This window comes from Urocampus carinirostris, chromosome 1 (genome assembly GCF_059441175.1).
Source record: "Urocampus carinirostris isolate Australia breed hairy pipefish chromosome 1, RoL_Ucar_1.0, whole genome shotgun sequence".
Classification (NCBI taxonomy): domain Eukaryota; kingdom Metazoa; phylum Chordata; class Actinopteri; order Syngnathiformes; family Syngnathidae; genus Urocampus; species Urocampus carinirostris.
The window spans coordinates 67,001,432-67,062,379 of record NC_142349.1 but is presented as its reverse complement, the minus strand read 5'-3'; the positions used below and the strand labels follow the sequence as shown (position 1 = coordinate 67,062,379).

The window sequence follows — 60,948 nt, the reverse complement described above, 5'->3', positions numbered from 1 at the left end:
AATCAATTTTCTTTGGGTGGGCAGAGATTGTCTATGGTTGGACTCTGCCCTCCCCTGCTCCGCCCCTGACCAAAGGCAAATTTAAAAGAAAATAAGACAAATTATTCTGGGATAGAAAACGGGGTGCATGAATTGCACGGAGGAGTAGCGTTGCCATGGAGACCCATCCCTCATCCCGCAGCACGTGCTCCCCCTCTCGATGAGCGCCCCCTTTGGCTCCGGCATAAAAGCCGAGGACGCGTCTCTCTCCTGGTCTCATCGGAACTTTTACGCATGATCGAGATGTCCTCCCTGCAACTTGGATGGGATCGGTGCGCCGTCCCCCTTCTCGTCCTCACATCTCCGTTTTGATCCTCCTCCGTCTCCAGACCCGACGATGGAGAGGAACTCCACGGAGGCGAGCGTTTGGCTCAACGGCTCCGAGGCAAACTTTTCAGGCCATCTCCGAGAGGGGGAGCGGAGGCAAAGTTGGGGGGCTTCTCGGAAGGAGGACGGTGGCGAGGAGCATCCCTTTCTTACCGATGCCTGGCTGGTGCCCCTCTTCTTCTCCCTCATCATGTTGGTGGGCTTGGTGGGAAACTCTTTGGTCATCTACGTTATCAGCAAGCACAGGCAGATGAGGACGGCCACAAACTTTTACATCGGTAAGTTCAAATCCTGGTTTTATGGAATACCGTAAATTCCGGACTATAGAGCGCACCTGATTATAAGCCGCACCCACGTCATTTTAAAAGGAAAACCGATTTTGTTCTTACACAAGCCGCACCTGTATATAAGCCGCATGCGCCCACATCTGAAAATGTAACACCAACATAAAATTAATCCAAACCCGACTTTGAAGCCCGCGATTGAAACTGAATGTCCTTCATTAAAGTACACAGTCCAAAAATCACAGCCGGCAAATGAACGGAAAATGATACCGGTACTCAAGGTTTGATGCAGACCTGCAGAGTCCGGGTCCCATTGAAAGTAATCCAAGGAAAAAAGTGTATGTTTCCAAAGGTAAGGGTGGGAAAAATGTATATCCACTATTGTCCGCCGCGTCCACAAACAGGTCTCACCTTTACCCCACTTCCCGTCACCCAATGTTTGTTCCGCCCCTTCTTTTTCATTCGCCCGTGCAAAACATATCAGAATAAGTGTCTGAAATAAATACATTACAAAAATATACAGTTGCAAATACATATTATACATGGTTACGCATATTTACAAAGAAAGACGGTACACCGAGAGAGTTTTCAAAGCTTTAATAATAATAATAATAATATAACTTTCATCCCAAACGGTGCCTGTGACAGGGCAGTTAATGGTAGCAACACGCTAGCAACACGCTCGCAACACAGTAAACGGGTCTGGTAAAAAAACATACCGTACTTGTAAAAATCACGGTAAACCGTCCTCATCTTCCTCCTTAGAACTGAAGCCATCAAAGTCGTCTTCCTCAGTGTCGGAAATAAACTTTGTCATATAGACATCGTCCCACGCCCCCTTATTCCAAAACACGCTAGCAACACGCTCGCACCTTCTTTATCGGATTGCTCGATTGCTTTGAGCTTGAAAGCTGCGTCATGTGCCTTTCTTTTTGCATTTTGCATGATGAGGGTATGTTTACGCTAATTTAATTTATGCTCAAGCCAAGAAGTTGCAGTCTTCCTCAGCGCATATATTCCACCGGTCTCAATCTTACCTTTTGTACTCGAGCGCCGCTGGCGGCTGTTAGAAAAATGACATAATTTGGCCGCATCACTGAATAAGCCGCGGGGTTTAAATTTTGGAAAAAAAGTCGCGGCTTATAGTCGGGAATTCACGGTAAATATAATTGCTACTGTCACGGACCAAAAACTGAGTTTTTCACAAATTTAAATACAAAAAACATTCCTGGCGGAAAACAGAGATAAGGAAAATCAGGTATGAGTGATACGAGAGATTTTGATTAGTGCGTCTAGAACACGGGTGTAAAACTGCCGGATTGCGGGCCGGATCAGGCCCGCTAAGGGGTGGAATCCGACCCAAGAGAGGGAAGCGCAAGAGAAAAACGAGCTGCAGATTGAAATGTGTCCACTTGATTTTGCCAAAGCCAGGCGCCTCTCACAAACGCTGTACTTGTATTTCTTTCTTTCTCTCTCTCTCTCTTACACTCTCTCTCTCTCATCCTCCCTCTTTCTCTCACCTTCTATCTCTCTCTCCTCCACTCGCTCTGTCTCTCTTTTTCTTTCTTTGTTCCTCTTCTTCTCTTTCTCTACATGTGTCTTCTTACCTTCTTTTGCTCTCCCTTCCCTTTTTTCCTTTTCTCTGTCTTTTCTCTCTCTCTCTCTTGCATCAACCTCCTCTTTCTCCCCTTCTCTCTTTCTCTCCTTCTCTCTTTCTATTTCTGTTTGGATTTCTTTTTCTCTCTCTTTCTTTTCCCCTCTCTCACTATTTCTCTTTTTATCTCTTGTTTAACATTCTCTGTCGCTCGTTCTCCTTTATCTCTCTCTTCGTCTTTCTCCCTTTCTCTCTTTCTTTGCCCCACCCTCTCTCTTGTTCTCTCCCCCTCTTTCTCTTATTTCTTTCTCTCTTTTTCTTTCTCCTCAATCTACTAGTCATTTTTTCTTTCTTTCTATTTTTCTTTCTTTTGTTGTTTCTTTTTTCTTTCTCTCTTTCTTTCTGTCTTTCTGTTTTTCTTTCTTTCTTTCTTTCTCTCCATCTTTTCTTTTCATTCTTCCTTTTTTCTTTCTTTCTTTCTTTCTTTCTTTCTTTCTGTCCATCTCTCCTTTTCATTCTTCCTACCTCATTAGTCCGGCCCCTGAGAGAATATTTGTTCTATCTTGTGGCCCCTGAGTTAAAATGAGTTTGACAACCCTGGTCTAGAACTATGGTTTACTTTGTGTTATTGTTGCTATTGTTGAGTTATTGTTTTTGTTCTGTTTTTATTGTATTGTTTGAATAAAGTTTACATTCATTCATTCAACGCGGAAGTGGCACATCCGTGTCGAGCGAAGGCAAAGTCGAGAGCGAGGAAAAAACAAGTCGATGGCCAGGGCGGAGGAGCAAAAACGTAAACAGGTCCAGAAAAAGGTCGGCAACAGGAATCAGACGGAGAACAGGGCAGGATAGAGTCAGGAGTCACAAAAGTTTGCCTAGCGTGTAGCGTAGGTTCACAGACGATCCGACTAATGTTGACAGGAAGGCGGGGGTTTAAAAAAGAGGAAGCAGCCAATCAGCACCCGCGGCTGTTGATGCCAATAGATCAGACTCAGGTGTCCCGCATCAGTAGTCATGACACATTACTGTTTGAAAGTTTGAGACCACCCAGACGATTTTATGTATTCTATAAAAAAGTCACGCTTTCATTTAATCCAATAACTTTTCTGTATTCTGTTGCCCATTTTAATAATTTCCTTTTGTTGGCTAATCTAAGTTACAGTGTCCAGCATAAGTATTGCCCCCCACCCCCTTTAAAGCTAAAAAAAATGTCTATATTTTTTTAAAATTAACACGTGGGAAAAAAATCGTGAAATGGAACCATATCAATCCATCATTTCACATATGTAGGTATGGCAAAAATATTGGCCCTGTTCTCTCAGCCCATCCAATTGACTCCAGATGTTCTCTGATGACTTCTGAGTGAGCCAATGTCGACCTAAATGATCAATAATGAGAAACAGCGCACCTGTTTGTCATTAAGTTTCAGTCTATACTCTGTGATCTGTGGAAGCAGACATTGCTGAACAAAATAGGTAGGTCCAGAATACATTTGTGGAAAAGTTCGACGCGGGAATGGGTTAGAAAAAGATTTTGCAACATTTACACATCTCCTGGAGCACTGTGCCAGAATCCATCCATCTATTTTCTGCGCACGCTTTTCCCCACTATGTCAGGACCAGAACAGAGATAGGACCCACAGTAGCCGGGATAGAAGAGCAAAAACGTGATCGGGATCGGAAACAAGTCGAAAGCCAGGGGAGGAGAGTAGACGTGGTCGAGAACAAAAACGGATCGTTATTAGGGACGGGAGAGCAGATGTGGTCGACATCAAAACAGATCGTAACGGAAGGCAAAAGAGGAGCAAAATCAGACGAAAAAGGACTTGCCGTGTAAAAACAGAGATTCGCAGACAGACCGACAAAGGGGGACTGACAGGACCGAGTTTAGATACTGACAGGGAGCCAATCTGTCAACAAGCTGCAGCTGGCGCCACATGGGTGGGGCCAATTGGGCGCCATGGCAACCGTGACAGAAGCTGGCGCCACACGGGCGGGGCCAATTGGGCACCATGGCTACCGTGACACATGCATATTTGGTTGCTTGGTCGTCTAGGTTCTATACGGGAACGGACATCTTGGGGTGAATGGATAGATGGGGGAGAGATAGCAAAAAAAATCGTGATTCCACCCCATAAAGTGAAAATGTCTTGGGGTCCACCAGTGTTCCCTCTAAGCTGCGCGAGTGCGCAATTGAAAATCTAGCCAGCGCACAAAAATGAGGGCTCAAAATTACTTATTAAGAAGTGACTTAATTCAAAGTTACAGTGCATGAAGGTCAAAATACGCGGGTTCCCCTGAAACTGTGTCCTAAATGCGGTATTTTGAAGTAGAGTCGAAGTAGAACGAAGTTGAGTAAAGTTAGTAGAGAACCGGCTTCTTCGACTCGGCTCACTAAAAGGAACCGGCTCTTTTGGGTCCCAAGCGGCTCTTCAGGTTGTTTTTGCTTCTTTAATCCCAACATGACCAAATATTATGTAAAATAATGCACAACATGACTTAAAAGAAGGGGGGAATAGAACAAAAAAGAAAAAAATAGCAAAATGAAAAAGTAGTGAAAAGCTGCGAAAAAAAGAAACAAAAGGAAGAGAAAAAAAGAAGGAAAAATTTAGAAAAAAAGCCTCCAAAAAAGAAAAGAAAGAAATGTAGGAGAAAAGTAAATAGAGAACAAAAAGTAAAAAGTAACATGATGGATTTAAACTGTAAATATTTTATTCTACTGTTGCATACTGTGTTCTATTCTTGCTTAGTGTGTCATTCTTGCCTAGTTCAATAGTAGTAATATTGTTGATACGATAACATGATGTTGTAAGTCCAAACAGGTGTTTGTCAGGGGGACCAGAACAGAGCAGGAGACCCCAGAGCGTTCGTTACAAGTCTTTTATTTGGGGAAGCGTACAGGGTTAGCGGGAGACTGTCGAACGTCAGCAGCAACGCCGTGAAGACAACTTCGGAACACGTAGCCAATCGTAGCGTGGGACGGAAGCAGGTCGAGTTTACCCGGACTGGAGAGAAGATCGTAGCGTGGGACGGAAGCAGGTCGAGTTTACCGGGACTGGAGAGAAGATCGTAGCGTGGGACGGAAGCAGGTTGGATCGGAGGCAGGCAGGCAGAATCAGGTAAACAAGAAGGCACATGTAATCGGGAGAGTCATACGGGGTACAGAAGTAATCCTCCGACGAAGAGGTCTCCGCGTAGCGTGCTTAAAAAGGGAACATAAACCAATCAGGAAGCGCATTCCAGCGCGCCAGATGATTACCCCAGGTGGCTCCACTTGGGTAATCATGACTGTTGATATGATAAGATGTTGTTGTGAAAACAATTCTCAAACTGTTTTTTTGTCATTCCCCCTCCCTTGAGCAGAAGAAACATGTAAATTAGGGCGTTCCTAATACAATAAAAAGGCAAGGACGAAACATATATTTTCAGAGTGTCTAGTGGACTGCAATAGGCAGACTATGGTCATCTCTCCTTGCAAGTAAGAAAAGTAATATTCACGTTCTCTGTGTCTTCTTTGAGTGCAGGTTTTTATTACAAATGTTAGGGTCAATCTAACATTTAACAAAAAAGTACAAGAAAAACACGGAAAAAAGAAGAAAAAGTTTGTGTTGCATTCAAATAATTTCCGTTTAAGTTTAACTTGTTGCCAACATTGTACTTCCACTCAAAAATGTGATTAAATACAGTTCTGTATCTTCCAACCGACTAAATAAGCCCCCAAAAATGTTAATATTATGCGACAAAATATATCAGGAAGAAAAAAATAATGGATTTCTTGTGAAAGAATTGTAAGAACAAACGATGTTTGTAGGCCGTACAACCTTTGCAATAATACATGAGTCAATTCATTCAAAAGTGAAAAATGTTTTTGCATTGCCGGAAACTCAGTAAAATGTAACTTGATGTTGTTTGATAATGACTTAGTTGCCACACTTGGGATTGCCGTTGCTCACTGTCGTTTCAAGCGTTGCTCACCGACTTTGTGTGAGCGCTCAGACCTGTGGAAAATTACAGGGAACATTGGGGTCCACTGTATATCTCTTTGGGTATACATAATAGAGTATTTTGTTATCCTAAACATGATAAATGATAGTTATTAGTATATTTCATATCTCCAAAGCTGTCAATGTAACAATGAATAATCCCCTTTTGAAGCGCAGGGCGCGTTTTAATCACATCCCCTGCAGGGGGCGCAACCCCTACTAATCGAAAATTGCTGAACTTGTTCCTGGAGCAAGCCTACGGAGTAATCTTATTCCCACATCAAATTCATGTCACATACACACTGAACGCATGGGAGCTCCTGAGGGGGGGTGCGGAACCATGCACGGGGGGGTAAGGGGGGGGGGGTCTTTTTTTTCACTCCTGACACAATGTTTTTTGATGCGCCGTCGAGATGAGATCGTGTTCTTACGGGGAAGAATTTCAGCAGAGCAACTGTATACCCTAAGTGTACAGTGGAACCTCGGTTCTCGACCATAATCCGTTCCAGAACCCTGTTCGAGAACCGATTTGTTCGATCACCGAAATCATTGTTCCCATTAAAAATAATGTAAATCGTTTTAATCCGTTCCAACACCCTGAATGTTTACCTGAATGTTAAACATAATCATAGAGCTAACCCAGGCTAATCGTACGTCTGTGTTATCGTAATCTTCCGTACGAAAGATTATGCTAACATGAATGTGTGAAAATAAAAAAATCAGGTCGTTTACAAGTCATTTAGCACCACAAGTGGCTAGCTCTTCATTGGAAATGGGGCTCCGTTCCAACACCCTGAATGTTTACCTGAATGTTCAACATAATCATAGAGCTAACCCAGGCTAGTCGTACGTCCGCGCTATCGTAATCTTCCGTACGAAAGATTACGCTAACACGAACGTGTAAAAAAAAAATAAAGATAAAGAAAAGAATTATGAATAGGATTTCTTACTTTTGTGGCGGTCAGCAGAAGGCGCATGCTGTATTCCCTTAGCAAGATCGGAAACTCGCAACTTTGAGACATTTTGTGATTAAGGGCTGTACGAATAAATGTGACTTGACTTGACATCCATAACTAAGTTAAGGCCCCTGGCCATTCAGTCCTCAGGCATTCAAACAGATCCCTGAGTAAAATGCTGGTTTAAGTTCTACAGCTGCTAACAAACTAAGGGTGCTGGAGTTGCTTATACAGTGTTGGGAATTAATATCAAAATGTACCGTTTACCAAGTTGTTCGAATTAGTTATCTGACTCCATTAACCAAACACAACCTACATTCACCCAACAATGCGCGCTCGTTTCTTGATGGAAAAGTTTAACAAGAAAAGTCGACATTTTCACACGGGGCAGATTTAATTTCATTAGTAATTTAATGAAGTGTACTCCATCGAAAATGGTCGAATTACAGTCTCTCTTCAAATCCTCTCGCTTCTCCTCTCGGCCCACGTCTTTCCGCAAGATGGTGTGCCGGCTCCTTCCATGGGCGTGCTAATGAAGCCCAACGTAAGCCCCACCACCTCGCGGCGATGTCTGGAAAACTCAAAACAGCGGAGAGCATTTCTCAAACAATGCCTGCCGTCCTCCGTCATCAGGGCCTTTCTGCGTCGTCGGATGTGCTGACTATCTTATCAGCCTCACGTCCTGTTCCCGCCATTCCTGTAAACAATATTTTCTACCAGGGTGCCCTGAACTTTCACTGCTCATTGACCTTAAGCCTACTCGGTGAAAATCTTCATCGCACTCAATAAATGCAACTTGTATTCAATCGTACAAAATCCTTTATAGTCAAATGTATAAAATCCTTCGACAGGTACTGTGTTGTGTGCCACATTCAGGGTCTATTAGGAGTCTGGGAAAAAACAATATTGTGTATTTTAACCCTGGTGACACTATAAAATATGTATTATTTTTGCTTCATATCCCCCAACCCTACATAGCAAACCTGGCGGCCACCGACATCATCTTCCTGGTGTGTTGCGTTCCCTTCACGGCGACTCTCTACCCTCTACCCGGTTGGATCTTCGGCAACTTCATGTGCAAGTTTGTGGCCTTCCTGCAGCAGGTAGAACACTCTTAATCATCCCAAAACGCGACCAGGGTTACTTTAACTTGATTACTTTCAATTACTTTTGGATTACTCCAATATGAATGAAATTACTAAATTTTGTCCAGGCTTGGGGAGTAACGGAACACACGGAACGGCAAAAATGATGTTGGCAAGCTGTTAGGATTTATTTTCATTTTGTTTCTGTCGCATTTTTTGTTCGTTTTGCCAGAGTTCAAAGAGATCAAAGCCAGGAGAGAAAGCTTACCACGTGTTGTGAGTCATCATTTGATTCATATTGAGTTTCTTTTGTCTTTTATTAGCATATTTGGTATTGGAATAATCCAAAAGTAACTGAAAGTAATCCAGTTAAAGTAACCCTACCCAACCCTGGTCGCATTTTAGGTTCGTTTTGCCGGAGATCAAAGAGATCAAAGCCAGGAGAGAAAGCTTACCACGTGTTGTGAGTCATCATTTGATTCATATTTAGTTTCTTTTGTCTTTCATTAGCATATTTGGTATTGGAATAATCCAAAAGTAACTGAAAGTAATCCAGTTAAAGTAACCCTACCCAACCCTGGTCGCATTTTAGGTTCGTTTTGCCGGAGATCAAAGAGATCAAAGCCAGGAGAGAAAGCTTACCACGTGTTGTGAGTCATCATTTTTTTCATATTTAGTTTTTTTGTCTTTTATTAACATATTTGGTATTGGAGTCATCCAAAAGTAATTGAAAGTAATCCAGTTAAAGTAACCCTACCCAACCCTGGTTTTAGATCAGGGGATGGTATCATAATAGTCTGTAGTCTGTACAACCATTTGAGACTTGACTTGACTTTTATTTTTTATTTTTTTTAGCTAGATATCTTACTACCTTTTTAGCTATTTAGTTGGCTTCTCAAGGTTTTTTCATTTTCCTCACTGAGTTTTCAGTTTTCCTTGCTCTCGTATAGGTTTTAGACAGGGTTGGGTAGGGTTACTTTAACTGGATTACTTTCAATTACTTTTGGATTACTCCAATACCAAATATGCTAATGAAAGACAAAAGAAACTAAATTTGAATAAAATGACTACATTTTACATTTGGCAAGCTGTTTGGATGTATTTTCATTTTGTTTCTGTCGCATTTTATGTTTGTTTTGCCGGAGTTTAAAGAGATCAAAGCCAGGAGAGAAAGCTTACCATGTGTTGTGAGTCATCATTTTATTCATATTTATTTTCTTTTGTCTTGGCATATTTGGTATTGGAGTAATCCAAAAGTCATTGAAAGTAATCCGGTTAAAGTAACCCTACCCAACCCTGCTATCTATCTATCTATCTATCTATCTATCTATCTATCTATCTATCTATCTATCTATCTATCTATCTATCTATCTATCTATCTATCTATCTATCTATCTATCTATCTATCTATCTATCTATCTATCTATCTATCTATCTATCTATCTATCTATCTATCTATCTATCTATCTATCTATCTATCTATCTATCTATCTATCTATCTATCTATCTATCTATCTATCTATCTATCTATCTATCTATCTATCTATCTATCAGGGTTGGGTAGGGTTACTTTAACTTGATTATTTTCAATTACTTTTGGATTACTCCAATACCAAATATGCTAACAAAAGACAAAAGAAGCTAAATGTGAATAAAATGACTCCATTTTGTGCATGCTTGGGGAGTAACGGAATACATGAAACGGCAAAAATGATGTTGGCAAGCTGTTTGGATTTATTTTCATTTTGTTTCTGTCGCATTTTATTTTCGTTTTGCCGGAGATCAAAGAGATCAATGTCATGGACCGGACCGGGAGGCAGGAAGGGTGAACTCATTTGCGTAACGATCAGTTACTTTCATTTCGAAAATAAAAGTTGTCCAACACCCAGGGACAAAAACAAAACAAAAACAGGCTTACAGGCAATCAGGAACTCAGACTAGGTAATACTCACAAAACAGGCTTAAAGGCAGTAGCCCAGGAGGTAGAGCGCTCGTCTTGGGATCAAGGGATCCCAGTTCGAATCCCGACTCGTCCGTGTTACATGTCGAAGTGTCCTTGGGTAAGACCCTGAACCCCTAATACCCCCAATAAGCAGGTTAGCGCCTGACATGGCTGCAAGGCCGCTATTGGGAAATGTGGAGCACATTGTAAAGCGCTTTGGGAAGTCATTGACTTGAAAAGCGCTATATAAATGCAGATCATTTCATTTATAACACAGACAAACGGGCATGACAGATCTTCCTCGAATCAAATAGAACAGAACAGAGCAAAACAGGGCAATGATCTCGCAACCGGCAGTCCCAAAACCAGCCCTTAAGAATGGCACACGTAATTCGGACAATCTGTGTCAGCCGGTGTCAAGGGGCGGGACCAGCTGGTTGTCATGGCGACCATGCAGGACATGACAATCAAAGCCAGGAGAGAAAGCTTACCACGTGTTGTGAGTCATCATGTTATTCATATTGAGTTTATTTTGTCTTGTATAAGCATATTTGGTATTGGAGTAATCCAAAAATAATTGAAAGTAATCCAGTTAAAGCAACCCTACCCAACCCCGAACGCGACAAAGACTTTTAGCTCCGCGCCGATATAATGAGCGCGTCCGTCTACCTTTTATGTTGACGCTCAAAGCTTTACCAATACTTGTTCGTCCGGCAAAGACTAAAAGCTTCCTTTTAACGTTGCACAAACACAGCGTGGCACTGTGCCCTTGCCAGTATCCATTACAGAGTGCATGCTTTTGTTGAAAGCCTGGGCAAGAAAAAAAAGGAAACAATGGAAAAAAAAGGGGCAAAACAAAGCCTGCAATTGGCCGAAAAAGATGAATGTGAATAGCCTATTTGGTTGTCTACAGCATAGATGAAACATGTTTTACTATTCTGTATTTGTTAATATTTTACTCTCCTGGATTTACTACACTCACGGATATAAGAGGACCATGGTTGCACATTATTATTGAACGCAACGACTTCGGTGAGCTACTCTGGCTATATATTTTCCCAGTATCTTGTTTCAGAGTGATATCGATGTTTCTGTGATGGGTCTTTTGTTAAATTAAACTCAATTCCAAGTGTTTATTGTTATATGCACAGTAAAGTTGCGAGCGAAAAAGAAAATAGAAACTAAGGAATGGTTGGCATTTCTTGAATCCAAAGACTTTAACGTTCCGAATGATATTTGGAACGATGCATTTGAGTGACATCGTACGGACACCGCATCTCAGCCAAGCAGCCGACGGGAACTGAGAAGCATACTTGGGCGGTTATAAGTTCCATTCCAGTGGGCAGGGGACACCCTGAACTGGTTGCCAGCCAATCGCAGGGCACACAGAGACGGAAAACTCACTTGCTCATTCATACTTAGGGACTATTTGGACTGGGCAATTAACCCGACAAGCATGTTTTTGGAATGTGGGAGGAAACTGGAGTGCCTGGAGAAAACCCACGCAAGCACGGGGAGAACATGCCAAACTCCACACAGGAGGTTTGATCTCACGACCTCAGAACTGTGCCGCACACGCGCTAACCACTGCGCCGCCGTGCTGCCCCAACTTGTATTCAACCGTATAAAATCCTTTATAGTCAAACGTATAAAATCCTTCAGACTACAACCTGAGAATACATTTATGACGTATCTCGAGGTCTACTATGGTTTCCGACTTAGCTTCTAAGCCAGGGGTGTCAAACTCATTTGAACTCGGGGGCCACACGATAGAACAAACATTCTGTCGGGGGCCGGACTAGTAGATTAAAGAGAAAGAAAAAGAGAGATAAAGAAATAAGAGAAAGAGGGAGGGAAAAGGAGAGAGGGCGGGACAAAGAAAGAAAAAGAGAGAGAGGGAGAGAGCGTGAGAAAAAAAAGGTAAAAAGTTGTGCGAGAGGGGGAAGAGAAAGGGAGAGGAAGAAAGAAATCCAGAGAAAAATAGAAAGACAGAAGGAGAGAAAAGAGAAAAGAAAGTGCGAAGGGTATGAAGAGAGAAAGAGAAAAGAGAGAAAAAGAAAAAAGGAAGTTAGAGCAAAAGAGGTTAAAAGACACATAGAGAAAGAGACAAAAAACATCAAAGGAAGAGAAAAAGAGAGACACAGAGAATGAAAGAGACAAAGTGGGAGAAAAGGGGTGGAAAAGAAAGAGAGAGAGAGAGAGAGAGAGAGAGAGAGAGAGAGAGAGAGAAATACAAGTACAACGTCTTTGTTCGAGGCACCTGGCTTTGGCAACATCAAGTTGCTATTTCAACCTGCAGCTTTGTTTTTCTCTTGCGCTTCTCTGAGTGTTGTCTGGCGGGCCGCAATCAATCCCTTAGCGGGCCTGATGTGGCCCGCGGGCCGCCTGTTTGACACCTGTGTTCTAAGCTATCTCAAGAATAAATTCCTCCTTTCCAATTCAAACAGAATGGAAAACCGCCTCCCGGGATCACACCCGAAGCCATTTTCCTCGGCAAAACGCACCGTTATCGCCACGTGTCATAGGTCCCGACCTCTGTTCTCCAGGGCATCGATTCCAATCAATCAGAACCGCTTTTTAACGAGAATACGGTGAGGAGTTAAGAAAAGAAAATAGAAGTAGGAATGAGGGCAAATGAATCACCTCTGCTTGAAATGCATAACACCGTGCTGGCTTTTAAAGAGTTAAAAGGCAAAACTAACAAGCTGGCACAGACAGCTAAGTGGTGATAATGGATTATTATCACAAAAAAAAGCATCAGGAGCGGACAGTATTATCTGTTTCCCTTGGTGATTTCGGTAAAGCACTTAGTTTGAAGTCGCCGTGCGGGCCAAAAAAGTACAGAGTGTTTTATTTTATTATTATTTTGACCTTTTTTTTTTTAGGGATTATAAAAGACTATTTTTCAATTAGGCACAGATCGTGTAGTGTTCCTCTTGGAGCCAGGAGACACCGTGGAATTTAGTCTTAGCTGTGACGTGACCAGTAAATGGAACTGGTTGACGTGTTGCTAAGGAACTTCTGAATGTTTTGTCCGGGTTGCGTAGGTTGATCATAAGTTTACCTGCCGCCGTTTCAGGGTGCGTTCCCTTTTTTCCCTTCGACTTCTTTTAGGCGGGTGATTGTGACTATTCTTCTGGAGCATGTTTTGTAATTACCGAATTTTCCGCACTATAAGGCGCACCTAAAAGCCTTTATTTTTTTCAAAAGCTGACAATGCGCCTTATAATACAGTGCGCCTTATTTATGGAACAAAATGAATTCGCAAAGTCTTGCAACTAACTTGCAGACGCCGACTCGATTTTCCCCCGAAGGCCAAGTAGTCCGCGGTGTATGCTGGGATTTATTTACTGGCGTTTCATTGGCTAACCAATGTGTCAATCATCATTTGAATGGATCACTATTGGCTAAACTTATTCAGAGGTCAAGGGGCGGATCCTTTTTATCATTTACAGGCTGGCATTGGCTTGAACGGCAAAACAAAGCCTGCAATTGCCCGAAAAAGATGAATGCGTATAGCACGTGGCTGACGGCATACAGAAAGCATTTTTTTTACTATTTTGTATTTGTAAATATTTTATTCTCCTGGATTTACTAAACTCGCGGATATAAGAGGACCACGGCTGCACATTATTATGAACACAACGACTTCGGTGAGCTACTCTGGCTATATATATTATCCCTGTATCTTGTTTCAGACTGAACTCAATGTTTCTGTGATAAGCGGTGCAGATAATGGATGGAATGGAGTGTCTATTTTTAAATTCAACTCAATTCCAAGTGTTTATTGTCATATATACAGTAAAGTTGCGAGCGAAAAAGAAAATAGAAACTAAGGAGTGGTTGGCATTTCTTGAATCCCAAGACTTTAACCTTCCGAATGATGGAACGATGCATTTGAGTGACATCGTAAGGACACCGCATCCGCACGTGTTCTCGACACGTATTTGCGTCTTTGCAAGCTTTGGGAATGTTAAGGGGGTAATCAGTTGGACTGAATCATCTGACTGTTTTGTCAACGTTCCCATTGTAGCGCCTTATAATCCGGTGCGCCTTATCTAAAGAAGATATAGGACCAAAAACTGTTTTTTCGGGGTGCGCCCTATAACCCAGTGCGCCTTATAGTGCGGAAAATACGGTAATATAACATTGTCCAGATATTTCCCTGTTAGCAACCATGCTACAATTTCTAGTTTTGTTTGGTTTAGGTTAGTCCCGTTAGCAGTTGGTTGTTTTTTTCCACCCGGTTGGATTCGTGTGTGTTGCCATGTAGCCGCTTACTGCATGTTTTTGGTCGGCCAGCTTCAGATTTTTTGCTGTTCAGTCCCGGCTAACCCTCTTTGGCATCCGGGTAGTCTGCCATGATCGTTTTGTAAGTTTATGAATGGGTACGTGTTTGTTGCCGTGGCTGTTTAATTTTGCTGTTGGCTCCGGGTTATTCTGGCTGCTTACTGCAGGCTTTTGGTCAGCCAGCCTCCCGTTTTTCCACCAATCAATCAGTCTTGGTTAGCCCCCTTTAGCATTTGGTTAGCCTGCTGTGATTATTTGGTATGTTTATGAATGGCTTTGTGTGTGTTGCCGTGGCTGTGTTTTGTTGTTGTTGTCCCCCGGTTATTCTGGCTGCTTACTGCATGCTTTTGATCAGCCAGCTTCCTGTTTTTCCGCCGATCGGTTTTGGTTAGCCCTCTTAAGCATTCGCTTTTCCTGCTGTGATCATTTGGTATGTTTATGAATGGGTTTGTGTGTGTTGCCGTGGCCGTTTTTTTTGTTGTTGGCTCTGGGTTATCCTAGTTGCTTACTGCCTGTTTTCGGTCGGCCAGGCTCACATTTTCTGACGTCCCAGTTAGCCTTCTTTAGCATCCGGGTAGCCTGGCGTGAGCATTTGGTATGTTTATGAACGGGTTCGTGTTTGTTGTCGTGGCTGTTTTTTTTTTTGCTTTTGGCTCCCGGTTATTCTTGCTGCTTACTGCATGCTTTCGATTGGCCAGCCTCTCGTTTTACTGTCGATCTGTCCCAGTTAGCCCTCTTTAGCAACCAGCTAGCCTACCGTGATCATTTGTTAAGTTTATGAATGGGTTCGTGTTTGTTGCTGTGGCTGACTTTATGCTGTTGGCTCCCGGTTATTCTGGCTGCTTACTGCATGCTTTTGATCAGACAGTCTCTCGTTTTTCTCCTATCGCTGCCGGTTAGCCCTTTTTAGCAGCTGGTAAGCCTGCCGTGTCCCTGCTGGTTAAGCCCGTTTGCTCCATCATTTTTGCTAGTTCGCCCCATTTTGAATGCTCGCCATTTGTTGTACCATTGGGACACAACGACTAGCCATTCCTCACTAAAAAATAGGAAAACTGAAACACTCAAAACCACTTTGACTAATTCACACGTAAACCAATAGGATGACTGTTTCAAAACAAAATATATATAGATATTGTACAAAAAAAATGTAATATTTTATGAAATGAAATGAAATTCCTTTTCACAATTCCTTTCATTGTTTCGAGCAAAAGGCCTCCGGCTATCAGTGACTGACAAGAAATTGTCTCAATGTATTCTTCTCTCCTTCGAAGCGTTCAAAGCTTATCATTCCAAAAATTAATTGCATTCTATTCGGCAACGTGGGATAATTGCTAACGGGTATAGTCGTCATAGAAATGAACTCATTTGGGAAAAACTAAAACAAAGAAGTTTCTTATCACCCTGTGCTTTTTTTTATTCTTAAAGGGACCTTCTGTATTATCTAACCACCAGATGTCTCTATAAAAATAAATCTTCTAATAGTAACCATCAGGACCAGAACGGAGACAGGACCCACTTGCGTTACGGTTCTCTCAGTTTTATTGGGAAGAAAGAAGAGGATTGCACACACGATCCGGTGATTGCTGGTCGCGGGAAGCAGGTCGCTATGAACGTGGCACTTCCGTGGCGAGCGATGGCGGTGTCGGGAACGGAAAAATGGTCAGTAGCCGGGACAGGAGAGCCAAAAAACGTGGTCGGGATCAGCAACGAGTCGAAAGCCAGGAGAGGAGAGTCGACGTTGTCAAGATCAAAAAACGGGTCGAAGCCGGGAAACGGACAGGAGCAAAAACAGGAGTGAGTCAAACGGACTGACAACAGGTGACGGACTGGGTTGTCTTTGTCATGTCATTTTATATAGTTTTTTATATATTTTATTACAATATAGACATTCCATAAACACACAACAAAGGTCTGTGTATAAAATTATTGTTCCAACTATTTATTTTGTATTTTTTTCTCCCTTTAAATGTATATATCTCATCTCTCATCTCATTAGCTGCACCGCTTATCCTCAGTAGGGTCGCGGGGGTGCTGGAGCCCATCCCAGCAATCATCGGGCAGTGGGCAGGGGACACCCTGAACTGGTTGCCAGCCAATCACAGGGCACACAGGGACAGACAACTCGCTCATTCACACCTAGGGACAATTTGTACCGGCCAATCCACCTGAAATGCATGTCTTTGGAATATGGGAGGAAACCGGAGTGCCCAGAGGAACCCACGCAAGCAAGGGGAGAACATACAAACTCCGCACAGGAAGTCTGGAGCTGGATTTGAACCCACGCAGGTTCCCATGACATGAACTGTGCCGCAAAAGCGCTAACCACTGCGCCGCCGTGCTGCCCCCATTTGTCCTTATTATTGAAATTATTATTGATGGCTGAATGATAGGTAATTATTATAACGTTATTATAACGAATTATTGTTATTATTATATTTACTACGACTACTATTAGAATTGTAAAAAAGATAAATATTATGATTGTTGTTATTATTAATATTAGCATCACCTGTGCCCACTCATCTGCTGCGGGATACATGATTGGTTCCCTGTCCTTTTTCAGCCCAGTCCTGTCACTCTCCGGTTGTCAGTCCGTCAGCGAACCTCTGTTGTTACAAGGCAAGCCTTTTTGACACTGACTCCCGCCTGTCCCGTTTTTGCACCCGTTTTTCCACCTGTCCGTTCCTGATCTCCCTGTTTGTCCCCAGCTACGAACTGTTTTTGATCCTGACCACGTCTGCTCTACTGTCCCGGCTTACGACCCGTTTCTGATCCCGACCACGTTTTTTTGCTCTCCTTTCCCGGCTACTGACCCGTTTTTTCCGTTCCCGACACCGCCATCGCTACTTCACTTCCGCCTTCAGAGCGACCTGCTTCCCGCAACCAGCGATCACCGGATCGTGGGTGCAAACCCTTTCCTTCTTCCCAATAAAACTGAGAGAAACGTAACGCAAGTGGGTTCTGTCTCTGTTCTGGTCCTGACACCTACACCTTATAACTAACTATAATATCTGCTTTTTTTATTTGATGCTAGGTAAAAATAAAATATTACTCCAGAGGGTATTTTAGTAAAAAGTTGATGTGAATTACCGACAAATTTTCATAAAAGAATTGGGATTGATAGGTCATTTGGGCAGGTAAAGTGGAACCTCGGTTTTCGAACGCCTCTCAGTTCGAACAAATCGGAGTCCGACGAAAAATTTCGAGAAATTCTTGCTTCGCTGTTTGGTCAAAAAATCGGAGTTCGAACGCCGGTAATGCGTGAGTGCGTACGCTAGGGTGCGATACTGTGCGGCGTACGAGTGTTTTAGCCCCTTATTATGCCCCTGAAGAAAGTCAGTGCAAGCAGTAAAGTTGCTACAGGTGAAAAAAGAAAAGTAGTGCGTACAACTATTGCATTTAAGAAAGAAATAATAGCCAAATATGAAGGAGGTGTGCGAGCGTCTGATCTTGCTAAATCTACGATCAGTACGATACTAAAGAATAAGGAGGCTGTGAAATCTAGTGATGTTATTTTTACACGTTCATGTTAGCGTAATCTTTTGTACGGATTAGCCCTGGTTAGCTTTATGTGGGTGTTGGAACGGAGCCCAACTTTCAGGGTGTTGGAACGGAACCCCTTTTCCAAAGAACCGCTCACCACTTGTTGTGGAGACCCGGGTGCTAAATGACTTAAACGACCTGATTTTTTTATTTTTACACGTTCATGTTAGCGTAATCTTTCGTACGGAAGATTACGATAACGCGGACGTACGATTAGCCTGGGTTAGCTTTATGTTTACGTTAAACCTTCAAGGTAAACATTCAGGGTGTTGGAACGGATTAAAACGATTTACATTATTTCTAATGGGAAAAATGATTTCGGTGATCGAACAAATCGGTTTTCGAACAGGGTTCTGGAACGGATTATGGTCGAGAACCGAGGTTCCACTGTATATTATTTCAGAAGCGTGTGTGAAACTGGTAGGCATTTTTTTTGGATGGGTAACTGCTCGCTATACATACAAAACAGGGCCAAACTCTATAAAGGACACCATCAAACAAGGCTAATGCAGTCTGACTTCAAACGGCTTCTAATCAACTTCGATAAATCATAAAAAACCTTTCGACTTCTCCCAGTTCTATCGACGATGAAGCCTCTCTGATCATAACCTATTTATTCTCTTTCAAAACAATTCCTCCAAGGGGAACACAAACATGTCTGGTTTGAAGTAACAGGAAAGACATACACGGGGAACACTCCGCGTATCGAAGGGAAAATAACTTCACGGTGCGTTACGCGGTTGTGTATGTTGTTACTGCCACCTATGGCCAAAAGTGGGACTGCAGGTTCTGTGTCAAACGGTTGCTTGCTGTATCTACACACTTCTCATTATCCAAATTATATTCCTTTTCTCTATTTTCTTTCTCTCTTCCTACCCTTCGCGCTTTCTTTTCTCTTTTCTTTCCTTCTGTCTTTCTATTTCTCTTTGGGTTTCTTTCTTCCTTTCCCTTTCTTTTCCCCTCTCTCACACTTCTCTTTTTATCTCTTTTGTTTCTCATGCTCTCTCCCTCTCTCCCTTTTTTTCTTTCTTTGTCCCGCCCTCTCTCCTTTTCCCTCCCTCTTTCCCTTATTTCTTTACCTTTCTTTTTCTTTCTCTTTAATCTACAAGTCCGGCCCCCGACAGAATGTTTGTTCTATCGTGTGGCCCCCGAGTTAAAATGAGTTTGACACCCCTGACATAGATAGTGTTGGAATTAACTATAAAAAATTCAAAATTACACTGTGTAATATGTGTTATTACTGTGTTATTACTATAACAGTGACTTTTTAGTCATTCCCAAAGGCATCTCCTCATATCTATACGTACTGCAATAGAAATTTATTTTTTAATAAATGAATAAAACATATAAAGTTATATAAAGTCATTTTGCTATTTTTTTCTCAATGATTGCAGTTTTCAAAACTATTTGGATATAAGAGAAAAAATACATATTTTAGATAAAGAAAAGGAATTTGATCAAAAACGAGTAATTTATTAGGAGAATTTCTTCATAAAATGTTGATATTCAACTAATATTTATAGTAGACTACTATATTGTTTCCTTACATTATAATTTATGTCCTGATTAATGATCGCAGCTATATATATATATATATATATATATATATATATATATATAAATATAAAATAATAAACCTGTGTCCAGTTCAAAACGCTAGTTGGGGCCCTCCTGTGGTGGGAGGTATGCCAGACCCTAACACAAATGGGTAGCTTTAAATAGTCCACTTTTATTTCGGCTTTGACACAAAACAAGGTAAAAATGTAGGGGGTTATTAAAAAAATACATATACTGTACACAGCAGGGATCTCCAACCCTTTTTAAGCTAAGAGCTACTTTTTGTTAGATAGATAGATAGATACTTTATTCATCCCCGTAGGGAAATTCACACTTCCAGCAGTCTACCCCGTTGTTTATTAACAGATTAACATGATGCCCTAGGGGTGCTTGTAGCGGAGTGGATGACGTCACACGCCAGTCCAAAAGTTCGACATCCCTGCGGCAGATAGTAATCTTTTCTTTGTGTCCAGGGATACACCAAGTCCGCCTCCTCTCCGATTCCCCCAGGCTATCGTGTCTCTGTATAGCGGCGCTGAAGCTTGAAAGCTCTGGGTAGCTCCGGGTGGCTACCTGTTAGCGTCCGGAATGCTAAACGTGAGCCACGTTTCCGGATGGTACCGAAGACTTATAACGCCGCTAGCCGCTTAGCTAGCTCCCGCTCTTCTTCCACGATAGGCCCCTTCATCACGCCGGCACGAGAATTCTTCAGGGCAAGGAGTTGATTCCTTGAATAAACGCATTTTTGTGCGCTAAAACCCATGTCCATAGGATAGAAGTAATCCATAGTGTAGTTGTCAAAACGGGAAGAAAAACACAGAAGATAGAAGTCAAGTCAAGTCAAGTCATTTTTATTTGTATAGCCCTAAATCACGAAGAGTCTCAAAGGGCTTCACAGATTGTTACACTATATTACACAAACTATTTTCAACCGACAAGAGGAGTAGGTTATTCGTATGCAATGGAGTAGAAGTGAGTTTTAAGTTTAGATTTAAACATTTCCACTGAGGTTGCAGATCGAATCTCAGGGGGAAGAGCATTCCACAGCACCGGTGCCCGGATGGAGAACGCTCTCGAACCAGCAGAAGACTTCTTTGCTCTCGGGATCATCAGAAGACCAGCACTCTCAGATCGTAGGCTTCGGACCGGGACATAGTGGCAGATCAGATCTGAAAGATAAGAGGGAGCAAGTCCATGTATGATTTTGTACAATACTAAGAGAACTTTGAAGTCACATCTTTGGCTAACTGGGAGCCAATGCAGGTTAGCCAAAATCGGTGTTATGTGATCGTACTTTTTTGTCCTGGTTAAAAGCCTTGCTGCGGCATTTTGTACTAGCTGAAGAGACTTGATTCTGGACTTCGGGAGACCGGAGAGTAGTGCATTGCAGTAATCGAGACGGGAGGTAACAAAGCAGACAATAAAACAAAAAATCACAAAAAAGTGAGAAATAACAGGGGAGCTGCTGGAAAGGCAGCCGCTCGATGGCGGCGCCGCTTAATTAGCGCAACGGGCACCCAGTTTCATATGCATTTTTAAAATTTATTATGCTGTTACTTTGTTAGTACCAACTTAAATTATTGCAACTCGGGTAAATAGACTCAGTCAAACACTAAAATAGGCATTTTACTAGTAAATCACAATAACTCAGAACGGGTGAGATACATTCTCATGGGGGACATAGATGTTTATTTTATCTATCTATCTATCTATCTATCTATCTATCTATCTATCTATCTATCTATCTATCTATCTATCTATCTATCTATCTATCTATCTATCTATCTATCTATCTATCTGGATAGCCTTCTCCACTGTTGACGGTCCCTGGTCTGTTCTTGGGTGGTGGCAAAGTGGGCAACAGTCCATCCCTTAATGAGGTCTGCCCAGTTCTTTTTCAGTCTTCCTCTCCTCCTTCCTCCTTGGACTGTGCCCTGGAGAATGATCTTGGCCAGTCCTGATGATCTTCTGACATGACCATACCACTGAAGTTTCTCACTGCACACAGTTGACAACAGTCCTTGGTAGGGTCCTTGAAGTTTCCTATAGCATCGCATCTCCAAGGCCTGGATTTTCCTTTCCAGTTTTGCTGTGAGAGTCCTTGTCTCGCATGCGTAGAGGAAGATGGAAGTAATCAGCATGAGTCTGACCTTTGGTTTCACTGCTACGTTCTTGTATATATTTATATTTCTCTTTAAAATGAAAATCACGTCCGCATTGATGCAAAGAATCCTGCAGTTTCTCATAAGATGTAATGTCATTTTGACTTCACATCCCGGGCCTCCTCTCATCTGAGACCACCATTACCCTCCGAGAGCCACGCAAAGAGAAAAATATGATGGGGAGAGAACAAATCTATCTATCTATCTACTTTATTCATCCCTGTAGGGAAATTCACACTTCCAGCAGTATCCTTTGTTGTTTACAGATTAAAAGGATGGCCTCGGGGTGCTGTGTTGTAGTTTAGCAACAACGGAGTGGATGACGTCAAACGCTAGGCCAAAAGTTCGACGTCCCTGCAGCAGATGGAAATATTTGTGCCCAGGGTTACACCACCTCGTGTTCACATAGATCACAGGTGTCAGACAGGCGGCCCGCAGGCCAGATCAGGCTCGCTAAGGGATTTAATCCGGCCCGCGAGACAACACTCAGAGAAGTGCAAGAGAAAAACAAGCTGCAGGTTGAAATATCTCAACTTGATGTTGCCAAAGCCAGGTGCCTCGAACAAAGACACTTGTATTTCTTTCTTTCTCTCTCACTCTCTCTCTCTTTTCCCCCCTTTTTCTCCCACTCTCTTTCACTCTCTGTGTCTCTTTTTCTCTTCCTTTGTTGCTCTTTGTCTCTTTCTCTCTCTGTGTCTTTTTAACTTCTGCTCTTACTTCCTTTTTGCCTTTTCTCTCTTTTCTTTCTCTCTTCCTACCCTTCGCGCTTTCTTTTCTCTTTTCTCTCCTTCTGTCTTTCTATTTTTCTTTCTTCCTCCTCCTTTCTATACCCCTCTCTCACAACTTCTCTTTTGTTTCTCACGCTCTCTCCCTCTCTCCCTTTTCTTCTTTCTTTGTCCCGCGCTCTCTCCTTTTCCCTCCCTCTTTCTCTTATTTCTTATCTCTCTTTTTCTTTCTCGTTAATCTACAAGTCCGGCCCCCGACAGAATGTTTGTTCTATCGTGTGGCCCCCGAGTTAAAATGAGTTTGACACCCCTGACATAGATAGTGTTGGAATTAAATATAAAAATTCAAAATTACACTGTGTAATATGTGTTTTTACTGTGTTATTAATATAGCAGTGACTTTTTAGTCATTCCCAAAGGCATCTCCTCATATCTATTGATGTGCCAACGACTACATGCTAACAACTTTATGCAATGACAATTGGCCAAATCCAGCACCAACTCTCACAATTGTAGAGGGAATCATCTAGTCCAGGGGTGTCAAACATGCGGCCCGGGGGCCAGATCAGGCCCGCTAAGGGATTGAATCCGGCCCGCGAGACAACGCTCAGTGAAGCGCAAGAGAAAAACGAGCTGTAGGTTGAAATATGTCCACTTGATGTTGCCAAAGCCAGGTGCCTCGAACAAAGACGGTGGACTTGTATTTCTCTCTCACTCTCTCTCTCTCTCTCTCTCTCTCTCTCTCTCTCTCTCTCTCTCTCTCTCTCTCTCTCTCTCTCTCTCTCTTTTTCCCTTCCCTTTTTCTCTCTCTCGCTGTCTCTCTCTTTCACTTTCTGTGTCTCTCTTTCTTTGTTTCTCTTTGTCTCTTTCTCTCTCTCTTTGTCTTTTTACCTTATTTTGCTCTCTCTTCCATTCTTCCTTCTCTCTCTCTTTTGTCTCTCTTTCTCTCTCTCTTGTTTTCCCATTCTCTCCTTCTCCCATTCTCTCTTTCTCTCCTTCTTTTTTCTCTCCTCTCTTTCTATTTCTCTTTGGATATTTTTCTTTCTCTCTCTTTCTTTCCCCCCTCTCTCATTATTTTTCTTTATCTCTTGTTTCTCACGTTTCACGTTCTCTCTCTCTTTTTTTCTTTTTTTCTCTCTCTCTCTCCCTTTCTCTCTTTCTTTGTCCCACCCTCTTTTTCTCTCTTTCGCTTTGTCTTATTTCTTTCTCTCTTTCTTTCTCTCTAATCTACTAGTCCGGCCCCCGAGGGAATGTTTGTTCTATCCTGTGGCCCCCGAGGTAAATTGAGTTTGACACCCCTGATCTAGTCTTATTCATGATAATTATTAAATGTGAAATTTTTAGTGATTTTGCAGGAGAAAATCCCAAAATTGAAAAGTTAAATGAGAAAGAACTTTGACACCGAATCAACACAACTAAATAGAACCGTGACTCACCTGCTTCTCCCTTTAGCAAACTGACAAAGGTTACACGATTTTTTTAAATTTCCTCACTTTCGAGAATTTAGCTGACACATTCTCCGAACGGTTGTCAAGTGAAGACTTTTGTTTGCCTCGTTCCAAAAAAGGACTTCTAAAGGTCAAAAAAATAATGAGAAATCCTAAAACACGGCCTTGTGCAAACATGGACAGAACTGTTACTTTGTTAGTAGCAACTTAAATTATTAAATTATCTATCTATCTATCTATATTGGTATCTCTATCTCTATCTCTATATTTCTATATCTCTATACCTCTCCCTATATCTCTATATCTATATCTTTATACATCTATATTTCTATATCTATATTTCTATATCTCTATATCTACCTCTCTATATCTACATCCCTATATCTCTCTCTATTTCTATATCTCACTATCTATCTATCTATCTATCTATCTATCTATCTATCTATCTATCTATCTATCTATCTATCTATCTATATATCTCTCTATATTTCTATATCTCTATACCTCTCCCTATATCTCTATATCTATATCTTTATACATCTATATTTCTATATCTATATCTCTATACCTCTCCCTATATCTCTATATCTATATCTTTATACATCTATATTTCTATATCTGTATTTCTATATCTATATCTCTATATCTACCTCTCTATATCTACATCCCTATATCTCTCTCTATTTCTATATCTCACTATCTATCTATCTATCTATCTATCTATCTATCTATCTATCTATCTATCTATCTATCTATCTATCTATCTATCTATCTATCTATCTATCTATCTATCTATCTATCTATCTATCTATCTATCTATCTATCTATCTATCTATCTATCTATCTATCTATCTATCTATCTATCTATCTATCTATCTCTCTATATTTCTATATCTCTATACCTCTCCCTATATCTCTATATCTATATCTTTATACATCTATATTTCTATATCTATATCTCTATATTTCTATATCTATATTCCTCTCCCTATATCTCTATATCTATATCTTTATACATCTATATTTCTATATCTATATTTCTATATATCTCTATATCTACCTCTCTATATCTACATCCCTATATCTCTCTCTATTTCTATATCTCGCTATCTCGCTACCTATCTATCTATCTATCTATCTATCTATCTATCTATCTATCTATATTGGTATCTCTATCTCTATATATCTCTCTATATTTCTATATCTCTATACCTCTCCCTATATATCTATATCTATATCTTTATACATCTATATTTCTATATCTATATCTCTATATTTCTATATCTATATACCTCTCCCTATATCTCTATATCTATATCTTTATACGTCTATATTTCTATATCTATATTTCTATATCTATATCTCTATATCTACCTCTCTATATCTACATCCCTATATATCTCTCTATCTATCTATCTATCTATCTATCTATCTATCTATCTATCTATCTATCTATCTATCTATCTATCTATCTATCTATCTATCTATCTATCTATCTATCTATCTATCTATCTATCTATCTATCTATCCATCTATCTATCTTGTGCAAACATGGACAGAACATTGGTATTATCCACCTGAACAACTCGAGAAAACAAGGTCGCAGAGTGACAATCAGGCACTCTGTCGGGACCAGAACGGAGACAGGACCCACTTGCGTGCGTTTCTCTTAGTTTTATTGGGAAGAAGGGAAAGGATTGTACACACGAATATTTTATTCCCACAGTCCAAATGATTAAAATTAGATGATTTAGTAAAAATTTTCACAGCACAACTGCTATTTATGGTCAACAAAAACATAGTGCCAGAAAACAACCATGACTTATTCATTCGTAAAGAGGGAAATTATAACTTAAGGGGCTGTAGTAAATTCCTAATCCCGAAGGTGAGAACCACCAGGAAAAGTATGTGTGTGTCTGCGTGTGGAGTCAAACTTTGGAACAATGTCCAACTATTCACTTGTTCAAATTTAAATACAAAAAAAGATTACTGGCGGAATACAGAGATGAATAAAATGGGGCATGAGTGATACGAGAGATTGGGAATAGTGCGTCTAGAACACAGGTGTCAAACAGGCGGCCCGCGGGCCAGATCAGGCCCACCAATGGTTGGAATCCGGCCCGCAAGACAACAGTGAGAGAAGCGCAAGAGGAAAATGAGCCGTAGTTTTGAATATTTCCACCAATATTGTCACCAAAGCCAGTTAACACTTGCAAAACAATTTTGGGAGTATTTCTCCATTTCTCTCTGACGCACTTCTATCTCTCCTTCTTTTTCTTTCTCCTGTTCACTCTCTCTTTTTCTCTTTTCTCTATTTCTCTCTCACTCTCTGACTCTTTATTTTCCTGTGTCTTACTCTCTTTCTATTTTCTCTCTCTAATTTACACTTTCTTTCCATTTTCCTCTTTCTTTCTCACCCTCTTTCTTTCCCCTTTTTGACCTCTCTCTCTCTTTCTCACCTCACTTTGTCTCTTTTTCTACCGCTGACTCTTTTTCTTTCTGTCGTTTCACTTCTCTTATCCTTTTGTCTTTCTCTTTTTTCACTTTCTTTTTCTCTCTCTATTCATTTCCCCCTTCTTCTCCATTCATATCTCTATTCTGCTCTCTCCTTTTCTCTCACTGTTACTCTATCTCCCCTGTTCTCCCTATCTCTCTCTTTCCCTCCTTCTCATTCTCTCTCTTTTTCTCCCTCCCTCTTTCTCTTAAACTTACTAGTCCGGCCCCCGTGAGATTTTTTATAGCATTTGTGGCCCCCGGCTAAAACGAGTTTGATACCCCTGGTCTATAACTATGATTAACTTTGTGTCATTGTTGCTATTAATATATAATAACTGTTATTATTAATATTATTACAATTGTTGTTATATAATTGGTGCATGAAGGGGTAGGGAATATAAGTATCTGCTTCTGACTACCCCTTTTCGAACATCTCATCTCATTAGCTGCAACCGCTTATCCTCAGTAGGGTCGCGGGGGTGCTGGAGCCCATCCCAGCAATCATCGGGCAGTGGGCAGGGGACACCCTGAACTGGTTGCCAGCCAATCGCAGGGCACACGGGGACAGACAACTCATTCGCTCATCCACACCTAGGGACAATTTGGACCGACCAATTCACCTGGAATGCATGTTTTTGAAACGTGGGAGGAAACCGGAGTGCCCGGCGGAAACCCACGCAAGCACGGGGAGAACATACAAACTCCGCACAGGAAGTCTGGAGCTGGATTTGAACCCACGCAGGAGGTTCCCAAGACATGCCGCCGTGCTGCCCTTTTCGAACATATTATGTAATATTATTTTGTTGTTGAGTTATTGTTTTTGTTCTGTTTTTATTTTAATGTTCGGATAAAGTTTTAATTCATTCACCAGCTCAGATGCAGAAGTGGTATTTGCGTGGCGAGCGATGGCGGTGTCGAGAGCGGGAAAAAACAGATCCGTAGCCGGGACGGAAGAGCAAAATCGTAGTCGAGATCAGAAGAGGGCCGGGAATCAAACGGGAATCAGGACAGGAGAGAATCAGGCTCGAAAGGGCTTGCCTAGCGTAAGCGGGGGTTTGCAGACGGACTGACAACCGGTGACATTAAGACGGGGGAATAAAAAGTGACAGGTAGCCAATCAGCGTCCGAGGAGCAGGCTCAGGTGCCTCGCATCAGTAATCGTGACACACTCGGCCATTCGGCGACGTGACTCAAATGTCGAAAATTCGACTCCAAAGACCCTCCGGCAACAGGCAAAGGGGAGAAAATCAGCCGCTGTCATTTGTCTCATGCTTGCTTCGGGAATGAGCAGGCAAACTTCAGGGTGAGTGTTTTTTAAAGGAACTCTGAAAATAACCAGATTTTTGTCCTCTAGAGCAGGGGTGTCAAACTCATTTTAACTCGGGGGCCACACGGTAGAACAAAAATTCTGTCAGGGGCCGGACTAGTAGATTAAAGAGAAAGAAAAAGAGAGATAAAGAAATAAGAGAAAGAGGGAGGGAAAATGAGAGAGGGCAGGACAGAAAAAGAAAAAAAAGAGAGAGGGAGAGAGCGTGGGAAAACAAAAGATAAAAAGTCGTGAGAGAGAGGGAAAAGAAAGGGAGAGGAAGAAAGAAATCCAAAGAGAAATCGAAAGACAGAAGGAGGGAAAAGAGAAAAGAAAGTGCGAAGAGTATGAAGAGAGAAAGAGAAAAGAGAGAAAAGGAAAAAAGGAAGTTAGAGCAAAAGAGGTTAAAAGACACAGAGAGAGAAAGAGCAACAAAGGAAGAGAAAAAGAGAGACACAGAGAGTGAAAGAGACAGAGAGTGGGAGAAAATGGGTGGAAAAGAAAGAGAGAGAGAAAGAGAAAGAGAGAGAGAGAGAGAAAGAGAGAGAGAGCGTGAGAAACAAAAGATAAAAAGTAGTGAGAGAGGGGGAAAAGAAAGGAAGAGGAAGAAAGAAATCCAAAGAGAAACAGAAAGACAGAAGGAGAGAAAAGAGAAAAGAAAGCGTGAAGGGTATGAAGAGAGAAAGGGAAAAGGAAAAAAGGAAGTTAGAGCAAAAGAGGTTTAAAGACACAGAGAGAGAAAGAGACAAAGAGCAACAAAGGAAGAGAAAAAGAAAGAGAGAGAGAGAGAGAGAGAGAGAGAGAGAGAGAGAGAGAGAGAGAGAGAGAGAGAGAGAGAGAGAGAGAGAGAGAGAGAGAGAAAAAGAGATATATAAATACAAGTACAGTGTCTTTGTTCGAGGCACCTGGCTTTGGCAACATCAAGTTGACCTATTTCAACCTGCAGCTTGTTTTTCTCTTGCGCTTCTCTGAGTGTTGTCTCGCTGGCCGGATCCAATTCCTCAGCGGGCCTGATCCGGCCCGCGGGCCCCCTGTTGGACACCTGTGCTCTAGAGAGATCGTCTTTGTTTTTAGAGCTCAAGCTACTGACGAACTGAAGTCGTTTTACGCTAGCAGCATTTGTTCTGCGTGACTCAACCGAGACTTTTATAACACAAACGGTGGCAAGGCCGTCTTTCTCAACAGTTGATTGGCTTCTGGTGAAATAGGTTTTTCATCCAAGGATTCATTTAAAAAATTTTTTAATTTTAATTCAAAATACAGTATATATTCATCTGAGACTCACAACACAATATGTTGGCTATGCCGTGTCATCATAGTGGAGCCCAAACCTTTTCTGGAACTCCTTACATTTACATACACACTGTTGCTGGTATTTTGGCCCATTCCTTTATGCAGATATCTAGAGCAGTGATGTGTCACGGTTACCACGACGCCCAATTGGCCGCGCCCGTGTGTGTCACGGTTGCCGTGGTGCCCAATTGGCCCTGCCCGTATGGTGCCAGCTGCGGCTGGTTGAGAGATTGACTTTCTGTTTATACAAAGCTCAGCGCTCTCTTGCTTTAGTGTCAGCCCGTCAAACGAACTTCTGCCCCACAAGGCGTGGGCTCTCTCTCGGTCCTGTTTTCCTGTGATATCTCCAGTCCGGTATCATCTCATCAGCTACCCCGCTTATCCTCAGTAGGGTCGCGGGGGTGCTGGAGCCCATCCCAGCCATCATCGGGCAGTGGGCAGGGGACACCCTGAACTGGTTGCCAGCCAATCGCAGGGCACACAGGGACAGACAACTCACTCGCTCATTCACACCTATGGACAATTTGGACCGGCCAATTCACCTGAAATGAATGTTTTTTTGGAATGTGAGAGGAAACCGGAGTGCCCGGAGGAAACCCACGCAAGCACGGGGAGAACATACAAACTCCGCACAGGAAGTCTGGAGCTGGATTTGAACCCACGCAGGAGGTTCCCAAGACATGAACTGTGCCGCACATGCGCTAACCACTGCCCCGCCGTGCTGCCCCAGTCCGGTATCGTTCCCGTTTATTTTTGTACTGTTTAATTTCGGGTTCCAGTTTTATTTTTGTCCTGTTTATTATTTTCTCCAGTTTTTGTTCCTCTCTAGTTTCTCCTGTTAATTTTCGATATCCTGATTCGTTATCTTTCGTGTCTGTCCCTTCCTGTCCGGTATCGAATCCAGGTTGTCTGTCTCTGTGTGCCCTGTGACTGGCTGGCAACCAGTTCAGAGTGTCCCGAAGATGGCTAGGATGGGCTCCGACACCCCAGTGACCCTACTGTTGACCAATTTCATTTCATTTCATTTTGTTTTCATCTGTCCGATATCAACTCGGGCAATTGGAATCTGTCCGATATCGGTCTCGTCGGTCTCTGGCTTACTGTCCTTCCACGCCAGACCGGCTTCCTAACGTGCATGTCTCCCCATTTCCCATCAAATAAAAGGCTTGTGTGAGAACGTCACGCGATTGGGTCCTGTTTCTGTTCTGGTTCTGACATGATGTTTTTGGGCTGTCGTTGGGCAACGTAGCTCCCTCCACAGATTTTCTATGAGGGTTGAGATCTGGAGACTCTTTGTTGCCCCGGCTGTGTGTTTGAGATCATTGTCATTCTGAAAGACCCAGACACATCTCATCTTCAATGATTATAGTTTACAATGAATTTGGCTTTATCCTTCGACCGGGGACCAATTCCAACGTTGTCATGACAAAAGTTGTTATATAACTCAATTCCTTCTTCTTCTTCTTTTAGGTGACCGTCCAGGCTACTTGTATCACTCTGACAGCAATGAGCGGCGACCGCTGTTACATCACGGTGTACCCCCTGAAATCCCTCCGACATCGCACCCCCAGGGTGGCCATGATCGTTAGCTTCTGCATTTGGATCGGTCCGTCTCGATATATACCAAATTACCGTATTTTCCGCACTATAAGGCGCACCGGGTTATAGGGCGCACCCCCAAAAAATAGTTTTTGGTCCTATATTTTCCATACATAAGGCGCACCGGATTATAAGGCGCTACAATGGGAACGTGGACAAAACAGTCAGATAGTTCAGTCCAACTTATTACCCCCTTAACATACCGAAAGCTTGCAAGGACGCAAATACGTGTCTCAGACATGTACGGAAACAGTGTCTGAACGATGTCACCAAACAAGCATTTCTTAGTTTCCATTTTATTTTTTGCTGGCAACTGTGTGGACAGCAAAGTAAGAATTTTATTGTGCAGGGAAACGGGGTTCTTTACTGTGCATATTACAATAAAGACTTTGAATTGAATTTAGTTTGAAAATAGACTCATCACAGAAACATCAAGATCGTTCTAAAACAAGATACCGGGAAAATATAAAGCTCACCTAAGTTCTCTTGCAGCCATCACATTCAATAATGATACGTAACCATGGTCTTCTTACAACCGTGAGTGTAGTCAATCCAGGATAGTCAAATATTTACAAATACAGAATAGTAAAAAATGTTTTCTCTATGCCGTAGTGCAACCCAACCTGTGATTCACATTCATCTTTTTCGGCCAATCGCAGGCTTTGTTTCGCCCCTTTAGCCAATGCGAGCCTGTAAATGATAAAAAGGATCCGCCCCCTTTACCTCCGAATAACTTTAGCCAATAGTGACTGATTCAAATGATGATTGACACACTGGTTAGCCAATGAAACGCCGGTATATAAATCCCAGCATACACCGCGGACTACTTTGCATTCGGGGGAAAATCGAGTCGGCGGCTGCTTGCTTTAGTTGCAAGACTTTGCGACTTAATATTGATCCATATATAAGGCGCACTGTATTATAAGGCGCATGGTCAGCTTTTGAAAAATATAAAGGCTTTTAGGTGCTCCCTATAGTGCGGAAAATACGGTAACCCAAGCTAAACGTTCAAAACCAAACACTATCCTATGTTTTGGTTATCCAGGTTCTCTCATCCTGTCCACGCCCATCCTTTTGTACCAGCGCATAGAAGAAGGGTACTGGTACGGTCCGAGGCAGTACTGCATGGAGAGGTTCCCCTCCAAGATTCACGAGAGGGCCTTCATCCTTTACCAGTTCATCGCCGCCTACCTGCTGCCTGTCCTTACCATTTCTTTTTGCTATGGTATGATGGTGAAGAGGGTTGGGCAACCCACTGTGGAACCGGGAGACAACAATTATCAGGTAAAGTCTCGGTTTGGGGATGTTTATAGTTTTTGAGTTTCCATACGCTAGTACTTCCAATTGAAAACCACAGTTTTTGTCACAAGACAGGAACAGAAACAGGACCCAATAGCGTTGGTTTTACTAAGTTTCATTGAGAAAGAGAGCAGTGCTAGCATCCACGATCTGATGATCGTCGGTCACGGGTAGCTGATGGCAGGAACCCGGAAGTGGCACTTCCGTGTCGAGCGAGGGTAGTCGTTTACAGCGAGAAAACAGGTCGATGGCCAGGACGGGGGAGTAAGACAGAAACGGGTCCAGAAAAGAGGTCGGCAACGGGTATCAGGCAGGAAACAGGGAAAAACAGGTCGATGGCCGGGACGGAGGAGCAAGACAGAAGGGGTCCAGAAAAAGGTCGGCAACATGTATCAGGCAGGAAACAGGGAAAAACAGGTTGATGGCCGGGACGGAGGAGCAAAAGCAGAAACAAGTCCAGAAACGGGTCCAGAAACGGGCAGGAAATCAGGGCAGGATAATGTCAAAAGCTTTCCTAGCTAAGAGCATAGGTTCGCAGACAGTCTGACGGCTTCCTTTCGAAAGACGGGAGTTTAAAAAGAGTTCAACAGCCAATCAGGTCCCGTGGCTGTTGATGGCAGGAACGCGGAAGTGGCACTTCCGTGTCGAGCGAGGGAAGTCGTAGGCAGCGGGAAAACAGGTCAATGGCCAGGACAGGGGAGCAAGACAGAAAGGGGTCCAGAAAAAGGTCGGCAACAGGTAGCAGGCAGGAAACAGGGAAAAACAGGTCGATGGCCAGGACGGAGGAGCAAGACAGAAAGCGGTCCAGAAAAAGGTCGGCAATAGGTACCAGGTAGGAAACAGGGAAAAACAGGTCGATGGCCGGGACGGAGGAGCAAAAGCAGAAACAAGTCCAGAAACGGGTCCAGAAACGGGCAGGAAATCAGGGCAGGATAATGTCAAAAGCTTTCCTAGCTAAGAGCATAGGTTCGCAGACGGTCTGACGGCTTCCTTTCAAAAGACGGGAGTTTAAAAAGAGTTCAACAGCCAATCAGGTCCCGTGGCTGTTGATGGCAGGAACGCGGAAGTGGCACTTCCGTGTCGAGCGAGGGAAGTCGTAGGCAGCGAGAAAACAGGTCGATGGCCAGGACGGGGGAGCAAGACAGAAACGGGTCCAGAAAATAGGTCGGCAACAGGTTTCAGGCAGGAAACAGGGATAAACAGGTCGATGGCCGGGACGGAGGAGCAAGACAGAAGGGGTCCAGAAAAAGGTCGGCAACATGTATCAGGCAGGAAACAGGGAAAAACAGGTTGATGGCCGGGACGGAGGAGCAAAAGCAGCAACAAGTCCAGAAACGGGTCCAGAAACGGGCAGGAAAACAGGGCAGGATAATGTCGGAGAGTACAAAAGCTTTCCTAGCTGAGAGCATAGGTTTGCAGACGGTCTGACGGCTTCCTTTCGGAAGATGGCAGTTTAAAAAGAGTTCAACAGCCAATCAGGTCCCGTGGCTGTTGGCGCCAATCAGTAATCATGACAGTTTTAGATCATGGGTAGAAGATATCATGGAATGCAGTCCACAGTTCTATATTTTTGACTAGACTGATTTTGTGATCTCTTTTCTGATTTAGTAGACAAAACCCAGGTACAAAGTTAAAAACAAGTACTCTCAGAAACAAATAGCAAAGTGTGAAAATAAGAAAACAAACCTGATAGGGCGTGACAAAGACGAACCCTTCTGGTTTTGGAGATAGTTCCGTAAATTCCGGACTATAGAGCGCACCTGATTATAAGTCACACCCACCACATTATAAGAGGAAAACCGATTTTGTACTTACACAAGCCGCATGCGCCCACATTAAAAAAATGTAACACAAACACAAAATAAACCTAAACCCGACTTTAAGTCCCGCGATTGCAACTGAATGTCCTTCATAAAAATACACAGTCCAAAAATCACGGCCGGCAAAATGAACGGAAAATAATACCGGTAATTAAGGTTTGGTGCAGACCTGCAGAGTCTGGGTCCCGTTGAAAGTCATCCAAGGAAAAAGGTGTATATTTCCAAAGGTAAGGGTGGGAAGAATATATATCCACTATTGTCCGCCGCCTCCACAAACACTCACCTTTACCGGTCCCCACTTCCCGTCAGCCCGCGTTTTTTTCGGCCCTTCTTTTTTATTCGCCCATGCAAAACATATCAGAATAAGTGTCTGAAATAAATACATTACAAAAATATATAGTTGCAAATACATATTTTACATGGTTACACATATTTACAAAGAAAGACGGTACACCGAGAGAGTTTTCAAAGCTTTAATAATATTAATATTACGTGCTCCGTTTTGCTTTTGCCTTTAATATAGGTGTACGAAGTGTTTTAGCCCTTTTTTTAATTTTTACCGACACGTTAGCATAATCTTTCGTACGGAAGATGACGCTAACGCGAACGTACGATTAGCCTGGGTTAGCTTTATGGTTACGTTAAACATTCAAGGTAAACATTCAGGGTGTTGGAACGGATTAAAACGATTTACATTATTTTTAATGGGAAAAAAGATTTCGGTGATTGAACAAATCGGTTTTCGAACAGGGTTCTGGAACGGATTATAGTCGAGAACCGAGGTTTCACTGTATGCACGAGCCAAGAAGTTGCAGTCTTCCTCGGCGCATATATTCCACCGGTCTAAATCTTACCTTTTGTACTTGAGCGCTGCTGGCGGGCGTAGTCTAACTAAACTCTGAGATGTCCTCTACAAGCAAATAGGGTCCAATCTAGTTTGGATCACAGTGTCTGTAATATTTTTGTTCTGGGTCATTTTATACAGAAAAAACATTCAATTGTTTGGGTTTTTCTAAAAATAATGGCCTAGACCAGGGGTGTCCAACTCATTTTAACTCGGGGGCCACATGATAGAACAAACATTCTGTCGGGGGCCGGACTAGTAGATTCAAGAGAAAGAAAGAAAAAAAAAAGAAAAAGGAGTAAAAGAAAGAAAAAGAAAGAAAAAAAGAGAAAAAAAGATAAAGAAAAAAATGAAGAAAAGAAAGAGGAAAAAAGACAAAGAAGAAAAAGAAAGAGAGAGAGAGAGAGAGATACAAGTACAGTGTCTTTGTTCGAGGCACCTGGCTTCGGCAACATCAAGTGGACATATTTCAACCGGCAGCTTGTTTTTCTCTTGCGCTTCTCTGAGTGTTGCTTCGCGGGCCGGATTCAAACCCTTAGCGGGCCTGATCTGGCCCGCGGGCCGCCTCTTTGACACCTGTGGCCTAGACTATTCAGAAAAAATTAACCATTTTTGGGTGGTGTTCTTAATGTCATGATTACTGACAACACGGACCCTGATTGGCTGTTGGACTCTTTTTAAACTCCCGTCTTCTGAAAAGTACTCGTCAGACCGTCTGCGAACCTACGCTCCCAGCTAGGCAAGCTTTTGTACTCTTTGACACTATCCTGCCTTGTTTCCTGCCTGATAGCTGTTGTCGACCTTTTTCTGGACCTGTTTCTGTTTTTGCTCCGCCCCGGCTATCGACCTGTTTTTTGCCCTGTTTCCTGCCCTGTTTCCTGCCTGATACCTGTTGCCAACCTTTTTCTGAACCTGTTTCTGTTTTGCTCCCCCGTCTTGGGCATCAACCTGTTTTCTCGCTGCCCCCTCTGTGTTCCTGCCATCTGCTACCCGTAACGATCATCGGATTGTGGATGCAAGCACTGTTCTCTTTTTTAAAAAAAACGGAGTAAAACGAACACAATTGGGTCCCGTCTCCGTTCCTGGTCCGTGACACTTAACATCAATAATTTTTTTCTCGAAAACATTACATGAGTCTGTGGGTATTTTTCTTTTAAACCAACAGTTTTTAGGGTTTATGTTGAGTCATAAACCAAAGACACCCTATAATAGCATGTGACTGTCACAGTTGCCGTGGCGCCTAAATGGCCCCGCCCGTGTGGCGCCAGCTGCAGCTTGTTGACAGGTTGGCTCCCTGTCAGTATTTGAACTCTGTCCTGTCAGTCCGCTTTTGTCGGTCTGTCTGCGAATCTCTGTTTTTACACGGCAAGCCCTTTTTTCGCCAATCCCGTTTTTTGCTCCTGTTTGTCTCCCGCTACAATCTGTTTTGATCTCGACCACGTCTGCTCTCCCGTCCCGAATTACGACCTGTTTTGATCTCGACCAAGTCTGTTCTCCCTTCTCGAATAACGTCTAATCTCAAGTCACAGCAACCTACACTAGGTGACACTAATTTTATACTTGCGGATAATATCACCAAGTGGAAGCATATAAATACTAAAAAGAAGGGGACCAAGTACAGAGCCCTGTGGAACGCCAGAGGGGATATCAGAGTGTTTAGAGGTCAGATTAAGTCTTTTAATATCTGAGGGGCCTAAGCTAACAATGCCCGACCTATGCCAATGCAGTAGGGTCCAATCTAGTTTGGTTAACATGATCTTTAACCTCCAACCGCCACGTGTTGGGTCATAAACCAAAGACGCCCGATAATAGCGTTGAAAATGATTTGCTAGACTACAAATAATTCGATTTCTCCTGTGTTCAGGTCAACCTCCTCTCCGAAAGAACCATCAGCATCAGGAGAAAGGTCTCCAGGATGGTGGTGGTGATCGTCCTACTCTTCGCCCTGTGCTGGGGTCCCATCCAGATCTTTGTCCTCTTTCAGTCCTTCTACCCCAACTTCCGGGCTACGTATACCACCTACAAGATCAAGACGTGGGCCAACTGCATGTCTTACGCCAATTCCTCGGTCAACCCCATCGTTTACGGCTTCATGGGCGCCAGCTTCCAGAAGTCCTTCCGGAAGACTTTTCCCTTCCTGTACCGGCACAAAGTCCGGGACATCAGCATGGCCTCCAGGACGGCCAATGCCGAGATCAAGTTTGTGGCGGCGGAGGAAGGCAACAACAATAACGAGGCCAACTGAAGGAAAGACGGAGAATGGCGTCTTTCCTAATTAAATACTTGAAAGCCAGGAACCTTGAGAAGGGTCCTCACAAGTGATAATCCCCCTTCCAGGATGAGCAGGGTGGAATAGATTTAGGATTGGGTCACAATACACAAAAAACATCAATAAAAGAGAACACTAGGTGACACTTATATTATACTTGCAGATAATATCACCAAGCAGAAGCATATAAATACTAAAAAGAAAGGGGCTAAGTACAGAGCCCTGTGGAACGCCACAGGGGATATCAGAGTGTTTAGAGGTCAGATTGCCGTAACTAACACATTGAGTCCTGTCTGACAGGTAGGACCTAATCCACGAGAGTACAGTTCCTGAGATACCGATGCATTCCAGACGAACAAGTGATATGTTGTGGTCGACAGTGTCAAAAGCACTCTCACTCTCTCCGTCTCTCTTGTTCTCTTTCTTTGTTCCTCTTTGTCTCTTTCTCTCTGTGTCTTTTTACCTTCTTTTCTCTCCTGCTCTCCTTCTCTCTTTTTATTTCTCTTTGGATTTCTTTGTTTCTCTCTCTTTCTTTCCCCCCTCTCACAATTTCTCTTTTTATCTATTTTGTTTCTGTCTTTCTCCCCTTCTCATTTTGTTTGTCCCACCCTCTCTACTTTTCTCTCCCTCTCTTTCTCCCTTACACTTTAACTTTTCTCTCTGTCTCTTATTTATTTCTTTCTCTTTCTTTGCCCCTCTCTCATCATTTTTCTTTTTATCTCGTTTGTTTCTCTTTTTGTCTTTCTCCCCCTTTTTTCTTTGTCCCACCCTCTCTACTTTTCTCTCTCTCTCTTTCTCCCTTTCTCTTTATCTTTGTCCCACCCACTCTACTTTGCTCTCCCTCTCTTTCTCTTATTTCTTTCTCCCTCTTTCTTTCCCCGTCTCTCATTATTTCTCTTTTTATCACTTTTGTTTCTCTCTTTGTCTTTTTCCCTTTCTCTCGAACTTTGTCCCACCCTCTCTACTTTTCTCTCTCTTTCTTTCTCCCTCTCTTATATTTTTTCTTTTTAATCTCTTTTGTTTCTCTCTTTGTCTTTCTCCCCCTTTTTTCTTTGTCCCACCCTCTCTACTTTTCTCTCCCTCTCTTTCTCCCTTTCTCTTTATCTTTTTTCCACCCACTCTACTTTTCTCTCCCTCTCTTTCTCCTATTTCTTTCTCTGTTTCTTTTCCTCTCTCTCACGATTTCTCTTTTCATCTCTTTTGTTTCTCTCTTTGTCTTTCTCCCCTTCTCTCTTTCTTTGTTCTACCTTCTCTACTTTTCTCTCCCTCTCTTTCACTTATTTCTTTCTCTCTCTTTCTTTCCCCCCTCTCACAATTTCTCTTTTTATCTATTTTGTTTCTATTTTCGTCTTTCTCCCTTTCTCCCTTTCATTGTCCCATCCTCTATACTTTTCTCTCCCTCTCTTTCTACCTTTCTCTTTATCTTTGTCTCACCCTCTCTACTTTTCTCTCCTCTCTTTTTCTTATTTTTTTCTCCCTCTTTCTTTCCCCCTCTCCCACAAATTCTCTTTTTCTCTCTTTTGTTTCTCTCTTTGTTTTTCTCCCTTTCTCTCGATCTTTGTCCCACCCTCTCTACTTTTTCTTCCTCTTTTTCTCTTATTTATTTCTCTTTCTTTCTTTCCCCATCTCTTACCCTTTTTCTTTTTATCTCTTTTGTTTCTCTCTTTGTCTTTCTCCCTCTTTGTCTTTATCCTTGTCCCACGCGCTCTTCCTTTCTCTCCCTTCTCTTTCTCTTATTTCTTTCTCTATCTTTCGTTCCTCCTCTCTCACTATTATTCTTTTTATCTATTTTATTTCTCTCTTTGTCTTTCTCCCTTTCTCTCTTTCTTTGTCCCACCCTCTCTACTTTTCTCTCCTCTTTTTCTCGTATTTCTTTCTCTCTCTTTCTTTTCCCCTCTCTCACTATTTCCCTTTTTATCTCTTTAGTTTCTCTCTTTGTATTCCTCCCTTTCTCTCTTTCTTTGTCCTACCCTCTTTACTTTTCTCTCCCTCTCTTTCTCCCTTTTTCTTTATCTTTTTTCCACCCGCTCTACTTTTCTCTCCCTCTCTTTCTCTTATTTCCTTCTCCTTCCTTCCTTCCTTATCGTGTGGCCCTGATTTGCACACTGCCAAATTAGGCATTGTCTAAGCATTTGCAACTGTAGTTTACAAATAGTTTCTCAAAGTGCTTTGTGTGGTCAATAACTTTCATGTAAAGAAAAAGGTCATAAACCTTAACAGAAATGTTGCTTTTCGCTTGTAAGTTTTTATAACTTTAGTGTGGCAAACATCAATAGCTGCTGTAGGTTTAGTATATTTTCTCCAATTGGAAACTATTGTGTGCCCTGTTCCTGTCTATCCATCCAGTGTGAATTTTCTAAACTAAGGACAGTGGCCCCTGGGGTCCCTTGCATTTTTTATTTTTTATAATGTTATTTAATTAGGACCACATATACTACTTATAAGCAGTGTTGGGTAGGTTCCGTAAAATAAGTAAATACTTATAGTTCTTCACTACTTCCTCCCAAAAGTAACTGTGTTGTCAGTACCAGAACGGAAACAGGACCCACTTGCGTTGCGTGTCTCACAAGTTTTATTGGAAGAAAGAGAAAGGGTCGCTCTGAACGCGGAAGTGGATCTTCCGTGACGAGCGATGGCGGTGTCGGGAACGGCAAAACGGGTCAGTAGCCGGGACAGAGAGCAAAAACGTGGTCGGGGTCGGAAGCGAGTCGTAAGCCAGGAAAGGACAGTAGGCGTGGTCGAGATCAAAAAGGATCGTTATTCGGGACGGGAGAACAGACGTGGTCGAGATCAAAACAGGTCATGATTCGGGACGGGAGAACAGACGTGGTCGAGATCAAAACAGATCGTAGCGGGAGACAAACGGGAGTAGAAAAACAGACAGGCGAAAAAGGGCTTGGCGTGTAAAAACAGAGATTTGCAGACGGACCGACAAAAGGCGACTGACAGGACGGAGTTTAAATACTGACAGGGAGCCAATCCGTCAACAAGCTGCAGCTGGCGCCACACGGGCGGGGCCAATTGGGCGCCGTGGCAACCATGACACGTAGTTACTCACTACTTCCTCCCTGAAGTAACTGTGTGAGTAAATTAATTATTCTATAGTAAAAGTAACTATCGTATTTTCTGGACTATAAGGCGCACAGGATTATAGGGCGCACCTTAAAAATAGTCTTTGATAAAGTAACTATACTTTAAAAAGAAGTTGTTGTATCTCAAAGCATTTCAAATTTTCGGAGCAAATACGAAACACTGCGGTGCGGGACGCGGGAAGCAGGTCGCTCTGAACGCGGAAGTGCATCTTCCGTGACGAGCGATGGCGGTGTCGGGAACGGAAAACGGGTCAGTAGCTGGGACGGAGAGCAAAATCGTGGTCGGGGTCGTAAGCGGGTCGTAAGCCAGGAAAGGAGAGTAGACGTGGTCAGGGACAAAAAGAGGTCGAAAGCGGGGACAGGAGATCAGACGTGGTCAGGATTAAAAACTGGTTGAAGCCAGGGGACAGACGGGAGCAAAAAACAGGTGGGAGTCAGGGTCGAAAAAGGCTTGCCTATTGTAAACTGAGGTTCGCAGACGGACTGACAAAAGGGGACAGATAGTAGCGGGTTTAAATAGGGACAGAGAGCCAATCAGAGTCCGAGGCAGTTGGCGCCCAAGGAGCTGGCACAGGTAATGCATATCGGTAATCATGACATGTTTAAGTAACTGAATTACTCTATAGTAAAAGTATCCATCGTATTTTCTGGACTATAAGGCGCATTGGATTATAAGGCGCATCTTAAAAATAGTCTTTGATAAAGTAACTACACTTTAAAAAGAAGTATGTCAAAGAATTTGAAATTTTCGGAGCAAATACGAAACACTGCGGCGAGGGACGCGAGAAGCAGGTCGCTCTGAACACAGAAGTGACGAGCGATGGCGGTGTCGGGAACGGAAAAACGGGTCAGTAGCCGGGACGGAGAGCAAAAACGTGGTCGGGATCGGAAACGAGTCCAGAGCCAGGAGAGGAGAGTAGACGTGAATGGGGACAAAATTAGGTCGAAAGCGGGGACGGGAGATTAGACGTGGTCAGGATTAAAAACTGGTTGAAGCCAGGGGACAGACAGGAGCAAAAAACAGGTGGGAGTCAGGGTCGAAAAAGGCTTGCCTATCGTAAACTGAGGTTCGCAGACAGACTGACAAAAGGGGACAGATAGGATCGGGTTTAAATAGGGACAGAGAGCCAATCAGAGGCCGAGGCAGTTGGCGCCCAAGGAGCTGGCACAGGTAATGCATATCGGTAATCATGACATGTTTTAAGTTACTCTATAGTAAAAGTATCTATCGTATTTTCTGGACTATAAGGCGCATTGGATTGTAAGGCACACCTTAAAAATAATCTTTGATAAAGTAACTATACTTTAAAAAGAAGTATGTCAAAGAATTTGAAATTTTCAGAGCAAATACGAAACACTGCGGCGAGGGACGCGGGAAGCAGGTCGCTCTGAACACGGAAGTGACGAGCGATGGCGGTGTCGGGAACGGAAAAACGGGTCAGTAGCCGGGACGGAGAGAAAAAACGTGGTCGGGATCGGAAACAAGTCCAGAGCCAGGAGAGGAGAGTAGACGTGCCTGGGGACAAAATTAGGTCGAAAGCGGGGACGGGAGATTAGACGTGGTCAGGATTAAAAACTGGTTGAAGCCAGGGGACAGACAGGAGCAAAAAACAGGTGGGAGTCAGGGTCGAAAAAGGCTTGCCTATCGTAAACTGAGGTTCGCAGACGGACTGGCAAAAGGGGACAGATAGGAGCGGGTTTAAATAGGGACAGAGAGCCAATCAGAGTCCGAGGCCGTTGGCGCCCAAGGAGCTGGCACAGGTAATGCATATCGGTAATCATGACATGTTTTAAGTTACTCCATAGTAAAAGTATCTATCGTATTTTCTGGACTATAAGGCGCATTGGATTATAAGGCGCATCTTAAATATAGTCTTTGATAAAGTAAATTACACTTTAAAAAGAAGTATGTCAAAGAATTTGAAATTTTCAGAGCAAACGGAAAAACGGGTCAGTAGCCGGGACGGAGAGCAAAAACGTGGTCGGGATCGGAAACGAGTCCACAGCCAGGAGAGTAGAGCAGACGGGGTCGGGGACAAAAATAGGTCGAAAGCCGAATGTAGCTTTAATCCCTAAATTACTAATTATGATTATGCCTGAGTTCGGTTAACCCTAACCTACTCAAACCTCTACCGGAAACAGTTCTAAAATCAGCCCGTGGTTTCCGAATCCAAACCGAGCCATGGCGGTTATTAAATATGAAATTGACAAGAAGATGAGTAATTACGGTAAAATGGCAGAAAATGAAGATGATGCATTCAAAACACCGCTAAAACCCATTGAAAGCCATAATGAGCCTTCCTGTACTGTATAATCAACTTGCCACTCACATCTTCAAGTACATTAGCGCTCGAAAGTCCGCTTTTAGGATAATATATTCCTCATTTTTTCAAGATATAAATTGAAACATTTGCATTTTCTTACGCTGTGTTCGCCTTTTTCTGCTTCACGTGTTGATTTTCTGTAAAATGTCCGTATAAATTCATATTTGAACAATAAAAACGCACATGTATCACTGGTTTTTAATCATTTTTTTTACCTTTTTAACCAAACTTACTCAAAATGGATATATTTGTCTAGATTTAGATATATTACTAGCATTTGATGATTAGCTTTGTGGGTTTCATGTTTTTTTTTACTTTTATTGTGGTAACATTTTAAATACTACAATTTATTGATATTATTTTTCTGTAACATCTTTCTAAAACTGGTATCAGGTATCGCCAATCACAAAAAATGTATCAGATATACAGTAATCATTTAAATGGATATGACCTTTAATTGAAATGGACACCCGTATCGCTTGCTGTTTGATACTAATACTTTAGAATGATACTGATATCGGGTATTGCCTATAATAGGTAGTACATCAGATTTAATCATTTAAATGTATATAACCTGAAGTCAAAATGGACACCTGTATCGCTTGCTGTCAGATACTAATACTCCTAATGGATATCGATATCGGGTATTGCCTATCAAAGACAATAAATCTGACTCAATCATCTAAATTGATATTAAATGATGTTAAAATGGAGACCCGTATCGCTTGGTGTCAGATACTGATATTCCTAATGGATACCAATATCAGGTATTGCCTATCATAGAAAATGAATCAGATTCAGTCATTTAAATTGATATTAAAATATTTTAAAAGGGACACCAGTATCGCTTGGTGCCAGATACTAATACTCCTAAATTGATACTGATATTGCGTATTGCCTGTCATGGAAAGTAAATCCGATTCAATCAATTAAATTGATATCAACTGATGTTAAAATGGACACCAGTATCGCTTTCAGTTGGATACTAATACTTGAAATTGATACTGATATCGGGTATTGCCTGTAAAAGAAAATAAATCTGATTCAAACATTTAAATTGATATCAAATTATGTTAAAATGGACACCTGTATCGCTTGCTTTTGGATACCAATACTTATATTTGATACCGATATCGAGTACTGCCCATGATCGAAAATAAATCATATTCAGTCATTTAAATTGATATTAAATGATAGTAGAATGGACACCCGTATCGCTTGGTGATAATAATACTCCTAATTGATACCAATAACAGGTATTGCCTGTCATAGAAAATAAATCAGATTCAATTATTTTAATTTATATCACTTGATGTTAAAATGGACACCAGTATCACTCGGTGTCAGATACTAATACTCCTAAATTTATACTAATATTGGGTATTGCCTGTCATGGAAATTAAATCTGATTCAATAATTTCAAATTGATATTAAATTATGTTAAAATGGACACCAGTATCACTTGCTGTCAGATACTAATACTCCAAATTGATACTGATATTGGGTATTGCCTGTCACAGAAAGTAAATCCGGTTCAATCAATTAAATTGATATCAAATGATGTAAAAATGGGCACCCGTATCGCTTGCTGTTAGATACCAATACTTATATTTGATACCGATATCGAGTACTGCCCATGATCGAAAATAAATCGTATTCAGTCATTTAAATTGATATTAAATGATATTAGAATGGACACCCGTATCGCTTGGTGTCGGATGATAATACTCCTAATTGATACTGATATTGGGTATTGCCTGTCACAGAAAGTAAATCCGGTTCAATCAATTAAATTGATATTAAATGATGTTAAAATGAACACCTGTATCACTTGCTGTCAGATACTAATACTTCAAATTGATACTGATATCGGGTATTGCCTATAAAAGAAAATAAATCCGATTCAATCATTTAAATTGATATTAAATGATGTTAAAATGGCGACCCGTATCGCTTGCTGTCGGATACTAATACTCCAAAATGATACTGATATTGGGTAATTCCTATTGTAAAAAACATTTACGATCAATCATTTAAATTGATATTAAATGATAGTAGAATGGACACCCGTATCGCTTGGTGATAATAATACTCCTAATGGATACCGATATCAGGTATTGCCTATCATAGAAAATAAATCAGATTCATTCATTTAAATTGATATTAAATTATGTTAAAAGGGACACCAGTATCGCTTGGTGTCAGATACTAATACTCCTATTGATACTGATATTGGGTATTGCCTGTCATGGAAAGTAAATCTGATTCATTAATTTCAAATTGATATTACATTATGTTAAAATGGACACCAGTATCACTTGCTGTCAGATACTAATACTCCAAATTGATACTGATATTTGGTATTGCCTATCAAAGAAAATAAATCTGATTCAATTATTTAACTTGATATTAAATGATGTTAAAATGGACACCTGTATCGCTTGCTGTCGGATACTAATACTCCTAATTGATACTGATATTGGGTATTGCCTGTCACGGAAAGTAAATCCAGTTCAATCAATTAAATTGATATCAAATGATGTTCAAATGGACACCAGTATCGCTTGCTGTTAGATACTAATACTTCAAATTGATACTGATATCGGGTATTGCCATTATAGAAAATTAATCAGATTCATTCATTTAAATTGATATTCAATTATGTTAAAATGGACACCTGTATCATTTGGTGTCAGATACTAATACTTCAATTGATACTGATATCAGGTATTGCCTATCATAGAAAATAAATCTGATTCCATCGTTTAAATTGATGTTAATTTATGTTAAAATGGACACCCGTATCACTTGCTGTCGGATAATACAACTTCAAAATGATACTGGTATCCGGTATTGCCTGTCATAGCAAATAAATCTGATTCAATCGTTAAATTGATATTAAAAGATATAAAAATGGAGACCAGTATCGCTTGGTGTCAGACACCAATAATTCCTAATGGATACCGTTATTAGGTATTGCCTATTATAGAAAATAAATCTGATTCAATTATTTTAATTTATAACACTTGATGTTAAAATGAACACCAGTATCGCTTGGTGTCAGATACCAATACTCCTAAGTGATACTGATATCGGGTATTGCCTTTCATGGAAAGTAAATCTGATTCAATAGTTTCAAATTGATATTAAATTATGTTAAAATGGACACCAGTATCACTTGCTGTCAGATACTAATACTCCAAATTGATACTGATATCGGGTATTGCCTATCAAAGAAAATAAATCCGATTCAATCATTTAACTTGATATTAAATGATGTTAAAATGGACACCTGTATCGTTTGCTGTTAGATACCAATACTTATATTTGATACCGATATCGAGTACTGCCCATGATCGAAAATAAATCGGATTCAGTCATTTAAATTGATATTAAATGATATTAGAATGGACACCCGTATCGCTTGGTGTCAGATGATAATACTCCTAATTGATACTGATATTGGGTATTGCCTGTCACGGAAAGTAAATCCAGTTCAATTAATTAAATTGATATCAAATGATGTAAAAATGGGCACCCGTATCGCTTGCTGTTAGATACTAATACTTCAAATTGATACTGATATAGGGTATTGCCTATAAAAGAAAATAAATCCGATTCAATCATTTAAATTGATATCAAATTAAGTTAAAATGGACACCCGTATCACTTGGAGTCAGATACTAATATTGCTAATGGATACCAATATCAGGTATTGCTTATCATAGAAAATAAATCAGATTCAGTCTTTAAATTTATATTAAATTATGTTAAAAGGGACACCAGTATCGCTTGGTGTCAGATACTAATATTTCAAATTGATACCGATATCAATTATTGCCCATTATAGATTAAAATCAGATTCAGTCATTTAAATTGATATTAAATTATGTTAAAAGGGACACCAGTATCGCTTGGTGTCAGATACTAATACTTCAAATTGATACCGATATCAATTATTGCCCATTATAGATTAAAATCCGATTCAATCAATTAAATTGATATTAAATTATGTTAAAAGGGACACCAGTATCGCTTGGTGTCAGATACTAATACTTCAAATTGATACCGATATCAATTATTGCCCATTATAGATTAAAATCTGATTTACTCAATTAAATTGATATTAAATTATGTTAAAAGGGACACCAGTATCGCTTGGTGTCAGATACTAATACTTCAAATTGATACCGATATCAATTATTGCCCATTATAGATTAAAATCAGATTCAGTCATTTAAATTGATATTAAATTATGTTAAAAGGGACACCAGTATCACTTGCTGTCAGATACTAATACTTCAAATTGATACTGATATCGGGTATTGCCTATAAAAGAAAATAAATCCGATTCAATCATTTAAATTGATATCAAATGATGTTAAAATGGACACCTGTATCGCTTGCTGTTGGATACCAATACTTATATTTGATACCGATATCGAGTACTGCCCATGATCGAAAATAAATCAGATTCAGATTCAGATTCAGATTCAGATTCAGATCTACTTTATTGTCATTCTAGTACACGTGTATACAGAAATTGATATTAAATGATAGTAGAATGGACACCCATATCGCTTGGTGTCAGATGATAATACTCCTAATGGATACCGATATCAGGTATTGCCTGTCATTGAAAATAAATCAGATTCAATTATTTTAATTTATATCACTTGATGTTAAAATGGACACCAGTATCACTTGGTGTCAGATACTAATACTCCTAATTGATACTGATATTGGGTATTGCCTATAATAGGTATTACATCAGATTTAATCATTTAAATATATATTAACTGAAGTGAAAATGGACACCCATATCGCTTGCTGTCAGATACTAATACTTCAAATTGATACCGATATCAATTATTCCCCATTATAGAAAATAAATGGGATTCAGTCATTTAAATTGATTTTAAATTATGTTAAAATGGACACCCGTATCGCTTGCTGTTAGATACCAATACTTCAAATTGATACCGATATCGAGTACTGCCCATGATCGAAAATAAATCGGATTCAGTCATTTGAATTGATATTAAAAGATGTTAAAATGGACACCCGTATTGCTTGGCGTCCCTGATCCATATAAAAAGAGGAGCTGATCGAAAGGTCTCTCTTTCTTCGGCCTGGCTGGTCGCGCTAAGTGGGGGCCTTCACTGGGGCCTTAAGTTCAGGCCATATGTTGCGACCATCCGGAGCACGATACCAAATCTCTCCAGAACAACAAGTAAGAGGACGGTTTCAGATTCAACACCATGTCTGCTGGTTCCTGGGAATGAACGTTTCCCTCCAGTTTCATCGCAGGAACTTTCTTTTTGAGATAGTATTTTCCCTTCCCCTCCCCTTTCCCCCCACTATCATTCATTCTCTGTGTTAATAAATCTCGTGTTCTATTTCAATTGGCCTGGTTCATTGAATCCATTTTCTTGGTATTAGTAATTCATATCAGAACTCAAAGAACTCAAAGTAATAATGGAATTAAAATTTTTCGTCAGTGTAAGAAATTCTAGCATTCTTCAGAGAAAAACAGCTAGAGGCAAATTCGCAGTGAAGAATAATCAGTTTCAGTTGTAACGATTTTCAAAATGAAAGCTACAAAAATCCTTACTCATGCAAAATTCGAAAATGAATTTTAGATTTAGTATTGCTTGCTTTCAAATACCAATATTTAGAACTGATACGGATATTTGGTATCACTGGTCATAGAAAATGAATCAAATTAAATATTTTTTACTTTGTGTTCTCCGATGTTATAATGCAGATCAGTATCAGTAGCAGCCTGGTCATACTGGAAGGGGGATTACCTCATGTGCGGTCCCTCCTTAAGGTTTCTTCATTTTTGTTGAGGTTTTTAAGTTTTTCCTTGCCCTCATGTAGGTTTTAGATCAGGGGATGGTGTCATAATAGTCTGTGGTCTGTGCAGCCCTTTGAGACCGTCTTTTCCCTAGGTTTCTTCATTTTTGTTGAGGTTTTTGAGCTTTTCCTTGCCCTCATGTAGGTTTAAGATCAGGGGATGTGTCATAATAGTCTGTGGGGTCTGTGCAGCTCTTTGAAACTGACCTTTGTCAAGGTTTCTTCATTTTTGTTGAGGTTTTTGAGTTTTTCCTTGCCCTCATGTAGGTTTTAGATCAGGGGATGGTGTCATAATAGTCTGTGGGGTCTGTGCAGCTCTTTGAGACTGTCCTTTCTCAAGGTTTCTTCATTTTTGTTGAGGTTTTTGAGTTTTTCCTTGCCCTCATGTAGGTTTTAGATCAGGGGATGTGTCATAATAGTCTGTGGTCTGTGCAGCTCTTTGAAACTGACCTTTGTCAAGGTTTCTTCATTTTTGTTGAGGTTTTTGAGTTTTTCCTTGCCCTCATGTAGGTTTTAGATCAGGGGATGGTGTCATAATAGTCTGTGGGGTCTGTGCAGCCCTTTGAGACTGTCCTTTCTCAAGGTTTCTTCATTTTTGTTGAGGTTTTTGAGCTTTTCCTTGCCCTCATGTAGGTTTTAGATCAGGGGATGGTGTGGTCTGTGCAACCCTTTGAGACTGTCTTTTCTCAAGGTTTCTTCATTTTTGTTGAGGTTTTTGAGTTTTTCCTTGCCCTCATGTAGGTTTTAGATCAGGGGATGGTGTCATAATAGTCTGTAGTTTGCAATAATCTGTGTAGCCCTTTGAGACTGTCTTTTCTCTAGTTTTTTTTTCATTTTTGTTGATGTTTTTGAGTTTTTCCTCCATCTAGGTTTTAGATCAGGGGATAGTGTTATAATAGTCTGTGGTTTGTGCAGCCCTTTGAGACCGTCTATTCTCTAGGTTTCTTCATTTTTGTTGAGGTTTTTGAGTTTTTCCTTGCCCTCATGTAGGTTTTAGATCAGGGGATGGTGTCATGATAGTCTGTGGTCTGTGCATCCCTTCGAGACTCTTTGTGATTAAGAGCTTTACAAAAAACGTGTCTTGACTCGACTATCGGGTTCTGTCGAATACCAACGCTTCAAAAATGATCCAGATATCCGGTATCTTGGGTCTCCATCAACGGGGGAAATGATTCCATGTCTCCTTGACTTCAATTTCCCCGTCTCATTTATTCCCCCCCCCCCAGGGAAATCACACCTGAGAGCGCTACAAAGAATAACCAAATACAATATCGGGGTCCCGTCGCCCCCGACGCCTCAGAAAAACGAATTCAAGAGCTCGAAATGAACCTTATTCCCAGTTTACACGGTTTAATATGATTTTTTTTTTCCCATCAGCCACTTGGATGATTGCAGAGACTGTCAAGGTTCACTTGAAGACTTCTCTTAAGAGGCGCTTAATTACGCTATTAAAACACTCCTGTTCTGCCGTCCTGCTCCCACGTTTCCCCGAACACAAAGTAACAGCTTATTTCCAGTTGGTTTGCACTTAAAGGAGAAGGACGAAGCAAAAACACATTTGCTAAGTGTTCCCCGCCAGGTGGCACAGGATAAAATTGTGCGAAATTGAAATATGCCCACAGTGCAGAGGTTTAGGGTTCAAATCCAGCTACTAGAACCGGAACAGATACAGGACCCAATCGCGTGGCACACAAGCCTTTGATTTTAAGGGAAATGGGGAGTCATGCACGGGTCTGGCGTGGAAAGACAGGAAGCCAGAGACCGACGAGACCGATTCCAATTGCCCGAGTTGATATCGGACAGATGAAAACAAAATGAAATGAAATAAAATGAAATTGGTCAACAGTAGGGTCACTGGGGTGTCGGAGCCCATCCTAGCCATCTTCGGGACACCCTGAACTGGTTGCCAGCCAGTCACAGGGCACACAGAGACAGACAACCTGGATTCGATACCGGACAGGAAGTGACCGACAGGATAGACAACGGATCAGGATATCGAAAATGAACAGAAGAAACTAGACGGAAATGAAAACTGGAGAAAGTAATAAACAGGACAAGAATAGACAGAAACAAAACTGGAACCCGAAATAAAACAGGACGAAAATAAACGGGAACAATACCGGACTGGAAATACCAAACAGGAAAACAGGACCGAGACAGAACCTACGTCTTGTGGGGCGGAAGTTCGTTTGACGGGCTGACAAAAAAGCAAGAGAGCGCTGCGCTTTATATAAACAGAAAGTCGATCTCTCAACGAGCCGCAGCTGGCACCACACGGGCGGGGCCAATTGGGCACCATGGCAACCGTGACACAAACGGGCATGGCCAATTGGGCACCATGGCAACCGTGACACAAATGTGTGTGGCCAATTGGGCACCACGGCAATGTGACACACACGGGCATGGCCAATTGGGCGCCATGGCAACCATGACACCACTAGAATAGAATAGAATAGAATAGAATATACCTTTATTGTCATTGTTACAACATGGGATATATTGTGACAACGAAATTGGATGTGGCACTCCAGGTCCACATTTTACAGTGAGGATAAGGAAAACAAAGAGATAAAGGAGCCTTCCTGTGTGCGTTTGCATGTTCTTCCTTGGCTTGCTTGGGTTTTTTCCGGGTATTCCAATTTCAATCAATAAAATTGATATCAAATGATGTAAAATGGACACCCGTATCGCTCGCTGTTAGATACCAATCCTCCTAATTGATACCGATATCGAGTATTGCCAATGATCGAAAGTAAATCGGATTCAATCATTTAAAGTTGAAATGGACACCCGTATCGCTTGGTGTCAGAGGCAAAGAGGCATGATCTGGTCAAGTGTCCCTGGTCCATATAAAAAGAGGAGCTGATCGATAGTGAAAGGTTGTCTGTCCCTGTGTGCCCTGCGACTGGCTGGCAACCAGTTCAGGGTGTCCCCTGCCCACTACCCGAAAATAGCTGGAATTGGCTCCAGCACCCCCGCAACCCAACTGAGGATAATCGGTGCAGATAATGGATGGTTGAAAAATGCCCTGCAGCACAGTTCTAAGATCATGAGTTCAAATTAGAGGTAAGATCTTGGGCCTGAAATGCTTACCAAACTATCAGTTTAACTCCAAATCACTAAATCCAAAGAAGTTTCCCCCCCCGGTGTGAGAGTAAAAGACGCGCGGCTTCCTCCTTCAACATCCCTTACGTCAGATGTCATTCCTGCTTCTTGCTAATAGCTTACAAGCCTTATTCATTTTCTTTCTACTTTTCAGCCAAATCTTTCACTATTTGCAGCTTGTAATCTGCAGAATTTGATTTTCTTCTCGGTGCCATTTTAAGTTAACTTTCGTTCGCTGCACGACGCCGAGTCACCCATTTCAGTGCCAACCTGTTCATTAAGGCGCGCCACAAGCTTCCTGTTTACTTTGGTGGCAAATTAAAGCTTCAGGTTTATTTCAGGCTCAGTTATCAAATCAAGTTGATCCGTCAGGTGCGAACGGGTTCGGGTTTACATACCCGCGACTCGGGTCGGGTTGGGCTGAATTTTTTAGGCCCGATTTTACCTCTAGTTCAAATCCGGCTACCAACATTGCTGTGGTGAGTTTGCATGTTCTCCCCATGCTGATGTGGGTTTCCACTGGGCATTCATCCCACTTTCCCCCCCCAAAAACGCATTTCAGGTTAATTGTTCAGGGTGTCCCCCAGCCCACTGCCCGAAGATAGCTGGGATGGGCTCCAGAGATAATGGATTACTAGAAGCTACTACAGAAGGTGCCAGAGATCCAAAACGTCAGAGTCTATTATTCAAAGATTGTTTTTGCTATCTATTTAGGTTCTAACGAACTGCTGTTAAATCAATGTTTAATCTTCTTTGCTTACGGAGAGAATAAAGCAAAGCAGACAAGTTAAATCTGACTCAAGGACAAAAATGATTTAGAGGGCTGAAAGACAACTTAGCCTTAAATTTAGCTGTTTTGTAAAAGAACTAAAGTGAAATTGCCATGTGGCGAAAGATATAAAGCTGTGATAGTTGGATACTGCATTCGAAATACAAATTAAGTTACTTTTAGTGTGATGTGAATTGAGCTGGTAGAGGGGAGTTAGTGGGTGGATGCAAAGGATGGGGGTTGAAATCAAAAGTGATTTTAAAACTTATACTTTGAAGGATTGCCATGCCCTTAGAAGACTCTGATACTCGGGATGTGCTCCGAACACGGAAGTGGATCTTCCGTGGCGAGCGACGGCGGTGTCGGGGACGGAAAAACAGGTCAGTAACCGGGACAGGTCGGGTTGGAAGCCAGGAAAGGAGAGAAGACGTGGTCGGGGACAAAAGCGGTCGAAAGCCGGGGCGGAAGAGTGGACGTGGTCAGGATCAAAAACGGGTCGAAACCGGGGGACAGACGGGAGCAAAAAACGGGACAGGTGGGAGTCAGGGTCGAAAAAGGCTTGTCTAGTGTTAACTGAGGTTCGCAGACGGACTGACAAAAGGGGACAAACAGGACTGGGTTCAAATACTGACAGGGAGCCAATCAGAACCCGCGGCATTTGGAGCCAAAGGAGCGGGCACAGCTGAGTCACGTCAGAAATCATGACAGCCTCAAATTCAATTGAGCTGTTCTTAAAGGGACAGTGTTTTATATTTCTCCTCTAGATGTAGCTGTCATGTGTAGTGCAACCAAAATGATTCCAAGGAAGACTGTAATTTAGAGAGACTGAAAGTGAGCAAAAAGCACCTTTTTTCCCATTTTTACGCAGCCTTTCTAGAAGAAAGACAAAAAGTAGGGAATTGTTTTAAAACAAGAAAAAAACTAAATAAAAAAAACAGGCAAAAAAGAAAAACGGGAATACAAAATTAAGTAGGTGAAAAGAAACAAAGAAAGAAAGAAAGAAGAGAAAGAATTCAAGAGAAAACAAGACATTTTTACATTTTTCTCTTTTTTCATTTATTCATTTTTCTTTTACTATTTTTGGTTTTATTTTATTTATTTTATTTTTGGAGTTTTATTTTTGGCTTATTTACTTTTTCTCTTTTTTTGCCATTTTTCTTTTTCGTTTCTTTTCTTATTTTCCCATTTCTCCTCTGAAATGGTGCGTTTTGGTCACTTTCCATATTTTGTCTTGTTCCCTTGTGCTTTTAGCACTCGTTTTCAGTGTCATGACAGAATACAGCAACATCTCGTGGGAAAATAATACACATTGTCCCTTTAACTCTCATATTAAGACGGGATACACAAGCAGATACCGGACAGGACGGTACAGATACCTGATACTGGATACACGAGCAAGATACCGGAAAGGATGGGACAGACAGGATCAATACCGGATACTGGATACTAGAGCAAGGTACTGGACAGGGCAGGACAGACGGAATCGATACCGGATACAGGAGCAAGATACCGGACAGGACGGGACAAACGAGATCGATACCTGAGCAAGATACCGGACAGGACGAGACAGACAGGATCGATACTGGACACTGCAGATTGGAGCAAAATACCGGACAGGACGAGACAGACGGAATCAATACAGGACACTATAGACTGGAGCAAGATACCGGACAGGACGAGACAGACGGAATCAATACAGGATACTGGAGACTGGAGCAAGATACCGGACCGGACGAGACAGAAGGGATCGATACCGGATACTGGAGACTGGAGCAAGATACCGGACAGGACAAGACAGACAGGATCGATACTGGACACTGCAGATTGGAGCAAAATACCGGACAGGACGAGACAGACAGAATCAATACAGGACACTATAGACTGGAGCAAGATACCGGACAGGACGAGACAGACGGAATCAATACAGGATACTGGAGACTAGAGCAAGATACCGGACCGGACGAGACAGAAGGGATCGATACCGGATACTGGAGACTGGAGCAAGATACCGGACAGGACGAGACAGACGGGATCGATACCGAACACTTTTTTTGCCATTTTTTTCTTTTTTTGTCTTTCTCTTTTATGTTCTTTCTTATTCTCTTATTTCTCTTCTGAAAAGGTGCGTTTTACTCATATTTTGGCTCATTCCATTGTGCTTTTAGCACTCGTTTTAAGGTGCTGCTGTTTTGGTTAGCGACGGAACTCAAACGGGGCCCGTTCGGTCGCGCTCGATTTCACAGGAGTTTCTCTATTGGCCGGTCGAAGATCGAAGGGGAAAATCATTGTCGGAGACCGCGACGGAGAGGCGGGAGTATCGGCGCTGGATACAAAGGAGTCTTTCTCCCTCTCGGGCCTCTTTGGCCACCCTGCTGACGTCACAACATGTGCAGGAAACCGCACCAGGGCAACATGGGATTTTTTTCCCTTTTTTTTCTCTCTTTTTTTCCAAGAAAGAGTTTTTATTTTGCTGCAGGTCTAAAAATAAAAGAGCGCATAAGAATATTGCGTTTTTGAAGCGAGGATAAAAGCTCCGTTCACCGCGGACTGGTAATTTATTGCAAGAGTGAGTGCGGGCGATTAAAATGGTGGGCAAACACATGACGTGGACAGAATATTCTGGACTGCTGTTTTTCTTAGAAAGCATGTGTGAGGAATCCTTGGAAACAGACTCTTATGTCAAATGTCTTGAACGAGTAACAAAACTACTGTTATGTCTGACTTTAAAGACAATGAAATGATGAGATCTCGCTCATTGAATGTATAGGGTTAGGATTAGGATTAGCATTAGGGCTAGGGCTAGGGTTAGGGTTTGTGTTAGGGTTAAGGTCTGGATTGGGGTCACGGTCGGGGTTAAGGGTGGGGAACGGATTAACGTTTGGGTTAGGGTTAGGATAAGGGTTATCGTTAGGGTTAGGGTCAGGGTTAAGGTTAGGGTAATTATTAGGGTTGGGGTTAGGGTTAGGATTAGGGTTTAGGTTGGGGTTAGTGTTTGGGTTTGTGTTCAGGTTAGTGTTAGTGTTAGGCTTGGGGGTTATGGTTAGGTTTAGGTTTGGGGTTGGAGTTGGGGTTTGGGGTGGTGTAGTGGTCGGGGTTGGGGTTGGGGTTAGGGTTTGTGTTGAGGTCGGGTTAGGGTCGCAGTCAGGGTCGGGGTTAAGGTTTGGGGTTCGGGTTAAGGTTCGGGTCAGGGTTAGGATTAGGGTTAGGGTTAGGTTAGGAAGCAAACTTTCTTTCCCAAGGTCCCCTAAATCTGAGGCTATAGGAAAGTAAGTTTTTGCACTGGCCATTCAGGAAACTGGAGCGTTTCTTGTCTTACCTGCGTTTGTTTAGTCCATCTGGAAAGAGAGTGTTACGTTTTCTTATCCAGTGTTTTTCTGCCTTACGTCTTTCTTCTTGTGTCCAATTGCTGTTTGTTTGTAGGCCCCATATTTCTAATGCCTGTAGTCCATGTTGTATGAAGTGGGCTACAAGGTGTGTGTTACTTTGTCTGTTGTTCCTAATGTTGTAAATGTGTTGTGCTAATCTACATCTGATAGAATTTCCTGTCTCTCCTATATATTTAATGTCGCAGTGTTTACACTTTATGACATATATACAGTTTTCCGTAGTAGGTGGGATTGTTTGTTTAATTAGGTAGTTTGTGTTGGTGACGGTGTTCCTAACTGTGGTGGCTTGTTTGTAGAACGTGGGGCCCTGCGTTTGTGTTATGTTGATTTCCGGTAATTTACTTTTTACTAAGTAATCTTTTAGGTTTTTGTTTCTTTTAAAGGCTGAGATGATTTTGTAATCTTGGATTATGTCTGTGTTCTGTAGTGTCTGGTTTATATTTTGTCTCATTTTTCTATTAGCAGTTTGGCTAAATTCTGAGTAGGTACTTATTAGGGGGATAATTTTCTGTGTGTCCCGTTGCCCTGTGGTTAAAAATGTTTTGCGGACTTGCCTGAGGAAAGATCTGCTCCCTGTGTTTCTCATATCCAGTTTTGCTCTTTGTTTTTTATTTGGACTTTGTCAGGTTTGATTCAGTTTTAGACTTTTTTGATCCTGGGTATGTTACTAAATACAACCTTCTTTCTGAGCAACCCTGCCTGCGGTTCCTGCCTCCCCCGCATGGGTCCTTCTACTACCAAAACGGACTATTTTTGATTTTATGATGCACCGGTGCACGAACCAAGTCATTTTTCAGATCACGTAGAGACACTGAAGGTGAGGAATGACAAAAATAAAGTACATTCCAACACTCTATTATCCCTTGTGAACACAGTGAGATGTCAGTGTATGGGATCCAGTGGACTTAACGGGTAAAGGTGCTAGGGCGCACTTGGAATGCAGACGCCGTGGCTTCGGCGAGTCCGGGCAAGAATAGGATCATGCAGGACACAAACATGGAAACCGGTTTGAGATGTCCTTTCTGACCCCGCATTAGCATGTCTATTGAACTCAACTTATTTTAGGTGTTTTTGTTGAAATACTTTGTTTTCTGATGTGTTTTTTTAGGCTTTTAATGTAATGTCTGGTCAAAGATTTTTAAGGTAGTCCAGAAAATACGATAGTTGCTTTTTCTGTAATACGATTCAGTTTCTAGTTGAATAACTTTAAGGAAAAAGTAGTGTGTAACTATAACTTATTACTTTGTTTAAGTAATATACCCAACACCTCTATTTAATCACCAAAAATGTACTCTAAATGGTAAATGGTGTGCCGTATGTCACGGTTGCCATGGCGCCCAATCGGCCCCGCCTAGCTGCGGCTCGTTGACGGATTGGCTTTCCGTCTGTTTAAGCTACGTGCTTTCACTCTTCCTTTGTCAGTCCGTCAATGAACCTCTGCCCCGCAAGACGTGGGTTTTGACTCGGTCCTGTTTCCTGTTGGTATTTCTTATCCGGTATTGTTCCCGTTTATTTTGTCCTGTTTAATATCGGTTTCCAGTTTCATTCCAGTCTAGTTTGTCCTGTTTAATTTCGACATCCTGTTTTGAAACTAATCCTGTCCGTACCGTTGTTTAATATCGGTTTCCAGTTTTGTTCCAGTCTAGGTTGTCCTGTTTAATTTCGATATCCTGTTTTGATATCAATCCAGTCTGTCCCGTTGTTTAATATTTGTTTCCAGTTCTGTTCCCGTCTAGTTTGTCCTGTTTATTTTCGATATCCTGTTTTGATATCAATCCTGTCTGTCCCGTCCTGTCCGGTATCAACCCTATCCGTACGATATCTGCTCGGCAATTGGTATCGATCATGTCGGCCTCTTCTTATCATTTCACGCCTAACGTGCACGAATCCCCATTTCCCGTAAAATAAAAGGCTTGTGTGAGAAACGTCACGCATTTGGGTCCTGTTCCTGCTCCGGGTTCATGACATTGCATTTATGTAGCGCTTTTCAAGCCACTGAAAACCTCCCAAAGCGCTGTAGTTTATAAGTTTATTTTATTTCATGTTTTTTACAAATAATAATCTTGCCACTATTTTGCACTATTAGAAGGTCGAATGATGATGGGGCTAACTTATGCATTTTTTCAAACGGCCACCAGGGGCGCCCTGACTGTGAAGGTAAAGGTGAGACAGGTGGAATATATGTGGTAAGTTTAATGTAACTTTGCGCATGAATAAAACTAGCATGAACGACTCGGTTTATTTGTAAACGGAAATAATAATAGTGCGGAAGGAAGGAAGGAAGGGAGCAATGCTTTATAGGAAAGGAAAGGGTTGAAATGCCAGATGCAAGGAGGGAAGGAAGGATGGAAGGAAGGAAGGAAGGGAGCAATGCATTATAGGAAAGGAAAGGATTCAAATGCCAGATGCAAGGAAGGAAGGAAGGAAGGAAGGAAGGAAAGAAGGAAGGAAGAAAGGAAGGGAGTAATGCATTATAGGAAAGGAAAGGATTGAAATGCCAGATGCAAGGAAGGAAGGAAGGAAAGAAGGACAGAAAAAAATAAAGGAAGGAAGGAAAAAAGGAAGGAAGGAAGGAAGGAAGGGAGGGAGCAATGCATTATAGGAAAGGAAAGGAAAGAAATGCCAGATGCAAGGAGGGAAGGAAGGAAGGAAGGAAGGAAGGAAGGAAGGAAGGAAGGAAGGAAAGAAGGAAGGAAAGAAGGACAGAAAAAAGGAAGGAAGGAACGAAGGAAGAAAGGAAGGGAGGAAGGAAAGAAGGAAGGAAGGAAGGAAGGAAGGAAGGAAGGAAGAAGGAAGGGAGGGAGCAATGCATTATAGGAAAGGAAAGGAAAGAAATGCCAGATGCAAGGAGGGAAGGAAGGAAGGAAGGAAAGAAGGACAGAAAAAAGGAAGGAAGGAAGGAAGGAAGGAAGGAAGGGAGCAATGCTTTATAGGAAAGGAAAGGATTAAAATGCCAGATGCAAGAAGGGAAGGATGGAAGGAAGGAAGGAAGGACAGAAAAAAAGGAAGGAAGGAACGAAGGAAGGAAGGAAGGAAGGAAGGAAGGAAGGAAGGAAGGAAGGAACGAAGGAAGGAAGGAAGGAAGGAAGGAAGGAAGGAAGAACAGAAAAAAGAAAGGAAGGAGGGAAGGAAGGAAGGCTGGATGCAAGGAGGGAAGGAAGGAAGGAAGATAGAAACACTTCCTGAAACAATTTAACAAGTCTGTATATTTGTAAACGGAAATAATCTAAGATGGCGTCCATGGGAAGGAGAATGCTTTTAATGACGGCTCTTAAACATACAAAGGCGTAGCCAAAAGAAAGAAATCCTTTGATTTTTTTTCGACCTCGCCGTAATTATGCTCATTATGCAAGAGAAACAAACGGGCGTCTGCATGTGACCTGTGGGAAGCTCGGGCACTAAAACATGATACGAATAAAAGGAGAGGAGAAAAAAAATGGTTCCACGTCCTGGTAGTTTGTTTGTAAGTCGTTTTTAAGTGCAATTAACGATTTGGAGTGGGCACATTGGAATTTAGACCGATGGATAGAAAGGTGGAACGGAGGCTGGATTGAAAGTGTGTAACGAAAGAAGGAAGGAAGGGAGCAAAAGAGGAAGGAAGGGAGGAATGCATGAAAGGAAAGGATTGAAATGTGGAAGGAAGGAAGGAAGGAAGGAAGGAAGGAAGGAAGGAAGGAAGGAAGGAAGGAAGGAAAGAGGGAAGGACAGAAAAAAGAAAGGAAAGACAGAAAAAGAAAAGGAAGGACAGAAAAAAGAAGGGAAGGATGGAAGGAAGGAAGGGTGGAACAAAAGGAGGGAAGGAAGGAAAGAAGGAAGGAAGGAAGGATGGATGCAAGGAGGGAAGGGAGGAAGGAAGGAAGGACAGAAGGAAGGAAAGACAGTAAAAGAAAGGTTGGAAGGAAGGAAGGAATGAAGGAAGAAAGAAAGGTACAAAATAAAAAAGGAAAGAAGGTTGGAAGGAAAGAAGGGAGGAAGAGAGTAACAAGGAAGGCATGAACCAAGGAAGAAAGGAAAGAAGGATGGAAGGAAAAAAAGGAAGAAATGAACTAACAAAGGAACAAAGGAAGGAAATAAAGAAGGAAGGAAGGCAGGAAGGAAGGAAGCAATGAAGGAAGCAATGAAGGAAGAAAGAAAGAAAGAAAGAAAGAAAGAAAGAAAGAAGGAAGGATGAAAGGAAGGAAGCAATGAAGAAAGAAAGAAAGAAAGAAAGAAAGAAAGAAAGAAAGAAAGAAAGAAAGAAAGAAAGAAAGAAAGAAAGAAAGAAAGAAAGAAAGAAAGAAAGAATGAAAGAAAGAAAGAAAGAAAGAAAGAAAGAAAGAAAGAAAGAAGGAAGGATGAAAGGAAGGAAGCAATGAAGAAAGAAAGAAAGAAAGAAAGAAAGAAAGAAAGAAAGAAAGAATGAAAGACAGAAACGAGAGCAAAGCAGGAAGAAAATTGATTCAGTCAACCACTAAAGAAAAAAACATTTTACCAGAAAATCACTTGGCGAGCCATTCTCAGAACTAGTCTGCAGGCACCTCATCTGTCCTAAGGGGGTGCCATGGAGACCCCTGTTTTAGGCAAAGACTCACCACCACTAACTGAATATCTTCTCAATTCTAATACACATTCATTCCCAGACGTTAGGATGTATCACCAGCACTTCCTGAAAATTTATGACGTTTCCCAATGCATCACCCGCACAGTGGGACCCCGCCCCTAAATATAAGACCCCACAGTGGGACCCCCTTTCACGCCATCATCATTATCGGCCCGCCATCTTTGATCATTCTCATCCTGGCTGCAAAAACCTTAACTCCGCCTCGGATGGCGTATTAAGCCGTAACATACCCACGGAATTAAACCAACTAGGGCTGCAACAACTCATCGATCAAATCGATCATTCGTTGTATCAATGGAATTATAATGCCATTTTACAGGAAATTGGACTTCTAACTGGTATGAGAGATCATTAACATAATCAGCCTCTTTTAAATCTATTATCCTTCTGAAATTAAAGAATGGGAGGGAGGGATTGAGGAAGGAAGAAAATATAAAAGGAAGGAAGGGATGAAGGAAGGAAGGAAAAAATGAAAAAATGAAAGAAGGATGGAAAGAAAGAAGGGAGGAAGGAAGGAAGGAAAAAAGGAAAAAATGAAAGGATGGAATGAAAGAAGGACACAAAGGAAAGGAAGGAACAAAGTAAGAAAAGAAAGAAGGATGGAAGGAACTAATAAAGGAAAAAAGGAAGCAAATAAAGAAAAAAGGAAGGAAGAAAGGATGGAAGGAAGGAAGGAGGGAAGGAAGGAAGGAAGGAAGGAAGGAAGGAAGGAAGGAAGGAGGGAGGGAAGGAAGGAAAGAATGGGAGGGAGGGAGTAAGGAAGGAAGAAAATGTAAAAGGAAGGAAGGGATGAAGGAAGGAAGGAATACAGGAAAAAATGAAAGAAGGATGGAAAGAAAGAAGGGAGGAAGGAAGGAAGGAAGGGAAAAAGGAAAAAATGAAAGAAGGATGTAAAAAAAGAAGGGAGGAAGGAAGTAACAAAGGAAATAAGAAAATAAATGAAGAAGGAACTA

The 60,948-nt window shown here is 41.7% G+C and overlaps 1 protein-coding gene across 1 annotated transcript; it reads left to right on the top strand.

Moving 5' to 3' along the window:
• Nucleotides 1-266: 266 nt before the first annotated feature.
• kiss1ra (KISS1 receptor a) lies at nt 267-36,968 on the top strand. Its single transcript, XM_088349120.1, has 5 exons — nt 267-644; nt 8,161-8,285; nt 30,500-30,635; nt 31,674-31,912; nt 36,456-36,968. Exons 1-5 carry the CDS (start codon nt 377-379, stop codon nt 36,834-36,836), a joined length of 1,149 nt encoding a protein of 382 aa, XP_088205246.1. The 5' UTR covers nt 267-376; the 3' UTR covers nt 36,837-36,968.
• The last annotated feature ends 23,980 nt before the right edge of the window (nt 36,969-60,948 follow it).

What these genes read in the sequence shown, in the direction of transcription:
- kiss1ra (XM_088349120.1), top strand. Translation starts at nt 377, where the DNA reads ATGGAGAGGAACTCCACGGAGGCGAGCGTTTGGCTCAACGGCTCCGAG. An exon ending in TTGTGGCCTTCCTGCAGCAG is followed by an intron (nt 8,286 to 30,499) that starts GTAGAACACTCT and finishes TTCTTCTTTTAG; the next exon opens with GTGACCGTCCAGGCTACTTG. An exon ending in CGGGAGACAACAATTATCAG is followed by an intron (nt 31,913 to 36,455) that starts GTAAAGTCTCGG and finishes TCCTGTGTTCAG; the next exon opens with GTCAACCTCCTCTCCGAAAG.